The sequence below is a fragment of the Oncorhynchus tshawytscha genome, unplaced genomic scaffold, assembly GCF_018296145.1.
Source record: "Oncorhynchus tshawytscha isolate Ot180627B unplaced genomic scaffold, Otsh_v2.0 Un_contig_10735_pilon_pilon, whole genome shotgun sequence".
NCBI classification, from domain to species: Eukaryota; Metazoa; Chordata; class Actinopteri; order Salmoniformes; family Salmonidae; genus Oncorhynchus; species Oncorhynchus tshawytscha.
Window position 1 is genome coordinate 6,393 of NW_024608977.1, and position 72,089 is coordinate 78,481.

Sequence of the window (72,089 nt, forward strand, 5' to 3'; positions counted from 1 at the left end):
TTCACAGGACTGGGAATACAGATACCTTTAAAAAATATATATTTTTAAAGTAGGGGCTTGGATCAGAAAACCACTCACTATCTGGTGTGACCACCATTTCAAATCAAATTTGTATTTATATAGCCCTTTGTACATCAGCTGATATCTCAAAGTGCTGTACAGCCTAAAACCCCAAACAGCAAGCAATGTAGGTGTAGAAGCACGGTGGCTAGGAAAAACTCCCTAGAAAGGCCAAAACCTAGGAAGAAACCTAGAGAGGAACCAGGCTATGTGGGGTGGCCAGTCCTCTTCTGGCTGTGCCGGGTGGAGATTATAACAGAACATGGCCACCATTTGCCTCTTCAATGGCTGTGCAAAGTTGCAGGAAGTTGGCAGGAACTGCGACACACTGTCGTACACAGGTCTTTCCAGAGCATTCTAAACATGCTCAATGTCTGGTGTACGTAGGTCGTGGAACTGGGACATGTTCAGCTTCTAATAATTGTTTACAGATCTTTGTGCCCCATGGGGCAGTTCATTATCATGCTGAAACATGAGGTGATGGTGGCGGATGAATGGCACGACAACGGGCCTCAGGATCTCATCACGGTATCTCTGTGCGTTCAGATTGCCATCCATAAAATGCAATTGTGCAAACTGGGATGGGCCTACCTGAATTTGTCAAATAAAAAGTGCTCGTGTTCTTTTTCCTGACCTGTCACCTCTGACCCCTGAAGCCCAGTCGTTCCAATATGACGAGGAGCCCAGGAGGAAGCCAATCATGTACGAGGACTTCTAACCTTTACCCTCTAACCTCTGACGAGGAGCCCCCCCTCCAGCCCAGTCGTTCCTGGATGACGAGGAGCCTAGGAGGAAGCCAATCATGTACGAGGACCTAAGGAACAAGAACCGAGAAACCTATGAAGTCACGCTTACCCAGAAGGCTGAGACGCTGCTCAAACCAGAGTCTGACCGGCCAGGGAGGACCGCCCCCAAGAAGGACGGTGAGTCAGTGGATGTGTCCCAAATGGCACCCTATTCCCTATATATAGTGCACTACTTTAGACCAGAGCCCTATTCCCTATATAGTGCACTACTTTAGACCAGAGCCCTATTCCCTATATAGTGCACTACTTTAGACCAGAGCCCTATTCCCTATATAGTGCACTACTTTAGACCAGAGCCCTATTCCCTATATAGTGCACTACTTTAGACCAGAGCCCTATGGCACCCTATTCCCTATATAGTGCACTACTTTAGACCAGAGCCCTATGGCACCCTATTCCCTATATAGTGCACTACTTTAGACCAGAGCCCTAATGGTGTTTATCATCCCTTCATCGTCTCCTCTCTTTTAGCAGGGAAGAAGAACGTCTACGGAGACAGCTTGGAGGAGTGAGTCTCTATCTGTTTTCACTGACAGTGCTGATTGGACTACAATACCCACAAACCCCTTCTGGTTACTTTGCTATTATTTACGTCTCAATTTATGAATGTATGGGATAATCTCAATTGCATTTCCTTGATTCCTTGCGTCCTCTCTCCTCAAAACCCATTGGATGAGGAGGTAGGCAGGTAGCCTAGGGGTAAAGAGCGTTGGGCCAGTAACCAAAAGGTTGCTGGTTCAAATCCCCGAACCAACTAGGTGGGGGGGGAAAAAATCAGTCGACGTGCCCTTGAGCAAGGCAATTAACCACAATAGCTCCTGTAAATTGCTCTCGATAAGTGTCTGCTAAATGACTTTAAATATATTTTTAAAATTAGGCCCTCCTTGCTAGGAATCAAGGAAATGAGATTCTCCCATTTGTCTGATTCTGTCTTTTGAAAACATGTCAATAAACCCAATTGGTTTTGAAATTGCATACCGTTGTCTTTTTGTGTGTCTGTCAATCAGAGAATGATAAGAGGCCTCTATTGGCCAAATGGCCTTTCCAATTCATTGGCTGATACCTCCTGTGTTTTGTTGTTTTATTGCAGAAAAAAACAGTATACATACAAGAAGTATACAAAACACGCAATGATAACATTGATAACATTATACAAACAGACAATGATAACATTGATAACATTATACAAACAGGCAATGATAACATTGATAACATTATACAAAACAGGCAATGATAACATTATACAAAACAGGCAATGATAACATTGATAACATTATACAAAACAGGCAATGATAACATTGATAACATTATACAAAACAGGCAATGATAACATTATACAAAACAGGCAATGATAACATTGATAACATTATACAAACAGGCAATGATAACATTGATAACATTATACAAAACAGGCAATGATAACATTGATAACATTATACAAAACAGGCAATGATAACATTGATAACATTATACAAAACAGGCAATGATAACATTGATAACATTATACAAAACAGGCAATGATAACATTGATAACATTATACAAACAGGCAATGATAACATTGATAACATTATACAAACAGGCAATGATAACATTGATAACATTATACAAAACAGGCAATGATAACATTGATAACATTATACAAACAGGCAATGATAACATTGATAACATTATACAAACAGGCAATGATAACATTGATAACATTATACAAAACAGGCAATGATAACATTGATAACATTATACAAACAGGCAATGATAACATTGATAACATTATACAAACAGGCAATGATAACATTGATAACATTATACAAACAGGCAATGATAACAAACAGGCAATGATAACATTGATAACATTATACAAACAGGCAATGATAACATTGATAACATTATACAAACAGGCAATGATAACATTATACAAACAGGCAATGATAACATTGATAACATTATACAAACAGGCAATGATAACATTGATAACATTATACAAAGAACTTAAAAGAAACACACATTGATTGTTTTAACGGCTTTCTCATCAGAAGAATGTAGGATGGTCTTCATGTACTGCTCGAATTCCTTAAAGAAAACATGGAAGTATGGTTTGTTATTAGTGAATTTATGTATATGATATTTGGACATTAGCATAATTAGATTTGAGGTAAAAATTGGTTTTCCTTATCCTTATTAGAGTTAAGGAAACCGAGCAGCACATTCTCCCATAAAAAAAAAACAAAAGTAAATCAAAAACGATGAATATCTTGTCATTTCTTTACATGTAGACAACGCAATAATAAATGCACAACTGTTTCTGGATGCTCAACACAAAGTACAGTTTGTGTTAATGTATTTTTTTTTAAATAGTTTCTGCAGGTAATCATTCACAGGGTCATACTTATGGATCATTCTGAAAGAGAGACCTCTTTCACCTTGTTAAACAAGCAGGTATTTGTGTGGTAATAACCAGACTTTTTCCCCCCCACCAACAGACATTATTGACAAATGTATTCCAGTTAAGTTGTGACATTTTTATTTACCTTTATTTAACTAGGCAGTTAAGAACAAATTCGTATTTACAATGACGGCCTAGGAACAGTGGGTTAACTGCCTGTTCAGGGGCAGAACGACAGATTTGTACCTTGTCAGCTCGGTGGTTTGAACTTTGCAACCTTCCGGTTACTAGACCAACGCTCTAACCCTGCCGCCCCACATAAGGAATGGATTCAAAATATCCCGTTCTGAGGGAACAAGGAGAAACATATTTTCCCTATTGGAGAGTCAACTGGATTAAGGAGGGCAGGTCAAGAAGGTGAAATTTGGCTACACCTCTAAATAACATGAGAGTTCCAGATGGAATAGCATCAAAGACTACGGAGAACTCTCTAGGTGTGTAAAGGATACTGTAACGAAATAAAAAAAATCCTCATAATTGAGTAACAATCATTCTGCATTAATATTATCAACGGACACCTCCTGGTGACCCTGTAGGAGTCATGTCCAACCGCGTCATCAGGATGGATCAGCCAATCGTGAAGAAAATCTACAAACAAAAATGAGATTGAAGCAATGGTGCTGCCACAGAAGCAATAATGGTACAAGATAAGTCCTCTATCTATATGGTTGCAACCTGCCAACCTAGGATCGATAAACCAATCAGCAGTATGGATTGAAACGTGTCGTTTTTAAATGCACATTTTTATTTCACCTCTATGGGATCAGTGTCCCTAAACTGGCCCTAATGGGACTAGAATGAAGAAAGTAACAGCCAACTTTCCGGGACATTGACATGTCTTATATATGGGCAGAAAGCTTAAATTCTAGTTAATCCACCTGCAATGTCCAATTTACAGTAGCTATTACAGTGAAAAAAAATACCATGCTATTGTTTGAGGAGAGTGCACAACAACAAAACACATCACGGCAACTGGGTTTGATAGATTCACCTCTGAAGGTAAATAATGTACTTTACAATGCAGTAGTCTTGCTCTGATTTAATCTGACAATTAATCTTAATGGTTGTACAGTCGTCTCAAATAAAACTGTGAAGGACCTCGGCGTTACTCTGGACCCTGATCTCTCTTTTGAAGAACATATCAAGACCATTTCAAGGACAGCTTTTTTCCATCTACGTAACATTGCAAAAATCAGAAACTTTCTGTCCAAAAATGATGCAGAAAAATTAATCCATGCTTTTGTCACTTCTAGGTTAGACTACTGCAATGCTCTACTTTCCGGCTACCCGGATAAAGCACTAAATAAACTTCAGTTGGTGCTAAATACGGCTGCTAGAATCCTGACTAGAACCAAAAAATTTGATCATATTACTCCAGTGCTAGCCTCTCTACACTGGCTTCCTGTCAAAGCAAGGGCTGATTTCAAGGTTTTACTGCTAACCTACAAAGCATTACATGGGCTTGCTCCTACCTATCTCTCTGATTTGGTCCTGCCGTACATACCTACACGTACGCTACGGTCACAAGACGCAGGCCTCCTAATTGTCCCTAGAATTTCTAAGCAAACAGCTGGAGGCAGGGCTTTCTCCTATAGAGCTCCATTTTTATGGAACGGTCTGCCTACCCATGTCAGAGACGCAAACTCGGTCTCAACCTTTAAGTCTTTACTGAAGACTCATCTCTTCAGTGGGTCATATGATTGAGTGACTGACTGTCTCAGGATGGTAAGTTGGTGGTTGAAGATATCCCTCTAGTGGTGTGGGGGCTGTGCTTTGGCAAAGTGGGTGGGGTTATATCCTTCCTGTTTGGCCCTGTCAGGGGTGTCCTCGGATGGGTCCACAGTGTCTCCTGACCCCTCCTGTCTCAGCCTCCAGTATTTATGCTGCAGTAGTTTATGTCATCCTGGGGGCTAGGGTCAGTTTGTTATATCTGGAGTACTTTCCTGTCCTATTCGGTGTCCTGTCTGAATCTAAGTTGGTGGTTGAAGATATCCTCTAGTCTTTCTTTGCTTTCGGAGGACCTGAGCCCTAGGACCATGCCCCAGGATTACCTGACATGATGACTCCTTGCTGTCCCCAGTCCACCTGGCCATGCTGCTGCTCCAGTTTCAACTGTTCTGCCTTCTTATTATTCGAACATGCTGGTCATTTATGAACATTTGAACATCTTGGCCATGTTCTGTTATAATCTCCACCCGGCACAGCCAGAAGAGGACTGGCCACCCCACATATGCTCTCTCTAATTCTCTCTTTTTTTCTCTCTCTCAGAGGACCTGAGCCCTAGGACCATGCCCCAGGTCTACCTGACATGATGACTCCTTGCTGTCCCCAGTCCATCTGACCGTGCTGCTGCTCCAGTTTCAACTGTTCTGCCTTATTATTATACGACCATGCTGGTCATTTATGAACATTTGAACATCTTGGCCATCTTCTGTTATAATCTCCACCCGGCACAGCCAGAAGAGGACTGGCCACCCCACATAGCCTGGTTCCTCTCTAGGTTTCTTCCTAGGTTTTGGCCTTTCTAGGGAGTTTTTCCTAGCCACCGTGCTTCTACACCTGCATTGCTTGCTGTTTGGGGTTTTAGGCTGGGTTTCTGTACAGCACTTTGAGATATCAGCTGATGTACGAAGGGCTATATAAATACATTTGATTTGATTTGTCATCCTGAGGATCTCCGAGATAAAATGGAGCATGGTTTTGTTTGATAAAATCAATTTTTTATATTCAAATGTAGGAACTGGGTTCTACAGTTTTAACCCCTGCTGTCTCTGGCCCCACAACCACGCCGCTCGGCCATCTAGATGTGTGAAGGTTAGTGTTTTTTTCTGTAGTGAAGCTAATTATCCTTCATTTATGACATTCCTGGGGGTATGTAAACTTGAATTGTTTTATTACCATAGCATTTTTGTATGTTCTCTATAGTTATGTACTTGAAAATGTATCAATTGGCCAATTTGGCACATTTGGGCAAACTCCTGGCAGACCTGATACAAAATATTGTGTCGTAAATTAAATGCTTCACTGGATCAGTCTGAAACGTTGTACACCCACGGCTGCCATCTGGTGGCCAAAATCTAAATGACAACTAAACTGCCTATGGCCTTTCTTTTGGGTTTCAAAGATGATACAAAATAAAATAGAAAACGCATGTTTTTTGGTTTGTATTATCTTTTACCAGATCTAATGTGTTATATTCTCCTACATTTCATTGTGTTATATTCTCCTTAATTTCATTGTGTTATATTCTCCTTAATTTCATTGTGTTATATTCTCCTTAATTTCATTGTGTTATATTCTCCTTAATTTCATTGTGTTATATTCTCCTTAATTTCATTGTGTTATATTCTCCTTAATTTCATTAATTTCACATTTCCAAACTTTCAAAGTGTTTCCTTTCAAATGGTATCAAAAATATGCATATATTTTTTAAACTAGGTAAGTCAGTTAAGAACAAATTCTTACCTACAATTACGGCCTACCCCCCTGGACAAACCCTCTCCTACCCTGGACGATGCTGGGCCAATTGCGCTTCACCCTACAGCCTGGGAACGAACCAGGGTCTGTAGTGACACCACTGCAATGCCTTAGAGCTGTGCCACTCAGGAGGGCATAATAGCCACATAGCTTAGTAGCTACAACTAATGGAAACAATTGCTTTCCTATATACGGTTGTTTCATATGATACAGCTATGGACAGAAGGAAGAGGTTTAGCTCATGTGTGATCATCATGGTAACAAGTAGGCCTAATAATCTCAACTGAATCACATGTCCGTTCTTTACTGCAACCATAAATACATTACAAATAGCTACATACTTTAACCAAGAACATAGGATAGCTAGCTACTGTCGGATAAATATGTTGAGATATTTATTTTGTAGAATAGAAAGTCATTTTGCACACAGAATACTTTCTGTGGAATTCCTGAATCGATGACGAAAGAACGTCTCTCTCCTTCCGGTTTCAGGGGCACTGCGGCGGATGTTGATATTCTGTTTTGGAGACCACAACCAGAGTTAGCTAGCGAGCTTTCGTCGTTGCCGGAGTTTTTTTTTTTTGTTGTTGTTAGTTGTTGTTAGTTTGTTGTCTGACTTTTTTTTAATCGTTTTTCAACCGGGGGAAGGAACCCACTCCCCAAACGACGGCACCCGTGTCTCTCCCGGCGCCTCACCGGGGAAACGCGAGGCCGAGTCGTGCGATGATGGAGGACTTCGACGAGATCTACGAGGAGGAGGAAGAGGAGGACGAGGAGAGGGCCGCGGAGGAACAGCTGTTAAAGTACGCTCCAGACCCGGTGGTCGTCCGAGGATCAGGCCACGTCACTGTGTAAGAAACCGGCAGGGCTCAGGGGGGCACCCGTTAGTTGTCATAAAATAACGCGAACTAGATAACGAAAGTTACACTACGGCATTAACTAGCTTGTTAGCGGAAAGCTAAGCTAACGTAATCAGGTCGGTGTATTTACGATAACAGGGCCAAGAAGCTCGCCTTTTAGCATGGCAACAATAACTATTAACGAGCTAACATGACCTAGTTTATGTAGTTCGGGCCATAAAATGACTATATATACACATCGTAACTACCTGGTTAACTAAATATACTTTCCATATGTGGTTTTAGTCAAACAGTTAAATTGAACGTCAGTCAAGGGATATGAGGCTATCTAGTTGTTGTGTGCATCAAATAATGCCTTTACTTATCATGTTCCTGTCCCTTAAGGTTTGGACTCAGTAACAAGTTTGAGTCAGAGTTCCCATCGGCACTTACAGGGAAGGTGAGTCATGGAAATTACACACATTTTCTGTAAATCTGCCATTTTCGACGTGTGTCCCTCAAAGAGTTTTAACGAGTGCAGGTGGTCAGGGGCGGTTGCCAGGTGTGCATCAATCATGATTGTATATATATTTGTTTGTGTTGGGATAGCGTTGAGGTGCCACTTGTTGGGAACAACTGCCATACCTGGCAACCCTGCATTTCCAACTAGCGACACACTCTGAGAGAATACCTTGGAAACGGCACTTTTACAGTATTATAACTTTGTAGTATTGTATTTGCCACTTTAAAATATAAAGATCCACCTGAATTATTTGTAATAGTCATGTGTTTAATTAGCAGGTAATATTGACTCCCGCCCAGGACAGCTAACTAGCTTTCCTGGAGACGTTGAAAGTGTGCAGGTCTCCCCAGCAGAATCTTGTGTGTTTTGATTCCATCCTCAGACAAGTTCACTCTCCCTACTTGTTTCATGTATATGACCTGATTTGAGTGTTTCCCCTGTCTGTCCTCTAGGTGGCGCCAGAGGAGTTCAAGGCCAGTATAAACCGTGTTAACGGCTGTCTGAAGAAGACGCTGCCAGTGAATGTGCGTTGGCTGCTGTGTGGCTGTCTCTGTTGCTGCTGTACACTGGGCTTCAGTCTCTGGCCTGTCATCTGTCTGAGCAAAAGGGTGGGAGACACACACACACACACACACACTGAGATACACACACAGACATATACACACAGACCATCCCTCTGCGTACCATACTCAAGGTTACCTGTCTCTCTCCTCCTCAGACACAGAGATCCATGGAGAAGCTGTTGGATTGGGAGAACAGCAGACTGTACCACAAGGTGTGTAGGGGTGGGAGGAGGGCCGGGAGAGGTAGTTAAGTTTGACTGATCTCTCTCTCCCTCCCCCCTCCTCCCTCTCTCCCTCCCCCCTCCTCCCTCTCCCCTCCCCTCCTCTCTCTCCCTCCTCCCTCTCTCTCCCTCCCCCTCCTCCCTCTCTCTCTCTCCCTCCTCCCTCCTCCTCCCCCCCCTCCCTCCCTCTCTCCCCCCCCCCTCCCTCTCTCCCTCCTCCCTCTCACCCCCCCTCTCCCTCCCTTTCCTTCCCTCTCTCAGCTGTGTTTGCATTGGAGGCTGAGCAAGAGGAAGTGTGAAACCAACAACATGATGGAATATGTGAGAACACACACACACACACACATGATGGAGTACTTGAGTAATGCACACACACACTTTGAATAATCTCTCTCTCTCCCCCCTCAGGTAATCCTGATAGAGTTCCTACCCAAGATCCCCATTTTCAGACCGGACTAGCTCTCCGTGGCCCCACCCACATCCTCCCGTGGTGCCTCTCTTCACTCGGCCCAGTCACCTCTCCAAAATGGCCTCCTCTTTCCTCCCCTAACCAGGCCCATACCCCTAAAACAACACCACCATTTAGTGTTGACTGGACATTATCTAACTTCTCTATCTAGCCCCTCTATATACCCAGAAAACACCTGTTTACACCTTAAAGCCCCTCCCCTTCTCTGATGTCAACCTTCGACCCCTGATCTGTTGGAGGAGACGTGGCCTTTTGACCCCCCCCGGGGTGGCCATGTTGACTGTCATCGGTCTGTGGGTCATCATGGGAGACCCAGCTCAGAAAGGGTGTAACGGTACCATAGAACTGTGGAACTGGAGAAAGTGGACTCCTAATTTTGGACCTGCAACGATGGACCTCCTCTTCACAGCCCTTCCCTGTACACGAGGCACAATCTTTACTCAGATTTATACCCCCGGTATATTGTACCCCAACCTGAACTATGAGACACTGTGCTGTTGGAACAGTTGATATTATACTCTGTTCTAGAACCTCTATGGAACCGCTGAGGTGACAATCAATGGATTAGCTACGGAACTTCTACAGAACTTCAATGGAACTAATATAGAACATTGATAGAACTTCAATGGATTAGCAAACGGAACAGCTATGGAACTGACAGAACATCATTAGAACAGCCATTGGAACTGACAGAACATCATTAGAACAGCTATGGAACTCCCAACGGAACGTCATTGGGCTCCCGAGTGGCGCAGCGTTCTAACACACTGCATCTCAGTGCAAGAGGCGTCACTGCAGTACCTGGTTCGAATCCAGGCTGTATCACATCCGGCCGTGATTGGGAGTCCCATAGGGCGGCGCACAATTGGCCCAGCGTCGTCCGGGTTTGGCCCGGGGTAGGCCGTCATTGTAAATAATAATTTGTTCTTTAAATGACTTGCCTAGTTAAATAAAGGTAAAATACAAATGGAACATTGGTAGAACAGTTGTGGAACTTGCAACCTCATTCACCTTTTGACTGGTCATAGTATCGGTAGAGAACAGCCAAACTAACCACAGTAGATCGGTAGAGAACACCCAAACTAACCACAGTGGATCAGTAGAGAGAACACCCAAACTAACCACAGTGGGTCAGTAGAGAGAACAGCCAAACTAACCACAGTGGATCAGTAGAGAGAACAGCCAAACTAACCACAGTGGGTCAGTAGAGAGAACAGCCAAACTAACCACAGTGGGTCAGTAGAGAGAACTGCCAAACTAACCACAGTGGGTCAGTAGAGAGAACAGCCAAACTAACCACAGTGGATCAGTAGAGAGAACAGCCAAACTAACCACAGTGGATCAGTAGAGAGAACAGCTAAATTAAACACCGTGTGTCAGCTACATGAAACCCCCGAATCTCTCTGCGTCCACTCAAACTAGTCTTCGTCCCAAATGGCATCCTGTTCCTCTATTACCTAACAGGGTTCTGGCCAAAAGTAGGGTACAATCTAGACTAGAGAATAGACTGCTATTTCAGATGGTGGTCTTAGGCTCCCTTCTCCCCCCTCATCTCCTCCAATAGGATGTAATTTCAGATGGTAATCCTAGACCCTCCTACCCCCCCTCGTCTCCTCCAATAGGATGTCATTTTAGATGGTAATCCTAAACCCTCCTACCCCACCTCATCTCCTCCAATAGGATGTCATTTCAGATGGTAATCCTAAACCCTCCTACCCCCTCATCTCCTCCAATAGGATGTCATTTCAGATGGTAATCTTAGACTCCCCTCATCTCCTCCAATAGGGTGTCATTTCAGATGGTAATCCTAAACCCTCCTACCCCCCCTCATCTCCTCCAATAGGGTGTCATTAACAGATGTTAATCCTAGACTCTCCTCTTCTCCTCCAACAGGGTGTCATTTCAGATGGTAATCCTAGACTCTCCTCATCTCCTCCAATAGGGTGTCATTTCCTCATCTCCAATAGGGTGTCATTTCCTCATCTCCTCCAATAGGATGTAATTTCAGATGGTAATCCTAGACTTTCCTATCCCTCATCTCTGCACACTAGACTCGCCTCTAAACCAGAGACAATCACACAAACTGTCCAACTATACTGTATGGTCGTACCCTCAAATGGCACCCTTCTCCTTATACAACGCACTACTACTGCTTTCCCCACAGCTCTGGTCTAAAGTAGTGCACTTCATAGGGAACAGGGCTCTGGTCTAAAGTAGTGCACTTCATAGGGAACAGGGTACCATAGGGCTCTGGTCTAAAGTAGTGCACTTCATAGGGAACAGGGTACCAGTTGGGATTAGAGCCTATTTGTATTGACCCGTATGCTACACCAGGACGTGGGACGATTTCCTGTATCCATGACGCTGGTTTGCAGGGTCAGCCTGGCGACCGTTGCCTAGCGACGGGGAGAACTGATTGTTTTTTCTTCACCTTGTTTTTGTTTTACCTGGTGTGTGTGTGTGTATTAGATTAATGCTAACCGGTTTCCCTGACAACCAACGGTGAACAGACAGAAGCGGGGTGGAATACTCACCTGAGTTAAAGGATGAGTCCTAAATGGTACCCTTGTCCCTGTGTAGTGCACTACTTTAGACCAGAGCGCTATGGTACCCTATTCCCTATGTAGTGCACTACTTTAGACCATGGTACCCTTGTCCCTGTGTAGTGCACTACTTTAGACCAGAGCCCTATTCCCTATGTAGTGCACTACTTTAGACCAGAGCCCTATGGTACCCTATTCCCTATGTAGTGCACTACTTTAGACCAGAGCCCTATTCCCTATGTAGTGCACTACTTTAGACCAGAGCCCTATTCCCTATGTAGTGCACTACTTTAGACCAGAGCCCTATTCCCTGTGTAGTGCACTACTTTAGACCAGACTAAACTACTTTAGACCAGGGCCCTATTCCCTACAAAGTGCACTACTTTAGACCAGAGCCCTATTCCCTATGCAGTGCACTACTTTAGACCAGAGCCCTATTCCTATATAGTGCACTACTTTAGACCAGAGCCCTATTCCTATATAGTGCACTACTTTAGACCAGAGCCCTATTCCCTATGGAGTGCACTACTTCAGACCAGAGCCCTATTCCCTATGTAGTGCACTACTTTAGACCAGAGCCCTATTCCCTATGTAGTGCACTACTTTAGACCAGGGCCCTATTCTCTATATAGTGCACGACTTTAGACCAGAGCCCTATTCCCTATGTAGTGCACTACTTTAGACCAGAGCCCTATTCCCTGTGTAGTGCACTACTTTAGACCAGAGCCCTATTCCCTATGTAGTGCACTACTTTAGACCAGGGCCCTATTCTCTATATAGTGCACTACTTTAGACCAGAGCCCTATTCCCTATGTAGTGCACTACTTTAGACCAGGGCCCTATTCTCTATGTAGTGCACTACTTTAGACCAGGGACCTATTCCCTATGTAGTGCACTACTTTAGACCAGGGCCCTATTCCCTATGTAGTGCACTACTTTAGACCAGGGCCCTATTCCCTATGTAGTGCACTACTTTAGACCAGGGACCTATTCCCTATGTAGTGCACTACTTTAGACCAGGGACCTATTCCCTATGTAGTGCACTACTTTAGACCAGAGCCCTATTCCCTATGTAGTGCACTACTTTAGACCAGAGCCCTATTCCCTATATAGTGAACTACTTTAGACCAGAGCCCTATTCCCTATATAGTGCACTACTTTAGACCAGAGCCCTATTCCTTATGTAGTGCACTACTTTAGACCAGAGCCCTATTCCCTATGTAGTGCACTACTTTAGACCAGGGCCCTTTTCCCTGTGTAGTGCACTATCTTTGACCAGTAATACACTAGATGGTGACTAGGGGGCCATTTTAGGAGTCACACCAAGCTACACACTCCTCATGACCCTCGTTTCTGCTCAAACACTAATGGCTGGGTTTTTGGTTGGTCTTTAATCACTGGTAACTCTCTCTCTCCATCAGGGCTCTCCCTACTTTTAACCACCTTCTCTGTTGTCATTTCTCAATCTCCTTTTATTGTTTAACACTCAGTCTTGAGTCTGTCTGTCCCAAATGGTACTCTATTCCCTATGTAGTGCACTACTTTAGACCAGAGCCCTATTCCCTATATAGTGCACTACTTTAGACCAGGGCCCTATTCCCTATGTAGTGCTGTGTAGGGCTAAGGGCTCTGTATAGGGAATAGGATGCCATTTGGGACAGCTTTGGCTGATAAGTAAAGGTCGAGGGTCATGCTCCGGGGTAACCATGGAGATAGAGGAATATGTAGAATTAAAACGGGACAGCCAAACCTACTCCTGGAGAGATACTACTGGCTGTGCAGGCCTTTACTCCGACCCTGCTCTAACACACCTGACTCTACTAATCAGTCTAATCAGAACCTTGACTGGCAGAATGAGGTGTGTTAGAGCAGGGCTGAAGCAAAAGCCTGCAGACCCAGTAGCTCTCTGGGAGGAGGGTTGGTATCACCAAGACCACTTTAGGTTCATACGGCATCAACTAGCTTTCTGATTGGTTACCTCACATATAAAGCAAGTTTCCTGTAATCTCAGTCCATGATTGGATCTTGGTCATCCCTTTTATATTCTTTGTCTGGTATTTCTGAACAGGTGTGTTATGATCCTAGCAGACGTGTGGATGAATGATCACGTAACGGATGTGAAATGGCTAGCTAGTTAGCGGTGTTCGCGCTAAATAGCGTTTCAATCGGTGACGTCATTCGCTCTGAGACCTTGAAGTAGTGACAGCCTCATATATACATGTAACAGTATAACTTTAGACCGTGCCCTCGCCCATACCCGGGCGCGAACCAGGGACCCTCTGCACACATCAACAACAGTCACCCACGAAGCATCGTTACCCATCGGTCCACAAAAGCCGCGGCCCTTGCAGAGCAACATTTGCCCTTGCTCTGCAAGGGCCGCGGCTTTTGTGGACCGATGGGTAACGATGCTTCGTGGGTGACTGTTGTTGATGTGTGCAGAGGGTCCCTGGTTCGCGCCCGGGTATGGGCGAGGGCACGGTCTAAAGTTATACTGTTACATGTATATATGAGGCATATGGACAGTAAACTACCCAGAAACAAACATTTATTGACAAAGAATTACAGCCCAGTCAGATCAGATGTTTCCTAGAGAATACAACCCCATGGTGTTGAGTAGGAGTCCTGATCTAGGATCAGGTCTGTTTCCTAGTGAATACACCCATGGTGTTGAGTAGGAGTCCTGATCTAGGATCAGGTCTGTTTCCTAGTGAATACAACCCCATGGTGTTGAGTAGGAGTCCTGATCTAGGATCAGGTCTGTTTCCTAGTGAATACACCCATGGTGTTGAGTAAGAGTCCTGATCTAGGATCAGGTCTGTTTCCTAGTGAATACACCCCATGGTGTTCAATTGGAGTGTTACTGTCCCCATTCTACCATTAGGTTGGTACCCCAACACTGTTGCTATCCATTCTACCATTAGGTTGGTACCCCAACACTGTTGCTATCCATTCTACCATTAGGTTGGTACCCCAACACTGTTACTGTCCCCATTCTACCATTAATACACCCAACACTGTTGCTACCCCAACACTGTTACTGTCCCCATTCTACCATTAGGTTGGTACCCCAACACTGTTGCTATCCATTCTACCATTAGGTTGGTACCCCAACACTGTTGCTATCCATTCTACCATTAGGTTGGTACCCCAACACTGTTACTGTCCCCATTCTACCATTAGGTTGCTACCCCAACACTGTTTCTATCCATTCTACCATTAGGTTGCTACCCCAACACTGTTACTATCCATTCTACCATTAGGTTGGTACCCCAACACTGTTACTATCCATTAGGTTGCTACCCCAACACTTACGATCCATTCTACCATTAGGTTGGTACCCCAACACTGTTACTATCCATTCTACCATTAGGTTGGTACCCCAACACTGTTACTATCCATTCTACCATTAGGTTGGCACCCCAACACTGATCTGAAGCTGTGACCAAAGATTGGGGTCCATCTCCCCAAGAAGGTTGATCATCCTGGAACACGACTCAGTTCCTTTTCTCAACACCATGTCGATGATGTCACGTGCCTTCTCTGCCCTCTCAGCGATCCCCTTCACTGACTCCATGTCCTCCTGGTTGATGACTGTGTGTTGCAGGAGTCTGTCCAGCAGTTCATTCAGGACAGGTCCTGATACTCGTTTCACAAACTCTGCTGCTGCTCTGCAGAACCAGTCAGACTGCTCTCAGCCGGACCTCCTGCCCCCAACACAGCACCTGAGAGAGTCAGGTTACAATATAACTACATTTGTACATTTACATTTCAGTCATTTAGAAGCAGACACTTTCCTCCTTAAATAAAAGCGACCTGAAATAACAAGTATTGAGAAAAATATATTTTTTTACAATGACGACCTGCATCACTGAACATATTTAAGGCCGGTTTCACAGACATAGAAAAACAGATTGGGTCATTCGGAACCAGGTTAATCTACATCAAGTCCTGGAGATGTCATTGGGACATTCAGAACCAGGTTAATCTACATCAAGTCCTGGAGGAGATGTCATTGTTCTTGAAGACAGTCTTTTATAATCAGGACTAGTCCAGGTCCTACAGTAAACCATGTTGACTGGCCCTCATGCCATTGGTTTGTACAGAGCATTCAGAAAGTATTCAGACCCCTTGACTTTTTCCACATTTTGTTACGTTACGGACTTGTTCTGAAATTGATTAATTGTTTTTCCCTCATCGATCTACATACACAATGCCCCATAATGACATCACAATACCCCATAATGACATCACAATACCCCATAATGAAATTGAAAACAGGTTTTTAGACTTGTTTACAAATAAACAAATACCTTATTTACATAAGTATGTAGACCCTTTGCTATGACACTCGAAATTCAGCTCAGGTGCATCCTGTTTCCATTGATCATCCTTGAGATGTTTCTACAACTTGATTGGAGTCCACTTGTGGTAAATTGAATTGATTGGACATGTTTGGAAGGGCACACACCTGTCTATATAAAGGTCCCACAGTTGACAGTGCATGTCAGAGCAAAAACCAAGCCATGAGGTCGAAGGAATTGTCCGTAGAGCCCCGAGACAGGATTGTGTGGAGGCACAGATCTGGGGAGAGGTACCGAAACATATCTGCTGCATTGAAGGTCCCCACGAACACAGTGGCCTCCATCATTCTGAAATGGAAGAAGTTTGGAACCACCAAGACTCTTCCTGGCTGCACGGCCAAACTGATCAATCGGGGGAGAAGGGCCTCGGTCAGGGAGGTGACCAAGATCCCGATGGTCACTCTGACAGAGCTCTAGTGTTCCTCTGTGGAGATGGGAAAACCAATCAGGCCTTTATGGTAGAGAGGCCAGACGGAAGCCACTCCTCAGTAAAAGGCACATGACAGCCTGCTTAGAGTTTGCAAAAAGGCACCTAAAACACAAAATTCTCTGGTATGATGAAACCAAGATTGAACTCTTTGGCCTGAATGCCAACTTGGCACCATCCCGACAGTGGTGGCAGCATCATGCTGTGGGGATGTTTTTCAGCGGCAGGGACTGGGAGACTAGTCAGGATTAAGGGAAAGATGAACAGAGAACAGTACAGAGATCCTTGATGAAAACGTGCTCAGGAGTCAAGGGGTCTGAATACTTTCTGAATGCTCTGTAACTCTCATGTTTACTTACTAGTTGAACGGGTGTCAGAGATGTATTCATCTGAAAGATAAACAACATGAGGTTATATCACTCTAAACAGCATCTGGTACTAAAGTACAACGTGATGATTGACATGTGCTCCTACCTCGTGATACTTTCTCTTTCCATGCTGTCCTCTCATCATCACCGAATAACTCCATCTCAATGTCATGCCCTGTTATTTTCACAATCGCCTTAAAAAAGCTTGGTGTGGTGTCTCTTTGTATGAGATGAATCTTCTGGAGCGAGAGAGGGAGGGAGAGAGGGATTGCCAAAGCAATGTAAACGTATGTTTCCCATGCCAATAAAGCCATTTGAATTTAATTGAGAGCGAGTGAGAAGGTGACAGCAAGAGAGAGAGAGAGCAATGGACAGACATGTTCTTATTCTACTGAAACAATGGATAGACGACATGTTCTCCTTCTACTGAAACAATGGATAGACGACATGTTCTCATTCTACTGAAACAATGGATAGACGACATGTTCTCATTCTACTGAAACAATGGATAGACGACATGTTCTTATTCTACTGAAACAATGGATAGACATGTTCTTATTCTACTGAAACAATGGATAGACATGTTCTCATTCTACTGAAACAATGGATAGACGACATGTTCTCATTCTACTGAAACAATGGATAGACATGTTCTTATTCTACTGAAACAATGGATAGACATGTTCTTATTCTACTGAAACAATGGATAGACATGTTCTTATTCTACTGAAACTGACATGTTCTTATTCTACTGAAACAATGGATAGACATGTTCTTATTCTACTGAAACAATGGATAGACATGTTCTTATTCTACTGAAACAATGGATAGACATGTTCTTATTCTACTGAAACAATGGATAGACATGTTCTTATTCTACTGAAACAATGGATAGACATGTTCTTATTCTACTGAAACAATGGATAGACATGTTCTTATTCTACTGAAACAATGGATAGACATGTTCTTATTCTACTGAAACAATGGATAGACATGTTCTTATTCTACTGAAACAATGGATAGACATGTTCTTATTCTACTGAAACAATGGATAGACATGTTCTTATTCTACTGAAACAATGGATAGACATGTTCTTATTCTACTGAAACAATGGATAGACATGTTCTTATTCTACTGAAACAATGGATAGACGTTCTTGATTATTCTACTGAAACAATGGATAGACATGTTCTTATTCTACTGAAACAATGGATAGACGACATGTTCTTATTCTACTGAAACAATGGATAGACATGTTCTTATTCTACTGAAACAATGGATAGACGACATGTTCTCATTCTACTGAAAATGGATAGACATGTTCTCATTCTACTGAAACAATGGATAGACATGTTCTTATTCTACTGAAACAATGGATAGACATGTTCTCATTCTACTGAAACAATGGATAGACATGTTCTTATTCTACTGAAACAATGGATAGACATGTTCTCATTCTACTGAAACAATGGATAGACATGTTCTTATTCTACTGAAACAATGGATAGACATGTTCTCATTCTACTGAAACAATGGATAGACATGTTCTTATTCTACTGAAACAAATGGATACTGAAACATGTTCTCATTCTACTGAAACAATGGATAGACATGTTCTCATTCTACTGAAACAATGGATAGACATGTTCTTATTCTACTGAAACAATGGATAGACATGTTCTCATTACTGAAACAATGGATAGACATGTTCTTATTCTACTGAAACAATGGATAGACATGTTCTTATTCTACTGAAACAATGGATAGACGACATGTTCTTATTCTACTGAAACAATGGATAGACGACATGTTCTTATTCTACTGAAACAATGGATAGACATGTTCTCATTCTACTGAAACAATGGATAGACATGTTCTTATTCTACTGAAACAATGGATAGACATGTTCTCATTCTACTGAAACAATGGATAGACATGTTCTTATTCTACTGAAACAATGGATAGACATGTTCTCATTCTACTGAAACAATGGATAGACATGTTCTTATTCTACTGAAACAATGGATAGACGACATGTTCTTATTCTACTGAAACAATGGATAGACGACATGTTCTTATTCTACTGAAACAATGGATAGACATGTTCTCATTCTACTGAAACAATGGATAGACGACATGTTCTCATTCTACTGAAACAATGGATAGACGACATGTTCTCATTCTACTGAAACAATGGATAGACGACATGTTCTCATTCTACTGAAACAATGGATAGACATGTTCTTATTCTACTGAAACAATGGATAGACATGTTCTCATTCTACTGAAACAATGGATAGACATGTTCTTATTCTACTGAAACAATGGATAGACATGTTCTCATTCTACTGAAACAATGGATAGACATGTTCTCATTCTACTGAAACAATGGATAGACATGTTCTTATTCTACTGAAACAATGGATAGACATGTTCTCATTCTACTGAAACAATGGATAGACATGTTCTTATTCTACTGAAACAATGGATAGACATGTTCTTATTCTACTGAAACAATGGATAGACATGTTCTTATTCTACTGAAACAATGGATAGACATGTTCTTATTCTACTGAAACAATGGATAGACATGTTCTTATTCTACTGAAACAATGGATAGACATGTTCTTATTCTACTGAAACAATGGATAGACATGTTCTTATTCTACTGAAACAATGGATAGACATGTTCTTATTCTACTGAAACAATGGATAGACATGTTCTTATTCTACTGAAACAATGGATAGACATGTTCTTATTCTACTGAAACAATGGATAGACATGTTCTTATTCTACTGAAACAATGGATAGACATGTTCTTATTCTACTGAAACAATGGATAGACATGTTCTTATTCTACTGAAACAATGGATAGACATGACAATGGATGACATGTTCTTATTCTACTGAAACAATGGATGAAACAATGGATAGACATGTTCTTATTCTACTGAAACAATGGATAGACGACATGTTCTTATTCTACTGAAACAATGGATAGACATGTTCTCATTCTACTGAAACAATGGATAGACATGTTCTTATTCTACTGAAACAATGGATAGACATGTTCTTATTCTACTGAAACAATGGATAGACATGTTCTTATTCTACTGAAACAATGGATAGACGACATGTTCTTATTCTACTGAAACAATGGATAGACGACATGTTCTTATTCTACTGAAACAATGGATAGACATGTTCTTATTCTACTGAAACAATGGATAGACATGTTCTTATTCTACTGAAACAATGGATAGACATGTTCTTATTCTACTGAAACAATGGATAGACATGTTCTTATTCTACTGAAACAATGGATAGACGTTCTTCATGTTCTTATTCTACTGAAACAATGGATAGACATGTTCTTATTCTACTGAAACAATGGATAGACATGTTCTTATTCTACTGAAACAATGGATAGACGACATGTTCTTATTCTACTGAAACAATGGATAGACATGTTGGATAGACATTCTACTGAAACAATGGATAGACATGTTCTCATTCTACTGAAACAATGGATAGACGACATGTTCTCATTCTACTGAAACAATGGATAGACATGTTCTCATTCTACTGAAACAATGGATAGACATGTTCTCATTCTACTGAAACAATGGATAGACATGTTCTCATTCTACTGAAACAATGGATAGACATGTTCTCATTCTACTGAAACAATGGATAGACATGTTCTCATTCTACTGAAACAATGGATAGACATGTTCTTATTCTACTGAAACAATGGATAGACATGTTCTCATTCTACTGAAACAATGGATAGACGACATGTTCTCATTCTACTGAAACAATGGATAGACATGTTCTCATTCTACTGAAACAATGGATAGACGACATGTTCTCATTCTACTGAAACAATGGATAGACATGTTCTTATTCTACTGAAACAATGGATAGACATGTTCTATTCTACTGAAACAATGGATAGACATGTTCTATTCTACTGAAACAATGGATAGACATGTTCTTATTCTACTGAAACAATGGATAGACATGTTCTCATTCTACTGAAACAATGGATAGACATGTTCTCATTCTACTGAAACATGTTCTCATTCTACTGAAACAATGGATAGACATGTTCTCATTCTACTGAAACAATGGATAGACATGTTCTCATTCTACTGAAACAATGGATAGACATGTTCTCATTCTACTGAAACAATGGATAGACATGTTCTTATTCTACTGAAACAATGGATAGACGACATGTTCTCATTCTACTGAAACAATGGATAGACATGTTCTTATTCTACTGAAACAATGGATAGACATGTTCTTATTCTACTGAAACAATGGATAGACATGTTCTTATTCTACTGAAACAATGGATAGACATGTTCTCATTCTACTGAAACAATGGATAGACATGTTCTCATTCTACTGAAACAATGGATAGACATGTTCTCATTCTACTGAAACTGTACCTGTGGATTGATGGAGGTAGAACAGGGAATGTTCAGTCTGAAGAAACTATATAGTTTGAAAGACTGCTCTGGTCTGGAGATGAGAAACCTTGAAGACCCGTAGGACTTTTCCTGCTGTTCCACAGCCTGCGAAACAACCCAGCCAGTCAATGTATAGTCTTATTCAAACATTATTCAGAAAACTAGCAACACACTTATCTTCATTTAATGAGTGTCAACAAACTGCACCAGTGGTTAGTTAAGGTCATCTCTATAATAATGGTCCCTCACCTGTATTTGGCCGGGGTTCCAGGGGAACAGGTACAGGCGAGAAATTAATGTTTCCCTTTTCACTGTCAGATAGAGCATCAGCTCACAGTGGACATCTACGTTCCAAGACAGTAATCTCAGTATCAGAGCGATAGGTGAGAACTTGGGATGGAGAATCTTAACATGGAATCTGGTGACCTCATGCACTTCCTCTAAAGACACTCCATGTTCCTCTACATGAAGAATCTTCATCTCATTCCTCAGGGAAGGGTTGGTCCCTGAACAACACAATACAAAGGAGACAGAAAGAAAAATATTGTATTATTCATCCAACTAAAACACAAAGAATATGCAGTACCAGATCACAGTAAACTCAAACTCACAGAATAGTTCATTCATTAATTGAGGAAGTGAAAATCAGTTACATGGAAATGTCTTTCTGAATACTATTTCTATATGGTTTTACCTAAACAGACAAAGTGTGGCAGATGAACTTCCCCCAGTTCACCTAACTCCACAGTGATGTCCAGCAATGGACCACCTTGTGTGTACTGCATGTCTTTCAGAAGTTGACTGTAGGGTTCCCAGTTCCTGAAGTGATACTTCAGAATGACATCTCTCTCACACAGCCAGCGGACCCCAGACACTGTGCACTCATAACTCCCTTTGGGTGTCCTGTGTCTGAGGGCAACAACAAGAGGGTAGAGGGTCAATGGTCAAATGGAGAGGTTGGATTAGAAGACTATTCCCAAAGGTAATGGGGAAATACACTAGCAAGTGGAATGAAATGTTAAAAGTAGTTATTTTACCTGAACATTGTCACTCCCTGGACAGTGGAAGTCAAGGGTTCAACCTGAAGCCAGTGTGTGGAGTCCTGAACAAGGATAAGCATGTCAGTAATACATATGGGGCCTGTTTCCTGGACACAGATTGAGTCTAGTGCTGGACTTACAGCATGCTCAATGGAAGTTTCAATAGAAAGTTCTTTAAGGTCCAGGACTAGACTTAATCTGTGTCTGGGAAACTGGCCCATTAACCAAAGTAACTAATCTAATGTATTTATTCAATGTTACATGGAATGCTGGTGATTTATCAATTAAACTGTCTAATGACAAAATATGACACCAGCTAAAATCCTGCATGACTACAAGCAGAACACAGGACTGCCTATATCCCAGTATGAATGGTTGGTCAGTACACACCTGGCTTTGAGACTGTGTTTATATTACTAAAGCAGAACACAGGACTGTCTATATCCCAGTATGAATGGTTGGTCAGTACACACCTGGCTTTGAGACTGTGTTTATATTACTAAAGCAGAACACAGGACTGTCTATATCCCAGTATGAATGGTTGGTCACCACACCTGGCTTTGAGACTGTGTTTATATTACTAAAGCAGAACACAGGACTGTCTATATCCCAGTATGAATGGTTGGTCAGTACACACCTGGCTTTGAGACTGTGTTTATATTACTAAAGCAGGACACAGGACTGTCTATATCCCAGTATGAATGGTTGGTCAGTACACACCTGGCTTTGAGACTGTGCTGGACTCTTGCTGTTTTCAACCCTCTAGAGACAGCAGGAACGGTAGAGATACTCTGAATGATCGGCTATGAAAAGCCAACTGACATTTACTCCTGAGGTGCTGACCTGTTGCACCCTCGACATCCACTGTGATTATTATTATTATTTGACCATGCTGGTCATTTATGAACATTTGAACATCTTGGCCATGTTCTGTTATAATGCACAGCCAGAAGAGGACTGGCCACCCCACATAGCCTGGTTCCTCTCTAGGTTTCTTCCTAGGTTCTGGCCTTTCTAGGGAGTTTTTCCTAGCCACCGTGCTTCTACACCTGCATTGCTTGCTGTTTGGGGGTTTTAGGCTGGGTTTCTGTACAGCACTTTGAGATATCAGCTGATGTAAGAAGGGTTTTAAAAATAAATGTGATGTAAAAGTAAGAACTGAGACTAATGACTTACCTCAACATGGTCACAAGTCTTACAGCTCTGAGGAATCACTGAAGGCAAAAGTAGTTGTTATTTAAAATGGACAATCTTATTGTAATAAACATGAATCTAAGTGAGCAACAGTCTCAGAATGTACACTCATTATATTAACATACCCTAATCTGACATTAGTGTTATATTAATGAATGTTAGTGGAAGCAGGAAACATCGTTCTGGTCCATGTTTTATAGATGTTGAGGGCCTGATTTCTGCTAGATATTAGGATGAGAGTTTATTGGTAGAGTCTGATACATGTATGTTGTACGAGAAGCACCACAGATATTGTGATGAGCAAGATGCCTGACTTCTCTCTCACACAGTCACAGACAGTATCTGTCCATGTGCGTGGGTCTTCTTCACTCTCTTACAACGTGGTAGCCACGGGGCCAAAACAATGGTCTAGCCTTGCGCTCCAAAGCTCTTAGTTGTTGTAGAAATTCACCCACTATTACCAGCCTTTCTTAATTAAAGTATGGGTCGCGACGTGTCCGAGTAAATGTATAATTATTTAATGAATTACTGGAATTGATTCGGCCAAGTGCATCTGCGCTCTCTGCCTTTTAGTAGCGGTCTCTGCTCAGTTTGGCAGATGGGTGAGTAGGAGAGGGAGATGCCCGTGTGCTTGGAGGTTCACCGGATATATTTTTTTCTGCGGTTTTCTTGAACATCACTCCGCGACACATCGTTCAGCAAGCAGATGAGGCCCTGTTAGCCACTGACTTGTTATACCCACTCAACATCACTCACCTCTGTCACCAAATGGACTCATACCAGCCACAAGTTCAGAATGAGCTCCAATTGTCATAAAACGCAAATACAGGGATGAGTTTCTCTCTCTTTCATACAAACTTTGAGAAATAACGAAGAGCACCCACTGTCTGTTTTGTGCGGGGAATTTGCGTTAGTAATGAGTCTCTCAAAACAAACAAATGAATTAAAAAACGACACGTCCTGACCAAACATCCGCAACATGATGGTAAACCCATTGACTTCCTTCAGAACAAGGCAGAATACTTCCGGAAACAGTGCGACGGTGGAAAACTAAGTCACCTAGCAAGGCATTGTTGTCATTTTTAATAATAAGCAGAAATAAGGGAGTACTAACTCTCATAGTAGAAGATGTGCGTTTCTCTTTCAAACAATCCCCTGGCCTTGTACACAGCTAATAGCTCAAATTAGCCAAAGCAAGCTAGCTAGTTACAGATGGTGCAACCCTTAGTAACAGTACAGATTAATATTTAAAAAATGATCAGGACTACTGTACATCTTACTGTAGAAATTATTGTTTTAAACTAGTCTTGGTTGGAACTGTTGCTGTTCAAATACAAGTAATAATTTGTATTCTGAACTGGAACAAACTGATTGAAAGGAAGATGATTTTTTTTGAGGCAAACAGTCATCACAGCAGGAAGCGGTCTCCTGCCTGACTGAGGAAACAGTAGAGGTTCTGGTCCAGTTTGGCTCCACATACCTACGTGGTGAGTCAGGGTTCTGAACTCTTGACATACTTAAAAACACAAGTACAGAAACAGTCTCAAGGTTGAGTATGACCTCAGTGTTGCCCTGTTAAACACGGAGCCCAGAATAGACCTGCTTGTTGAAAACATCAACAAGACACACACACACCTCTCATTAGGACTGTGTGTGTGTTTTCTAGTCTACACCTGTGTGATGTGTGATCAATCAGTTTATTCCAGTTCAGAATTAAATGATTTATTGTATTTTAGCAGCAAACAGTTCCAACCCAGACAGATATGTAAGAGTGTTTTAAATGGGGGGAAATGAACATTAAAATATTTTTATATGGGTATTTAATTGAATTGTTATTTGTTTTAGGCATAAGGGCAATGAAATGTACCGATATTTACGTATTGTTGCATATTTTCCTAAACTTGGGTCACAGGAAAAACACAATCTGTCATTTGGGTCCCAGGCTGAAAAAGTTTAAGAACCCCTGCACTATGTTGTTTACGTTGTGCATCTACGTCATATTGCGGTCTCTACCTTTAAGTTTGTTTTGACCAAATAGATCTTTATTGTTTTCTTTGCCTGGGACTCAAGTATAATGAACACTTTAATCATATTTTGATTTAAAAAACAGTTATCAGTTAACTCACATTTCTCAGGTCCAGGCTTGATACAACTCTCTCCACCATGGTCTCTGGTGTCCTCAGGTCCAGGCTTGATACAACTCTCTCCACCATGGTCTCTGGTGTCCTCAGGTCCAGGCTTGATCCAACTCTCTCCACCATGGTCTCTGGTGTCCTCAGGTCCAGGCTTGATACAACTCTCTCCACCATGGTCTCTGGTGTCCTCAGGTCCAGGCTTGATACAACTCTCTCCACCATGGTCTCTGGTGTCCTCAGGTCCAGGCTTGATACAACACTCTCCACCATGGTCTCTGGTGTCCTCAGGTCCAGGCTTGATACAACTCTCTCCACCATGGTCTCTGGTGTCCTCAGGTCCAGGCTTGATACAACTCTCTCCACCATGGTCTCTGGTGTCCTCAGGTCCAGGCTTGATCCAACTCTCTCCACCAAGGTCTCTGGTGTCCTCAGGTCCAGGCTTGATACAACTCTCTCCACCATGGTCTCTGGTGTCCTCGGGTCCAGGCTTGATACAACTCTCTCCACCATGGTCTCTGGTGTTGGTAAAGCAGAAGGATAGACTGTGAATAAACTAAATACAACTTATAAAGGCTTGATATAGCATACATACAGTCTTCATAAGCAGTACAAAGTATGTATAAAGGGTGACAGAACAGCTCCCTATGTAGGGTGCATTGTCAAATGTGACATGACATACTATGTCAACTTCAAAATGTGGTCCTGTGTAGCTCAGTTCAAAGAGCACGGTGCTTGAATGTCAGGGTTGTGGGTTCAACTCCCACCGAGGAAGAGCATATGCTAAATTATGTAAATGTGACATAACCCCCCTATGTCAACTTTGATAAAAGCAATACTGATGGTGACATTACACGTGACATTGCTTATCTTGATGAAAGCCCCTAGAGATGTGAAGTCACCCCAGGTATCATGAGTTACACCCCCCCCCTCAAAACACTGCACTGCGCTTCTGACACAAAATTGAGACCTACACCTGAGTAAGACTGACATTACAGTGAGTCTGTCCTATTCAACAGGTTCTGATGCCCTCTAGTGGTTAGAGTGAGACTGACATTAGTGAGGCTGCTCACTGTATGGGATTCTCTACTTTACACTTTACATAGTCTCTGTTCTGCTCATTCACTGTATGGGATTCTCTACTTTACATAGTCTCTGTTCTGATCATTCACTGTATGGGATTCTCTACTCATTCACTGTGTGGGATTCTCTAATTTACATAGTCTCTGTTCTGCTCATTCACTGTATGGGATTCTCTACTTTACATAGTCTCTGTTCTACTCATTCACTGTATGGGATTCTCTACTTTACATTGTCTCTGTTCTACTCATTCACTGTATGGGATTCTCTACTTTCATACTCTATTCACTGTATGGGATTCTTCTCTACTTTATTCATAGTCTCTTTACATACTCTACTCATTCACTGTATGGGATTCTCTTCTCTACTCATTCACTGTATGGGATTCTCTACTTTACATAGTCTCTGTTCTACTCATTCACTGTATGGGATTCTCTACTTTACATACTCTACTCATTCACTGTGTGGGATTCTCTAATTTACATAGTCTCTGTTCTGCTCATTCACTGTATGGGATTCTCTACTTTACATAGTCTCTGTTCTACTCATTCACTGTATGGGATTCTCTACTTTACATAGTCTCTGTTCTACTCATTCACTGTATGGGATTCTCTACTTTACATTGTCTCTGTTCTACTCATTCACTGCCCAGAGAACAGACCACTCTGGTGATTTCAGTGATGAATGTTAAAAAATGAAAGTTAGATCTCAATCCATGTCTACAAGATCACATACTGATAGTATTCTACAGAACCCAATATACACTACCGGTCAAAAGATTTAGAACATCTACTCACTATTTTTTACTATTTTCTACATTGTAGAATAATAGTGAAGACATCAAAACTATGAAATAACACATATGGAATCATGTAGTAACCAAAAAAGTGTTGAACAAATCAAAAAACATTTTATATTTGAGATTCTTCAAATAGCCACCCTTTGCCTTGATGACAGCTTTGCACACTCTTGGCATTCTCTCGGCACTGCATCTCAGTGCTAGAGGCATCGCTACAGACCCTGGTTCGATTCCAGGCTGTATCACAACCGGCCGTGATTGGGAGTCCCATAGTACAGTGTACAATTGGCAGTCATTGTAAATAAGAATTTGTTCTTAACTGACTTGCCTAGTTAAATAAACACACACATATACATATATATATATACACACACACACATACATACATACACACATATACATGCATAAATTATCTATGGGATTATAATGGATGACAGAACCCTGTGAGTTTGTATTCTGAATTTCATGGTCGCACATTGAGATTCATGGTTACAAGTACGATTCCTCTTCGCTACTTCCTGAGATTTGATTGATGGAACAATCCAGCCAATGGTTGCAACAATATGTGGCTGTGGTTTTGGCTGATTGGTCAGGAGTAAAAAAAAAAGGTCCTACCCACAAAGCAACAAACCATTTTTACAGAAATCTCTTTCTATTAACTTACTAAACTGTTTACAAGTCTACGAATCTCTTGGTGTTGTGACACTGACAGAACTCTGAGCGTGCACAGACAAAACATCTGCAAGTGTATTTTTTGATTCACAGCAGAATATTCATACTAGTAAATGGGCCTGTAATAATGGGCCTGTAATAATGGGCCTGTAATAATGGGCCTGTAATAATGGGCCTGTAATAATGGGCCTGTAATAATGGGCCTGTAATAATGGGCCTGTAATAATGGGCCTGTAATAATGGGCCTGTAATAATGGGCCTGTAATAATGGGCCTGTAAAATAAATGGGCCTGTAATAATGGGCCTGTAATAATGGGCCTGTAAAATGGGCCTGTAATAAGTCTGAAAATTATTCAATGGTCAAATTATTATTAGCGTATTCAAAATTAGTTTATTACCATTATTCAATGGTCATTATTATTATCATTATTATCATCATCATTATTATTATCATTATTATTATTATCATTATTATTATCATTATCATTATTATTATTATCATTATTATTATTATTATTCCGAGTGGTGCAGTGGTTTAGAGATTCTGGGTTCGAGTCCAGGCCCGGTCTCAGCCGGCCACAACCGGGAGACCCATGGGGCGGCGCACAATTGGCTCAGCGTCGTCCAGGTTAGGGAGGGGTTTGGCCGGCAAGGATGTCCGTTGTCCCATTGCACACTAGCAACTCCTGTGGCAGGACGGGTGCAGTGCACGCTGACACGGTCGCCAGGTGTACGGTGTTTCCTCCGACATGTTGGTGTCAAGAAGCAGTGCGGCTTGGCTGGGTTGTGATTTCGGAGGACGCACGACTCTCGGCCCCTCGCCTCTCCAGAGTCTGTACGGGAGTTGCAGCAATGAGACAAGACTATAACTACCAATTAGATACCACGAAAAAGGGGTGAAAAACAACAACACAACATGATACAAGATTGTAAAATTTAATTACAGATTTGTGAATCGTAATTGCAACCACGAATCTCAATGTGTGACGACAAACTCACAGGGTTTTGTCATCATGGAAATATGTGGGATTGGATAGAAACCTAGCTTGTTACCAGTTGGATAGAAACCTAGCCTGTTACCAGTTGGATAGAAACCTAGCCTGTTACCAGTTGGATAGAACCCTAGCCTGTTACCAGCTGGATAGATTGTTACCAGTTGGGTAGAAACCTAGCCTGTTACCAGTTGGATAGAAATCTAGCTTGTTATACCAGTTGGATAGAAATCTAGCTTGTTATACCAGTTGGATAGAAACCTAGCTTGTTATACCAGTTGGATAGAAACCTAGCTTGTTATACCAGTTGGATAGAAACCTAGCTTGTTATACCAGTTGGATAGAAACCTAGCTTGTTATACCAGTTGGATAGAAACCTAGCTTGTTATACCAGTTGGATAGAAACCTAGCTTGTTATACCAGTTGGATAGAAACCTAGCTTGTTACCAGTTGGATAGAAACCTAGCCTGTTACCAGTTGGATAGAAACCTAGCTTGTTACCAGTTGGATAGATTGTTACCAGTTGGATAGAAACCTAGCTTGTTACCAGTTGGATAGAAACCTAGCCTGTTACCAGTTGGATAGAAACCTAGCTTGTTACCAGTTGGATAGAACCCTAGCTTGTTACCAGTTGGATAGATTGTTACCAGTTGGATAGAAACCTAGCCTGTTACCAGTTGGATAGAACCCTAGCTTGTTACCAGTTGGATAGATTGTTACCAGTTGGATAGAAACCTAGCCTGTTACCAGTTGGATAGAACCATAGCCTGTTACCAGTTGGATAGAAACCTAGCCTGTTACCAGTTGGATAGAAACCTAGCTTGTTACCAGTTGGATAGATTGTTACCAGTTGGATAGAACCCTAGCTTGTTACCAGTTGGATAGACTGTTACCAGTTGGATAGAAACCTAGCCTGTTACCAGTTGGATAGAAACCTAGCCTGTTACCAGTTGGATAGAAACCTAGCCTGTTACCAGCTGGATAGAAACCTAGCCTGTTACCAGTTGGATAGAAACCTAGCCTGTTACCAGTTGGATAGAACCCTAGCCTGTTACCAGTTGGATAGAACCCTAGCCTGTTACCAGTTGGATAGAACCCTAGCCTGTTACCAGTTGGATAGAAACCTAGCCTGTTACCAGTTGGATAGAAACCTAGCCTGTTACCAGTTGGATAGAAACCTAGCCTGTTACCAGTTGGATAGAAACCTAGCCTGTTACCAGTTGGATAGAAACCTAGCCTGTTACCAGTTGGATAGAAACCTAGCCTGTTACCAGTTGGATAGAACCCTAGCTTGTTACCAGTTGGATAGATTGTTACCAGTTGGATAGAAACCTAGCCTGTTACCAGTTGGATAGAACCCTAGCCTGTTACCAGTTGGATAGATTGTTACCAGTTGGATAGAAACCTAGCCTGTTACCAGTTGGATAGAAACCTAGCCTGTTACCAGTTGGATAGAAACCTAGCCTGTTACCAGTTGGATAGAAACCTAGCCTGTTAACAGTTGGATAGAAACCTAGCCTGTTAACAGTTGGATAGAAACCTAGCTAGCAGTTGGTCCTAGGATTTTTTTACGGAATGATATAGGCCTACATTTTATGTAATTTGGAAACACTTCTCTTCAAATTAGTTGTATATCATTAAAATAACTATATTGACAATTATCTCTTACCTCTTAGAACTGGTGTCTTGAGGCAGACTCTTTTTAGAGGGTGTGGCCCCTTCCTCTCGATCAGAATACTCCCTCTTAGAGGCAGTGCCTCTCTTCTCGCTCTCCCCAGAGAGACTCATTTCAGAGGCAGTGGTCCCCTCCTCTCTCTCCCCAGAGAGACTCATTTCAGAGGCAGTGGTCCCCTCCTCTCTCTCCCCAGAGAGACTCATTTCAGAGGCAGTGGTCCCCTCCTCTCTCTCCCCAGAGAGACTCATTTCAGAGGCAGTGGTCCCCTTCCTCTCTCTCAGAGAGACTCATTTCAGAGGCAGTGGTCCCCTCCTCTCTCTCCCCAGAGAGACTCATTTCAGAGGCAGTGGTCCCCTCCTCTCTCTCCCCAGAGAGACTCATTTCAGAGGAGGTGGTCCCCTCCTCTCTCTCCCCACAGAGACTCATCAGCTATCTGGATTTGGGTGAATGAGAAATGAGGAGGCTTGGGCAAGTTGCTATGGGGAGGGGTGCAGGGCTGTGGACCGGGGTTGGGGTAGCCAGGTGGAAAGCATGGCCAGCCATAGAGAAACGCTTTTTGAAATTCTCAATTATCACGGATTTAATCGGTGGTGACAGTGTTTCCTAGCCTCAGTGCTGTGGGCAGCTGGGAGGAGGTGCTCTTATTCTCCATGGACTTTAGTGTCCCATAACGTTTTGGAGTTTGTGGTACAGGATGCAAATTTCTGTTTAAAAAAGCTAGCCTTTGCTTTCCTAACTGCCTGTGTGTATTGGTTCCTAACTTCCCTGAAAAGTTGCATATCGCGGGGGCTATTCGATGCAGAACGCCACAGGATGCTTTTGAGCTGGTCAAGGGCAGTCAGGTCTGAAGTGAACCAAGGGCTATATCTGTTCCTGGTTCAATTTTTTTTGGAATGGGGCATGCTTATTTAAGATGGTGAGGAAAGCACTTTTAAAGAATAACCAGGCATCCTCTACTGACGGAATGAGGTCAATATCCTTCCAGGATACCCGGGCCAGGGCGATTAGAAAGGCCTGCTCGCTGAAGTGTTTTAGGGAGCGTTTGACAGTGATGAGGGGTGGTCGTTGGACCGCAAACCCATTACGGACACAGGCAATGAGGCACCGACAGAGATGGCCGCCTCGCTTTGCTTCGCGTTCCTAGGAAACTATGCAGTATTTGTTTTTGTTTTATTTGTTATTTCTTCCATTGTTACCCCAGGTAATCTTAGGTTTTATCACATACAGTCGGGAGGAACTACTGGATATAAGAGCAACGTCAACTCACCATCATTACGACCAGGAATACGACTTTCCCGAAGCGGATCCTCTGTTTGGCCCACCACCCAGGACAATCGATCGGATCCCAGCCGGCGACCCATAACAACGACGCCGTAGAAGGGGCAGACGGAGCGGTCTTCTGGTCAGGCTCCGTAGACGGGCACATCACGCACCGCTCCCTAGCATACTACTCGCCAATGTCCAGTCTCTTGACAACAAGGTAGATGAAATCCGTGCAAGGGGAGCCTTCCAGAGAGACATCAGAGACTGTAACATTCTTTGTTTCACGGAAACATGGCTCACTCGAGATACACTATCGGAGTCGGTACAGCCAGCTGGTTTCTCCATGCATCGCGCCGACAGAAACAAGCATCTTTCTGGTAAGAAGAAGGGCGGGGGTGTATGCCTTATGATTAACGAGACGTGGTGTGATCATAACAACATACAGGAACTCAAGTCCTTCTGTTCACCTGACTTAGAATTCCTCACAATCAAATGCCAACCGCATTATCTACCTACAGAATTCTTATTGATTATAAACATAGCCGCATTATATCCCCCCCAAGCAGACACATCGATGGCCCTGAACGAACTTCATTTGACTCTATGTAAACTGGAAACCACATATCCTGAGGCTGCATTTATTGTAGCTGTGTATTTTAACAAGGCTAATCTGAAAACAAGGCTCCCTAAATTCTACAGTGCTAGGCTTGATTACCAACAACGACGAGACGGCCTACAGGGAGGAGGTGAGGGCCCTCGGAGTGTGGTGTCAGGAAAATAACCTCACACTCAACGTCAACAAAACAAAGGAGATGATCATGGACTTCAGGAAACAGCAGAGGGAGCACCCCTATCCACATCGACGGGACAGTAGAAAGTTTTAAGTTCCTCAGCGTACACATCACTGACAAACTGAAATAGTCCAACCACACAGACAGCATGGTGAAGAAGGCGCAGCAGCGCCTCTTCAACCTCAGGAGGCTGAAGAAATTTGGCTTGTCACCAAAAACACTCACAAACTTTTACAGATGCACAATCGAGAGCATCCTGGCGGGCTGTATCACCGCCTGGTACGGCAACTGCTCCGCCCATAACCGTAAGGGTCTCCCGAGGGTAGTGAGGTCTGCACAATGCATCACCGGGGCAAACTACCTGCCCTCCAGGACACCTACACCACCCGATGTCACAGGAAGGCCAAAAAGATCATCAAGGACAACAACCACCCGAGCCACTGCCTGTTCACCCCGCTATCATCCAGAAGGCGAGGTCAGTACAGGTGCATCAAAGCTGGGACCGAGAGACTGAAAAACAGCTTCTATTTCAAGGCCATCAGACTGTTAAACAGCCATCCCGAACATTGAGTGGCTGCTGCCAACACACTGACTCAACTCCAGCCACTTTAATAATGGAAAAATTGATGTAATAAATGTATCACTAGCCACTTTAAACAATGCCACTTATATATGTTTACATACCCTACATTACTCATCTCATATGTATATACTGTACTCTATACCATCCACTGCATCTTGCATATGCCATTCTGAACAATCACTCATTCATATTTTTTTTTTATGTACATATTCTTATTCATTCCTTTACACTTGTGTATAAGGTAATTGTTGTGAAATTGTTAGGTTAGATTACTCGTTGGTTATTACTGCATTGTCGGAACTAGAAGCACAAGCATTTCGCTACTCTCGCATTAACATCTGCTAACCATCTGTTCGTGACAAATCAAATTTGATTTGATCGCTGAGATCCTGGTTGAAGACAGCAGAGGTGTATTTGGAGGGCAGGTTGGTTAGGATGACATCTATGAGGGTGCCCGTGTTTACGGATTTGGGGTTGTACCTGGTACATTCATTGATAATTTGTGTGAGATTGAGGGCATCAAGTTTAGATTGTAGGATGGCCGGGGTGTTAAGCATGTCCCCGTTTAGGTTACCTGACAGCACGAGCTCTGAAGATAGATGGGGGTTAATCAATTCACATATGGTGTCCAGGGCACAGCTGGGGGCAGGAGGAGGTCAATAGCAAGCTGCAACCGTGAGAGACTTGTTTCTGGAAAGGTGGATTTTTAAAAGTAGAAGCTCAAATAGTTTGGTCACAAGACCTGGATAGTTTGGCAGAACTCTGCAGGCTAACTCCGCCCCTTTGGCAGTTATATTTTTGTCGGAAAATAGTTAAGGACGGAAATTTCAGGCTTGGCTGGGTTGTGATTACGGAGAACACACGACTCTCGGCATTCGCTTCTTCGGAGTCCGTACGGGAGATGCAGCGATGAGACCAAACTAACTACCAATTGGATGCCACGAAATTGGGGAGAAAAAAAAAATGGGTGCATTTTTACATTTTATTTAAATAAATTATAATCGCTATCTTGTGCAGACAATCGCCCATACCCTACCTCATAGCCACATACCCTACCGCATAGCCCTGTCGCCTATAATATAACATAATCAATATGAATCAGCATCAATGTAAGGAAGCCTAAACATATCATTATTGAAAGTTGAAATCAGTAATGTAATAATATAAGCATTCTGCGGATGTCTGACACCCTAAATCACCTTTCTCTGCGATGGCCTAACTTCTCCAAAAACACGTCTCTACATAACATTGTAAAAGAAAGCTACAAACCTCAGAAACATGTTTTCTTCGGAGGATGGTGTCCATTCATTTATTCATCTACTTCCTTATAAATGTACTTCCTGTTTCAACACAGTGGGCGGGTTTAACACGTATAAGTTTATATTATATATTCATATTTATGTCATGTAAAGTCTCCATACACTTCATGTAAGTATTCAGCCCATATAATATGATTTTCTGGTAAAAATAGATTTATATATTTTTTCAGGATTTGATTGAGTGATGTTTTGCAGTGCTACCAGGAGAGGGCAGTGTGACAACAACCAGGTTTGGAAGAAGGACACTAGACGGTCATTTCTCTGTTGTTGTGGTAACATGATAGGATGGGTTGTTGGTTAGGAATAGATAACAGAGCCACGGTTGGACACTTCAGAATACAGCCATGGTTGGACGAGTCAGCCGGGAGTGGATATCTGTATCGGCCACTGTTGGATGGCTCAGCCGTAGCTGCAGACTAGAGTCATGTTCGGAAAATAGAGGCGTGGTGGAATGTACTAGTCAGCTATGATTGGATAGCTACGGTAGCTCCGCCCCGTTCATAGTCCCAAACCCAAAACACTCTCAGTCTGTCAGCGACGGTGTAAGAGTGAACATCTCCCTTGACTGTTATTTCTAAACTTGTCAAAGCTTGAAATCTTTCACTCATTTCCATCACAGCCCGAAATCTATGTATGCTTATGTGTACAAGGTGGTGCTTTGTTGAATAAAACGGAAACAAACCAACCAGAATTTAATAATAAAATGTCTTTAATTTCACATTTCAATATTGTATCACACTGCATACTAGTCATGTTCAGGGGGAAAAAATAATAAATAAAAAAAAAAGTCGTTTGAGAAACAACCTCGGATGGAAAAAACGGCCTCGGTTGGATATAAAGCCTAAGCCTCTGTTGGATATAACGGTCTCGGTCGGATATATAACGCGCCGGCTGGATAAAACGACCTCGGTTGGATAAAACCGTGGATGTAAGTGAATGGAAATACAAGTCACTATATAACCAGCACTACTCACTGACACTCTACGCTGTAAAACGAAACCAGAAGGGAGCTGCCAACCATCATCATCAGAAGAACAAATCAGCCAGAAACACTCCGATTGACTGCTGCTGAGGCTTGAACACTGCCAGAGAGAACTGCGTTGATTATGAAGGGGAAAGGTGTAATGACTGTTTTCCTACTTGCACTTGTTGCAAAATCCTCCGTGTCTCTTCCGATCACTATAACCGTGATGTTGAATCACCCAGTTACACCGCCCTGCTCTGGATCATGCCATGGTGGCAGAAATAAGACGGGAAAGAAAGATCCATAGAATAAATGGAACATTCTGCCATCACTCCGTGGATCCAAGACCAAGAAAAACACATCACATCAGGAAAAACCACTGGCATGTCACGCTCTGCTCTGCCGTCGCTGCCAGCCACCAGCAAGACTGATACACACTTCATCGGCGTCTCTCTACTGCCACCGTGAGAACTTCACCACTTTACACACCAGCATAGCTGAGGGGGGAGAGAGATTCGGAAGAAATGCTGAGCTCCTCTGCAGCACAGCCCATTGAAATCCTACGAGGCCGCCTACAAATGACACGTCACATTGCATCAACCAATGGTTGTGTGCCATGTCACTGACAATAATAAAATATATCTTTCATGCAGAACTCTCCGTCTTCAGTCATTCAAATAATATGTTTAGATATTAAGGAGGCTGTATGTTTGTATTATCACAGCACTATAATAAAAGGGGGGTCCTCAGAATCCATTGTGAGACTAAAAACGTCATAATGCTCGTCAATAAACAACGACCAGACAGCCTATAGACAGACAAGAAGCGCAGTGTCTAACAGCGATGTGCAGCGGAAACAACCTGGAGCTGAACACGACGTCATAGAGGATTTTATAAAGGTTTTATTTGTTCCATGTGACTGTTATACTGTCTACCTCTGTGTACTATGTAGACCTACTATATGTGAGAGAGCTCCAAATAAAAATTCCAATATATTACTTATAACAGAAAACAGCCATACCCAAAGGCACAATGTCCACAACCCAGGGAATGTAGTATAGGAGATGGGGCGTATTTTAAAATTGATACCCACACGGTGCCCATGGGCAGTAGTGGGTAGACTGCTCGAACGCACACAGTGGCCTGTCTGTGGAACGTCGAAGCTGTGGTTCTGAGGCAGGACGTTCCACTAGTGTCCACCGGGACTAACCTAACAGTTGATTTGTTATATTGTATTAATTTGGAAAAGATGGTGTTGTGGACCTCGTTTGTCATTAAAAAAAAAAAAAGACATTGGTAGCACTTGACATTTGCTTGTGTGACCATAATTTCCTTTTAATGTCATTCAACAGCATTATAAACCATAACCATGTCTATAGTGTTAGTGTAGTGACGCTATTGACAGTGGAGCTGCACATTCCACTTCCTATGTAAAAGTCATTAGCATAGTGGTTAATATGTAGCTAACAGCCTCTCACCCATGCCTTTAAAAGTGTACCCAACCCGTCACATTGATCAAGCATGGAAGCCAGTATAGGCTCCGGTGGCTTCTGTCAAGCTCTGTGTGACTGATGATGCTCTCTTTAGGTCCGCCCCCATCGTGACTCAGTCTCTGCAGAAGTATATGGGTCATTGGCAATAGGGCCCAAAACGATATATTAATGACGACACTAATGTCACTCCAAAGCAGAATAGAGTGTATAAATGGCACATCTTAAATCAGAGTCTTCCGATACACTCAGATATTGTAAAACAGCAAAAGGGGGAATGACAGTAGCGACGACTCAGACGTTGCCCTTTGTTAGCGGCTGTGTACGAGGCTGAAGGGGCCCAGTGTACGTGTACGAGGCTGAAGGGGCCCAGTGTACGAGGCTGAAGATGCCCAGTGTACGAGGCTGAAGGGGCCCAGTGTACGAGGCTGAAGGGGCCCAGTGTACGAGGCTGAAGGGGCCCAGTGTACGAGGCTGAAGGGGCCCAGTGTACGAGGCTGAAGGGGCCCAGTGTACGAGGCTGAAGGGGCCCAGTGTACGAGGCTGAAGGGGCCCAGTGTACGAGGCTGAAGGGGCCCAGTGTACGAGGCTGAAGGGACCCAGTGTACGAGGCTGAAGGGGCCCAGTGTACGAGGCTGAAGGGGCCCAGTGTACGAGGCTGAAGGGGCCCAGTGGCTGTGTACGAGGCTGAAGGGGCCCAGTGGCTGTGTACGAGGCTGAAGGGGCCCAGTGGCTGTGTACGACGCTGAAGGGGCCCAGTGGCTGTCTACGACGCTGAAGGGGCCCAGTGGCTGTGTACGACGCTGAAGGGGCCCAGTGGCTGTGTACGAGGCTGAAGGGGCCCAGTGGCTGTGTACGAGGCTGAAGGTGCCCAGTGGCTGTGTACGAGGCTGAAGGTGCCCAGTGGCTGTGTACGAGGCTGAAGGTGCCCAGTGTCTGTGTACGAGGCTGAAGGTGCCCAGTGGCTGTGTACGAGGCTGAAGGTGCCCAGTGGCTGTGTACGAGGCTGAAGGTGCCCAGTGGCTGTGTACGAGGCTGAAGGTGCCCAGTGGCTGTGTACGAGGCTGAAGGTGCCCAGTGGCTGTGTACGAGGCTGAAGGTGCCCAGTGGCTGTGTACGAGGCTGAAGGTGCCCAGTGGCTGTGTACGAGGCTGAAGGTGCCCAGTGGCTGTGTACGAGGCTGAAGGGGCCCAGTGGCTGTGTACGAGGCTGAAGGGGCCCAGTGGCTGTGTACGACGCTGAAGGGGCCCAGTGGCTGTGTACGACGCTGAAGGGGCCCAGTGGCTGTGTACGACGCTGAAGGGGCCCAGTGGCTGTGTACGAGGCTGAAGGTCCCCAGTGGCTGTGTACGAGGCTGAAGCTGCCCATTGGCTGTGTACGAGGCTGAAGCTGCCCATTGGCTGTGTACGAGGCCGAAGCTGCCCAGGGGCTGTGTACGAGGCCGAAGGTCCCCAGGGGCTGTGTACGAGGCCGAAGGTCCCCAGGGGCTGTGTACGAGGCCGAAGGTCCCCAGTGGCTATGTACGAGGCCGAAGGTCCCCAGTGGCTGTGTACGAGGCCGAAGCTGCCCATGTGGCTATGTACGAGGCCGAAGCTGCCCAGTGGCTGTGTACGAGGCTGAAGCTGCCCAGTGGCTGTGTACGAGGCTGAAGGTGCTGTGTAAGAAGACGTCTCTAAGTCATACTGCGTCTGGTGTGTGAGGGGCTCCTTGTAAGAATGTGAAAATAAAAGGGGAACTGTTTCTTCAGAGCGGTCAGTGAAGCACTACGCAATCCATTATATGGATGAGGACAGTCTGGGAAACCTTTTTGATATGGTATACTGCAAAGGGAACGAGATTCAAGGTGGCGTTTGATAACTTGGTTTTTTTCGATTGGGACAGGTGCACGCTTCTCAGAGATCACACGTGTCCCACAATCGGCAGCCTTGAAAAGGGTCATATTGACAACCCGACCCATGAACCAGATGGTTGGGGATGAAGATCTGGAACATCAACCAGGTGTCAGATATGCCACACACTGTGTAGATTAGTAAAGACGTAGGTGGATAGCGTATACAATCACTGTCATATCGCTTGGTACATGTGCCATTACAAAGTGCTTGTGGTGTTGTATTCAATGTCCACATGTGAATAAAGACAATATTGTTCAGAGATGGAATAACCAGTCACATGCATTGAAATAGTACAATACATCCATAACTACAGCAGGACATAGTGACAGTATCCATTTTCAAAGAACACAACCTCTATTGCGCCCAGAAAAGAATCAAAGGGGTTGGTATAGTTAGGCCTCCATAGATGACCACCTAGTCATCTCCCTCCTCGTCATCATCGGCCATATACTTGAGAGAATGATAAATAATAACATTACACTTCGCTTGTGTATAACCTGTTGGTAATCACCGTATATACACACTACCATGTCATTGTCTGCGTTGTTGAGCTCGGGATGAGGTAATGCTGGGTGAGGTTGAGGCTGTGCATGGTTGAGGACCTCTGGGTGAAACAGTGGATGCTCTTGTTCCAAGACAAGGTTCCTAGGTCCCTCCTCGTCAGAAGATAGTATGTAGTCGCTCTCCTGAATGTGCATTTAAATCGCTCTCCTGAATGTGTATTAAATCAAATCTAATTTTATTTGTCACATACACATAATCTAACTAACAATTCCAAAACTACTGTCTCATACACAGTGTAAGGGGATAAAGAATATGTACATAAGGATATATGAATGAGTGATGGTACAGAGCAGCATAGGCAAGATACAGTAGATGGTATCAGGTACAGTATATACATATGAGATGAGTATGTAAACAAAGTTCCATAGTTAAAGTGGCTAGTGATACATGTATTACATAAGGATGCAGTCGATGATATAGAGTACAGTATATACGTATGCATATGAGATGAATAATGTAGGGTAAGTAACATTATATAAGGTAGCATTGTTTAAAGTGGCTAGTGATATATTTACATCATTTCCCATCAATTCCCATTATTAAAGTGGCTGGAGTTGAGTCAGTGTCATTGACAGTGTGTTGGCAGCAGTGGTGGCTGTTTAACAGTCTGATGGCCTTGAGATAGAAGCTGTTTTTCAGTCTCTTGGTCCCAGCTTTGATGCACCTGTACTGACCTCGCCTTCTGGATGACAGCGGGGTGAACAGGCAGTGGCTCGGGTGGTTGATGTTCTTGATGATCTTTATGGCCTTCCTGTAGCATCGGGTGGTGTAGGTGTCCTGGAGGGCAGGTAGTTTGCCCCCGGTGATGCGTTGTGCAGACCTCACTACCCTCTGGAGAGCCTTACGGTTGAGGGCGGTGCAGTTGCCATACCAGGCGGTGATACAGCCCGCCAGGATGCTCTCGATTGTGCATCTGTAGAAGTTTGTGAGTGCTTTTGGTGACAAGCCAAATTTCTTCAGCCTCCTGAGGTTGAAGAGGTGCTGCTGCGCCTTCTTCACGATGCTGTCTGTGTGAGTGGACCAATTCAGTTTGTCTGTGATGTGTATGCCGAGGAACTTAAAACTTGCTACCCTCTCCACTACTGTTCCATCGATGTGGATGGGGGGGGTGTTCCCTCTGCTGTTTCCTGAAGTCCACAATCATCTCCTTAGTTTTGTTGACGTTGAGTGTGAGGTTATTTTCCTGACACCACACTCCGAGGGCCCTCACCTCCTCCCTGTAGGCCGTCTCGTCGTTGTTGGTAATCAAGCCTACCACTGTTGTGTCGTCCGCAAACTTGATGATTGAGTTGGAGGCGTGCGTGGCCACGCAGTCGTGGGTGAACAGGGAGTACAGGAGAGGGCTCAGAACGCACCCCTGTGGGGCCCCAGTGTTGAGGATCAGCGGGGAGGAGATGTTGTTGCCTACCCTCACCACCTGGGGGCGGCCCGTCAGGAAGTCCAGTACCCAGTTGCACAGGGCGGGGTCGAGACCCAGGGTCTCGAGCTTGATGACGAGCTTGGAGGGTACTATGGTGTTGAATGCCGAGCTGTAGTCGAACAGCATTCTCACATAGGTATTCCTCTTGTCCAGATGGGTTAGGGCAGTGTGCAGTGTGGTTGAGATTGCATCGTCTGTGGACCTATTTGGGCAGTAAGCAAATTGGAGTGGGTCTAGGGTGTCAGGTAGGGTGGAGGTGATATGGTCCTTGACTAGTCTCTCAAAGCACTTCATGATGACGGATGTGAGTGCTACGGGCGGTAGTCGTTTAGCTCAGTTACCTTAGCTTTCTTGGGAACAGGAACAATGGTGGCCCTCTTGAAGCATGTGGGAACAGCAGACTGGTATAGGGATTGATTGAATATGTCCGTAAACACACCGGCCAGCTGGTCTGCGCATGCTCTGAGGGCGCGGCTGGGGATGCCGTCTGGGCCTGCAGCCTTGCGAGGTTAACACGTTTAAATGTCTTACTCACCTCGGCTGCAGTGAAGGAGAGACCGCATGTTTTCGTTGCAGGCCGTGTCAGTGGCACTGTATTGTCCTCAAAGCGGGCAAAAAAGTTATTTAGTCTGCCTGGGAGCAAGACATCCTGGTCCGTGACTGGGCTGGATTTCTTCCTGTAGTCCGTGATTGACTGTAGACCCTGCCACATACCTCTTGTGTCTGAGCCGTTGAATTGAGATTCTACTTTGTCTCTGTACTGGCGCTTAGCTTGTTTGATAGCCTTGCGGAGGGAATAGCTGCACTGTTTGTATTCAGTCATGTTACCAGACACCTTGCCCTGATTAAAAGCAGTGGTTCGCGCTTTCAGTTTCACACGAATGCTGCCATCAATCCACGGTTTCTGGTTAGGGAATGTTTTAATCGTTGCTATGGGAACGACATCTTCAACGCATGTTCTAATGAACTCGCACACCGAATCAGCGTATTCGTCAATGTTGTTGTCTGACGCAATACGAAACATCTCACAGTCCACGTGATGGAAGCAGTCTTGGAGTGTGGAGTCAGCTTGGTCGGACCAGCGTTGGACAGACCTCAGCGTGGGAGCCTCTTGTTTTAGTTTCTGTCTGTAGGCAGGGATCAACAAAATGGAGTCGTGGTCAGCTTTTCCGAAAGGGGGGTGGGGCAGGGCCTTATATGCGTCGCGGAAGTTAGAGTAACAATGATCCAGGGTCTTTCCACCCCTGGTTGCGCAATCGATATGCTGATAAAATTTAGGGAGTCTTGTTTTCAGATTAGCCTTGTTAAAATCCCCAGCTACAATGAATGCAGCCTCCGGATAAATCGTTTCCAGTTTGCAGAGAGTTAAATAAAGTTCGTTCAGAGCCATCGATGTGTCTGCTTGGGGGGGGATATATACGGCTGTGATTACAATCGAAGAGAATTCTCTTGGTAGATAATGCGGTCTACATTTGATTGTGAGGAATTCTAAATCAGGTGAACAGAAGGATTTGAGTTCCTGTATGTTTCTTTCATCACACCATGTCTCGTTAGCCATAAGGCATACGCCCCCGCCCCTCTTCTTACCAGAAAGATGTTTGTTTCTGTCGGCGCGATGCGTGGAGAAACCCGCTGGCTGCACCGCTTCGGATTAGCGTCTCTCCAGTGAGCCATGTTTCCGTGAAGCAGAGAACGTTACAGTCCCTGATGTCCCTCTGGAATGCTACCCTTGCTCGGATTTCATCAACCTTGTTGTCAAGAGAATGGACATTGGCAAGAAGAATGCTAGGGAGTGGTGCACGGTGTGCCCGTCTCCGGAGTCTGACCAGAAGACCGCTTCGTTTCCCTCTTTTTCTGAGTCGTTTTTTTGGGTCGCTGCATGGAATCCACTCCGTTGTCCTGGTTGTAAGGCAGAACACAGGATCCGCGTCGCGAAAAACATATTCTTGGTCGTACTGATGGTAAGTTGACGCTGATCTTATATTCAGTAGTTCTTCTCGACTGTATGTAATGAAACCTAAGATGACCTGGGGTACTAGTGTAAGAAATACCACGTAAAAAAAAAAAAAAACTGCATAGTTTCCTAGGAACGCGAAGCGAGGCGGCCATCTCTGTCGGCGCCGGAAGGCGCTCTCCTGAATGTGTATTAAAGGCACTCTCCTGAATGTGCATTAAAGGCGCTCTCCTGAATGTGCATTAAAGGCGCTCTCCTGAATGTGCATTAAAGGCGCTCTCCTGAATGTGCATTAAAGGCGCTCTCCTGAATGTGCATTAAAGGCGCTCTCCTGAATGTGCATTAAAGGCGCTCTCCTGAATGTGCATTAAAGGCGCTCTCCTGAATGTGCATTAAAGGCGCTCTCCTGAATGTGCATTAAAGGCGCTCTCCTGAATGTGCATTAAAGGTGCTCTCCTGAATGTGCATTAAAGGCGCTCTCCTGAATGTGCATTAAAGGCGCTCTCCTGAATGTGCATTAAAGGTGCTCTCCTGAATGTGCATTAAAGGCGCTCTCCTGAATGTGCATTAAAGGCATGGTATATATATCACATACACATGGTGTACTTTATACCAGTGAATGAAAGGACATGAAACAGTCAGTCTCAGTCAAGCCGAGTACCTACAGAACGGTTCAGGGTGACGGTAGATGTCTGTGGAGGGGAGATGAAGGTCAGAATCAGTACAAGTTAAATGACTATGGTTAGCACGGTCTGTGAACAAGTTTTGTATAGAGTTTGATATAATCATGTGTGTATCTTACCGGGCTCAGCTCCCGGTTGTCACGACGGTCGTCAGGGAAATGACCGGTCTTTTTATTTTGGATGTCGCCAACAAAAACAACCCCCCCAAAAAACCCACTGTGACGCTTACTAGGGCTATACAAGGCAACTAACAAAGTCAACTACCCACACCTACGGTGGAAAAACAAAAAACAGGCTGCCTAAATATGATTCCCAATCAGAGACAACGGACAGTCAGCTGTCCCTGATTGAGAACCATACCCGGCCAAAAAGTAGAAACAGAAAACATAGAAATAAAGAAACTAGAATGCCCACCCTAGTCACACCCTGGGCTATTATACGTTTATATTATATATTCATATTTATGTCATGTAAAGTCTCCATACACTTCATGTAAGTATTCAGCCCATATAATATGATTTTCTGGTAAAAATAGATTTATATATTTTTTCAGGATTTGATTGAGTGATGTTTTGCAGTGCTACCAGGAGAGGGCAGTGTGACAACAACCAGGTTTGGCAGAAGGACACTAGACGGTCATTTCTCTGTTGTTGTGGTAACATGATAGGATGGGTTGTTGGTTAGGAATAGATAACAGAGCCACGGTTGGACACTTCAGAATACAGCCATGGTTGGACGAGTCAGCCGGGAGTGGATAGCTGTATCGGCCACTGTTGGATGGCTCAGCCGTAGCTGCATACTAGAGTCATGTTCGGAAAATAGAGGCGTGGTGGATGTACCAGTCAGCTATGATTGGATAGCTACGGTAGTTCCGCCCCGTTCATAGTCCCAGACCCAAAACACTCTCAGTCTGTCAGCGACCGTGTAAGAGTGAACATCTCCCATGACTGTTATTTCTAAACTTTCACTCATTTCCATCCCAGCCCGAAACCGTATCTGCAGAACAGCACTTTTTTTTAGGAGTTTTGATATTCTTATATTGTTACGGTACTTTTTAATACTGTTTGTAACTATCCATGTTATACACTGAATTTGTCATTGTATTTGAATGTGAAATTAAAATTAAAATTATTTTTCAAAAAAAAAAATATACATATATATGTATGCTTATGTGTACAACGTGGTGCTTTGTTGAATAAAACGGAAACCAACCAACCAGAATATAGTCATGTCTTTAATTTCACATTTCAATATTATATCACCTCGTTCATGGAGGTAATAGACATTTAGGGAGGCAGAGTATGACAGTATGAAAACATAACAATGTAAAAATAAAAAGAACAAGTTTAATGTGTACTCAATTTCCAGGGGCTTCCTCTACATGAAGCAGAGCCGTCCTGAGCCTCCATTACAGGAACTCAGTGCCAGAGTGAACTTCTCCCCTGGCTACTATTTCAAAGTTGTCAAAGTTTGAAGTCGTTTGACTCATTTCGATTCCAGACCGAAGCCGTATCTATGTATGCTTATGTGTACAAGGTGGTGCTTTGTTGAATAAAACGGAAACAAACCAACCAGAATATAATAAATAAATGTATTTCATTTCACATTTCAATATTATATCACACTGCATTTACTAGTCATGTTCGGATATAACGGCCTCAGTTTCATATAACGGCCTTGGTCGGATATAACGCGCCGGCTGGATAAAACGACCTCGGTTGGATAAAACCGTGGATGTAAGTGAATGGAAATACAAGTCACTATATAACCAGCACTACTCACTGACACTCTGCGCTGTAAAACGAGACCAGAAGGGAGCTGCCAACCATCATCATCAGAAGAACAAATCAGCCAGAAACACTCCGATTGACTGCTGCTGAGGCTTGAACACTGCCAGAGAGAACTGCGTTGATTATGAAGGGGAAAGGTGTAATGACTGTTTTCCTACTTGCACTTGTTGCAAAATCCTCCGTGTCTCTTCCGATCACTATAACAGTGATTTTGAATCACCCAGTTACACCGCCCTGCTCTGGATCATGCCATGGTGGCAGAAATAAGACGGGAAAGAAAGATCCATAGAATAAATGGAACATTCTGCCATCACTCCGTGGATCCAAGACCAAGAAAACACATCCCATCAGGAAAAACACTGGCATGTCACGCTCTGCTCTGCCGTCGCTGCCAGCCACCAGCAAGACTGATACACACTTCATCGGCGTCTCTCTACTTCCACCGTGCGATAGTCTCGGCTCTCATTGTGAACTTCACCCCTAACACACCAGCATAGCTGAGGGGGGAGAGAGATTCGGAAGAAATGCTGAGCTCCTCTGCAGCACAGCCCATTGAAAATCCTACGAGGCCGCCTACAATTGACACGCTACATTGCATCAACCAATGGTTGTGTGCCATGTCACTGACAATAATAAAATATATCTTTCATGCAGAACTCTCCGTCTTCAGTCATTCAAATAATATGTTTAGATATTAAGGAGGCTGTATGTTTGTATTATCACAGCACTATAATAAAAGGGGGGTCCTCAGAATCCATTGTGAGACTAAAAACGTCATAAGTGTCGTCAATAACAACGACGAGACAGCCTATAGACAGACAAGAAGCGCAGTGTCTAACAGCGATGTGCAGCGGAAACAACCTGGAGCTGAACACGACGTCATAGAGGATTTTATAAAGGTTTTATTTGTTCCCTGTGACTGTTATACTGTCTACCTCTGTGTACTATGTAGACCTACTATATGTGAGAGAGCTCCAAATAAAAATTCCAATATATTACTTTTAATAGGTACTTGCAAATGGCAAATATACTACTTGAATAAAAATGGATTAAACTACTTGAATAAAATGTAGAAAAGCTTCTGATTGAGTTTGGAACTGTCAGATAATTTCTGTAGCACAGAAATATAACGAGAGTAAAATATGACGTAATGAAACAGGGAGCAGGACTCGAACCCTCGACCTTCTAGCCCGAAGTCCAGCGCGCTATCGACTGTGCCCCAAAAGCATATTCAAGCAGATAGTCGCAATCCACGTTTATAAACCCAGGCTCGTTACACTATATGATGATATTGTGTCGGTACGATGATATTTAACAAAAGTGATTAGTGTAAACCCAGGCCCTCTCCAATGTCTTTGTCAAATTTAGCCAAGTCTCCCCAGGAAATGAGCACTCTGCCCTTTGATGTTACATGTTCATACTCCGCGGCGAACACTGGTGCCATCTCTGGATATGACCACATCCGTGCAGGATGATTCCATCTGGTCATCTGGGGTAGACTTGTAGGGTTGCGTTTTGTGCAGGTTTGCATGGATTACATTGGGTACAACTCTGACACCACCGAACCCCACTCTGACACCACCGAACCCTCCTCTGACCCCCACTGACACCACCGAACCCTGACACCACCGAACCCCCTCTGACACCCTCCTCCACCACCGAACCCTCCTCTGACACCACCGAACCCTCCTCTGACACCACCGAACCCTCCTCGTTGTTCGTTTTGCTGAGCAGCACGGCCATGAACACTGAGCCATCATAGACAGTACGCTTGCCTGGATCACATTCATGACTTGTGGTTGTGTGAGTCATGGCTCTAGTCCACTGTGTGTTGACAATCTGTACTGCTATGGGATCCTAAGAGTTTAACAGAGCTTTAGGTTTCCAGTAAGCTCTCTTGGGCACATTTATTCAAAGGTAATGGCCAACCAAGAGTCTCAAACCTAGGCTACAATATCCAGCCTGGGCCTGTCTATCCCACACAGACAACAGCCCTGAATGACTAACCCAGGCCTGATAATCCAACCAAGCGTCTCTAACATAGGCTACAATATCCAGCCTTGGCCTGTCTATCCCACACAGACAACAGCCCTGAATGACTAACCCAGGCCTGATAATCCAACCAAGCGTCTCAAACCTAGGCTACAATATCCAGCCTGGGCCTGTCTATCCCACACAGACAACAGCCCTGAATGACTAACCCAGGCCTGATAATCCAACCAAGCGTCTCAAACCTAGGCTACAATATCCAGCCCTGTCTATCCCACACAGACAACAGCCCTGAATGACTAACCCAGGCCTAATAATCCAACCAAGCGTCTCTAACATAGGCTACAATATCAATGAGCTTTCTTGAATAAAAGCGAAACATACCAACCAGAATATAGTTATGTCTTTATTTTCACATTTCAATATTATATCACGCTATTTCACAACAGACAGTCAGTCCTAAGTGTAGTCAATTTCCAGGAGAGTCCCCTACGCGAAGCAGGGCCGTCCTGAGCCTGGCCTACACAAACTCTGTCAAAGCTTGAAGTTGTTTCACTCATTTCGATCCCAGCCTGAAACCGAGAAGTGCCAGGGACTTCCTCTACATGAACTTGGCGCCTCTCCAGCTCTCGAGATTCATTGTTGGTTAGTAATAGATAACAGAGGTTGGACATATCAAATAGCGTGCAGTTTGGACGTATCCGTCGTGATTGGATAGCTATATGAGACGCTGTTGGATAGATTAGCCATGATTGGATAGCTATATGAGACGCTGTTGGACAGATTAGCCATGATTGGATAGCTATATGAGACGCTGTTGGATAGATTAGCCATGATTGGATAGCTATATGAGACGCTGTTGGATAGATTAGCCATGATTGGATAGCTGTATGAGACGCTGTTGGATAGATCAGCCATGATTGGATAGCTATATGAGACGCTGTTGGATAGATTAGCCATGATTGGATAGCTATATGATACGCTGTTGGATAGATTAGCCATGATTGGATAGCTATATGAGACGCTGTTGGATAGATCAGCAATGATTGGATAGCTATATGAGACGCTGTTGGATAGATCAGCCATGATTGGATAGCTGTATGAGACGCTGTTGGATAGATCAGCCATGATTGGATAGCTATATGAGACGCTGTTGGATAGATCAGCCATGATTGGATAGCTATATGAGACGCTTGTTGGATAGAGCAGAATTAGGCCGATACCCACTAATTATCAAAATCCAGAAAAGAGCTGTTAAATTCGACAACCACCTAAAAGGAAGCGATTCCCAAACCTTCCATAACAAAGCCATCACCTACAGAGAGATGAACCTGGAGAAGAGTCCCCTAAGCAAGCTGGTCCTGGGGCTCTGCTCACAAACACAAAAAACACCCCACAGAGCCCCAGGACAGCAGCACAATTAGACCCAACCAAATCATGAAAAAACAAAAAATAATTACTTGACACATTGGAAAGAATTAACAAAAAAACAGAGCAAACTAGAATGCTATTTGGCCCTAAACAGAGACTACACAGTGGCAGAATACCTGTCCACTGTGACTGACACGAATTTAAGGAAAGCTTTGACTATGTACAGACTTAGTGAGCATAGCCTTGCTATTGAGAAAGGCCGCCGTAGACAGACCTGGCTCTCTAGAGAAGACAGGTTATGTGCACACTGCCCACAGAATGAGGTGGAAACTGAGCTGCACTTCCTAACCTTCTGCCCAATCTATGACCATATTAGAGATACATATTTCCCTCAGATTACACAGATCCACAAAGAATTCGAAAACAAATCCAATTTTGATAAACTCCCATATCTACTGGGTGAAATCCCAGTGTGACATCACAGCAGCAAGATTTGTGACTTGTTGCCACAAGAAAAGGGCAACCAGTGAAGAACAAACACCATTGTAAATATAACCCATATTTATGCTTATTTATTTTCCCTTGTGTACTTTAACTATTTGTACATTGTTACAACACTGTATATATATAATATGACATAATATATAATATGATAATGTTTACTGTTAATTTACCCAAAGGCACAATGTCCACAACCCAGGGAATGTAGTATAGGAGATGGGGCGTATTTTAAAATCGATACCCACACGGTGCCCATGGGCAGTAGTGGGTAGACTGCTCGAACGCACACAGTGGCCTGTCTGTGGAACGTCGAAGCTGTGGTTCTGAGGCAGGACGTTCCACTAGTGTCCACCGGGACTAACCTAACAGTTGATTTGTTATATTGTATTAATTTGGAAAAGATGGTGTTGTGGACCTCGTTTGTCATTAAAAAAAAAGACATTGGTAGCACTTGACATTTGCTTGTGTGACCATAATTTCCTTTTAATGTCATTCAACAGCATTATAAACCATAACCATGTCTATAGTGTTAGTGTAGTGACGCTATTGACAGTGGAGCTGCACATTCCACTTCCTATGTAAAAGTCATTAGCATAGTGGTTAATATGTAGCTAACAGCCTCTCACCCATGCCTTTAAAAGTGTACCCAACCCGTCACATTGATCAAGCATGGAAGCCAGTATAGGCTCCGGTGGCTTCTGTCAAGCTCTGTGTGATTGATGATGCTCTCTTTAGGTCCGCCCCCATCGTGACTCAGTCTCTGCAGAAGTATATGGGTCATTGGCAATAGGGCCCAAAGCGATATATTAATGACGACACTAATGACACTCCAAAGCAGAATAGAGTGTATAAATGGCACATCTTAAATCAGAGTCTTCCGATACACTCAGATATTGTAAAACAGCAAAAGGGGGAATGACAGTAGCGACGACTCAGACGTTGCCCTTTGTTAGTGGCAGCACATGTAGAGAGCTGCAGTTGAACCCTGTTACAGCTGAAGGGGCCCAGTGGCTGTGTACGAGGATGAAGGTCCCCAGTGGCTGTGCACGAGGCTGAAGGTGCCCAGTGGCTGTGCACGAGGCTGAAGGTGCCCAGTGGCTGTGCACGAGGCTGAAGGTGCCCAGTGGCTGTGCACGAGGCTGAAGCTGCCCAGTGGCTGTGCACGAGGCTGAAGCTGCCCAGTGGCTGTGCACGAGGCTGAAGCTGCCCAGTGGCTGTGCACGAGGCTGAAGCTGCCCAGTGGCTGTGCACGAGGCTGAAGCTGCCCAGTGGCTGTGCACGAGGCTGAAGCTGCCCAGTGGCTGTGCACGAGGCTGAAGCTGCCCAGTGGCTGTGCACGAGGCTGAAGCTGCCCAGTGGCTGTGCACGAGGCTGAAGGTCCCCAGTGGCTGTGCACGAGGCTGAAGGTCCCCAGTGGCTGTGTACGAGGCTGAAGGGGCCCATGTGGCTGTGTACGAGCCTGAAGCTGCCCAGCGGCTGTGCCCACGAGCCTGAAGGGGCCCAGCGGCTGTGTACGAGGCTGAAGCTGCCCAGCGGCTGTGTACGAGGCTGAAGGTGCCCATGTGGCTGTGTACGAGGCTGAAGGTGCCCAGTGGCTGTGTACGAGGCTGAAGGTGCCCATGTGGCTGTGTACGAGGCTGAAGGTGCCCATGTGGCTGTGTACGAGGCTGAAGGGGCCCAGTGGCTGTGACGAGGCTGAAGGGGCCCAGTGGCTGTGTACGAGGCTGAAGGGGCCCAGTGGCTGTGCACGAGGCTGAAGGGGCCCAGTGGCTGTGTACGAGTCTGAAGGGGCCCAGTGGCTGTGTACGAGGCTGAAGGGGCCCAGTGGCTGTGTACGACGCTGAAGGTGCCCAGTGGCTGTGCACGAGGCTGAAGGTGCCCAGTGGCTGTGTACGAGGCTGAAGGTGCCCAGTGGCTGTGTACGAGGCTGAAGCTGCCCAGTGGCTGTGTACGAGGCTGAAGCTGCCCAGTGGCTGTGTACGAGCCTGAAGCTGCCCAGTGGCTGTGTACGAGGCTGAAGCTGCCCAGTGGCTGTGTAGGCTGAAGCTGCCCAGTGGCTGAAGCTGCCCAGTGGCTGTGTACGAGGCTGAAGGTGCCCAGTGGCTGTGTACGAGGCTGAAGGTCCCCAGTGGCTGTGCACGAGGCTGAAGGGGCCCAGTGGCTGTGCCGAGGCTGAAGGGGCCCAGTGGCTGTGTACGAGGCTGAAGGGGCCCAGTGGCTGTGTACGAGGCTGAAGGGGCCCAGTGGCTGTGTACGAGGCTGAAGGGGCCCAGTGGCTGTGTACGAGGCTGAAGGGGCCCAGTGGCTGTGTACGAGGCTGAAGGGGCCCAGTGGCTGTGTACGAGGCTGAAGGGGCCCAGTGGCTGTGTACGAGGCTGAAGGGGCCCAGTGGCTGTGTACGACGCTGAAGGTGCCCAGTGGCTGTGTACGACGCTGAAGGTGCCCAGTGGCTGTGTACGAGGCTGAAGGTGCCCAGTGGCTGTGTACGAGGCTGAAGCTGCCCAGTGGCTGTGTACGAGGCTGAAGCTGCCCAGTGGCTGTGTACGAGCCTGAAGCTGCCCAGTGGCTGTGTACGAGCCTGAAGCTGCCCAGTGGCTGTGTACGAGGCTGAAGCTGCCCAGTGGCTGTGTACGAGGCTGAAGCTGCCCAGTGGCTGTGTACGAGGCTGAAGGTGCCCAGTGGCTGTGTACGAGGCTGAAGGTCCCCAGTGGCTGTGTACGAGGCTGAAGGGGCCCAGTGGCTGTGTACGAGGCTGAAGGGGCCCAGTGGCTGTGTACGAGGCTGAAGGGGCCCAGTGGCTGTGTACGAGGCTGAAGGGGCCCAGTGGCTGTGTACGAGGCTGAAGGGGCCCAGTGGCTGTGTACGAGGCTGAAGGGGCCCAGTGGCTGTGTACGAGGCTGAAGGTGCCCAGTGGCTGTGTACGAGGCTGAAGGTGCCCAGTGGCTGTGTACGAGGCTGAAGGTGCCCAGTGGCTGTGTACGAGGCTGAAGGTGCCCAGTGGCCGAGGCTGAAGGTGCCCAGTGGCTGTGTACGAGGCTGTGCCCAGTGGCTGTGTACGAGGCTGAAGGTGCCCAGTGGCTGTGTACGAGGCTGAAGGTGCCCAGTGGCTGTGTACGAGGCTGAAGGTGCCCAGTGGCTGTGACGAGGCTGAAGGTGCCCAGTGGCTGTGTACGAGGCTGAAGGTGCCCAGTGGCTGTGTACGAGGCTGAAGGTGCCCAGTGGCTGTGAACGAGGCTGAAGGGGCCCAGTGGCTGTGTGAACGACGCTGAAGGGGCCCAGTGGCTGTGACGAGGCTGAAGGGGCCCAGTGGCTGTGTACGAGGCTGAAGGGGCCCAGTGGCTGTGTACGAGGCTGAAGGGGCCCAGTGGCTGTGTACGAGGCTGAAGGGGCCCAGTGGCTGTACGACGAGGCTGAAGGGGCCCAGTGGCTGTGTACGAGGCTGAAGGGGCCCAGTGGCTGTGTACGAGGCTGAAGGGGCCCAGTGGCTGTGTACGAGGCTGAAGGGGCCCAGTGGCTGTACGAGGCTGAAGGGGCCCAGTGGCTGTGTACGAGGCTGAAGGGGCCCAGTGGCTGTGTACGAGGCTGAAGGGGCCCAGTGGCTGTGTACGAGGCTGAAGGGGCCCAGTGGCTGTGTACGAGGCTGAAGGGGCCCAGTGGCTGTGTACGAGGCTGAAGGGGCCCAGTGGCTGTGTACGAGGCTGAAGGGCCCAGTGGCTGTGTACGAGGCTGAAGGGGCCCAGTGGCTGTGTACGAGGCTGAAGGGGCCCAGTGGCTGTGTACGAGGCTGAAGGGGCCCAGTGGCTGTGTACGAGGCTGAAGGGGCCCAGTGGCTGTGTACGAGGCTGAAGGGGCCCAGTGGCTGTGTACGAGGCTGAAGGGGCCCAGTGGCTGTGTACGAGGCTGAAGGGGCCCAGTGGCTGTGTACGAGGCTGAAGGGGCCCAGTGGCTGTGTACGAGGCTGAAGGGGCCCAGTGGCTGTGTACGAGGCTGAAGGGGCCCAGTGGCTGTGTACGAGGCTGAAGGGGCCCAGTGGCTGTGTACGATGCTGAAGGGGCTCAGTGGCTGTGTACGAGGCTGAAGGGGCCCAGTGGCTGTGTACGAGGCTGAAGGGGCCCAGTGGCTGTGTACGAGGCTGAAGGGGCCCCCACGCTGAAGGTGCCCAGTGGCTGTGTACGAGGCTGAAGGCCCAGTGGCTGGCCGCTGAAGGTGCCCAGTGGCTGTGTACGACGCTGAAGGTGCCCAGTGGCTGTGTACGACGCTGAAGGTGCCCAGTGGCTGTGTACGAGGCTGAAGGTCCCCAGTGGCTGTGTACGACGCTGAAGGTGCCCAGTGGCTGTGTACGACGCTGAAGGTGCCCAGTGGCTGTGTACGACGCTGGGGCCCAGTGGCTGTGTACGAGGCTGAAGGGGCCCAGTGGCTGTGTACGAGGCTGAAGGGGCCCAGTGGCTGTGTACGAGGCTGAAGGTGCCCAGTGGCTGTGTACGAGGCTGAAGGTCCCCAGTGGCTGTGTACGTGGCTGAAGGTGCCCAGTGGCTGTGTACGACGCTGAAGGTGCCCAGTGGCTGTGTACGAGGCTGAAGGGGCCCAGTGGCTGTGTACGAGGCTGAAGGGGCCCAGTGGCTGTGTACGAGGCTGAAGGGGCCCAGTGGCTGTGTACGAGGCTGAAGGGGCCCAGTGGCTGTGTACGAGGCTGAAGGGGCCCAGTGGCTGTGTACGAGGCTGAAGGGGCCCAGTGGCTGTGTACGAGGCTGAAGGTGCCCAGTGGCTGTGTACGACGCTGAAGGTGCCCAGTGGCTGTGTACGACGCTGAAGGTGCCCAGTGGCTGTGTACGAGGCTGAAGGGGCCCAGTGGCTGTGTACGAGGCTGAAGGGGCCCAGTGGCTGTGTACGAGGCTGAAGGGGCCCAGTGGCTGTGTACGAGGCTGAAGGGGCCCAGTGGCTGTACGAGGCTGAAGGGGCCCAGTGGCTGTGTACGAGGCTGAAGGGGCCCAGTGGCTGTGTACGACGCTGAAGGTGCCCAGTGGCTGTGTACGAGGCTGAAGGGGCCCAGTGGCTGTGTACGAGGCTGAAGGGGCCCAGTGGCTGTGTACGAGGCTGAAGGGGCCCAGTGGCTGTGTACGAGGCTGAAGGGGCCCAGTGGCTGTGTACGAGGCTGAAGGGCCCCAGTGGCTGTGTACGAGGCTGAAGGGGCCCAGTGGCTGTGTGCTGAAGGGGCCCGAGGCTGAAGGGGCCCAGTGGCTGTGTACGAGGCTGAAGGGGCCCAGTGGCTGTGTACGACGCTGAAGGTGCCCAGTGGCTGTGTACGACGCTGAAGGTGCCCAGTGGCTGTGTACGACGCTGAAGGTGCCCAGTGGCTGTGTACGAGGCTGAAGGTGCCCAGTGGCTGTGTACGAGGCTGAAGGTCCCCAGTGGCTGTGTACGACGCTGAAGGTGCCCAGTGGCTGTGTACGACGCTGAAGGTGCCCAGTGGCTGTGTACGAGGCTGAAGGGGCCCAGTGGCTGTGTACGAGGCTGAAGGGGCCCAGTGGCTGTGTACGAGGCTGAAGGGGCCCAGTGGCTGTGTACGAGGCTGAAGGGGCCCAGTGGCTGTGTACGAGGCTGAAGGGGCCCAGTGGCTGTGTACGAGGCTGAAGGGGCCCAGTGGCTGTGTGCTGAAGGGGCCCAGGCTACGAGGCTGAAGGGGCCCAGTGGCTGTGTACGAGGCTGAAGGGGCCCAGTGGCTGTGTACGAGGCTGAAGGGACCCAGTGGCTGTGTACGAGGCTGAAGGGACCCAGTGGCTGTGTACGAGGCTGAAGGGGCCCAGTGGCTGTGTACGAGGCTGAAGGTGCTGTGTAAGAAGACGTCTCTAAGTCATACTGCGTCTGGTGTGTGAGGGGCTCCTTGTAAGAATGTGAAAATAAAAAGGGGAACTGTTTCTTCAGAGCGGTCAGTGAAGCACTACGCAATCCATTATATGGATGAGGACAGTCTGGGAAACCGTTTTGATATGGTAAACTGCAAAGGGAACGAGATTCAAGGTGGCGTTTGATAACTTGGGTTTTTTTCGATTGGGACAGGTGCACGCTTCTCAGAGATCACACGTGTCCCACAATCGGCAGCCTTGAAAAGGGTCATATTGACAACCCGACCCATGAACCAGATGGTTGGGGATGAAGATCTGGAACATCAACCAGGTGTCAGATATGCCACACACTGTGTAGATTAGTAAAGACGTAGGTGGATAGCGTATACAATCACTGTCATATCGCTTGGTACATGTGCCATTACAAAGTGCTTGTGGTGTTGTATTCAATGTCCACATGTGAATAAAGACAATATTGTTCAGAGATGGAATAACCAGTCACATGCATTGAAATAGTATAATACATCCATAACCACAGCAGGACATAGTGACAGTATCCATTTTCAAAGAACACAACCTCTATTGCGCCCAGAAAATAATCAAAGGGGTTGGTATAGTTAGGCCTCCATAGATGACCACCTAGCCATCTCCCTCCTCGTCATCATCGGCCATATACTTGAGAGAATGATAAATAGTAACATTACACTTCGCTTGTGTATAACCTGTTGGTAATCACCGTATATACACACTACCATGTCATCGTCTGCGTTGTTGAGCTCGGGATGAGGTAATGCTGGGTGAGGTTGAGGCTGTGCATGGTTGAGGACCTCTGGGTGAAACAGTGGATGCTCTTGTTCCAAGACAAGGTTCCTAGGTCCCTCCTCGTCAGAAGATAGTATGTAGTCACTCTCCTGAATGTGCATTAAAGGCGCTCTCCTCTCCTGAATGTGCATTAAAGGCGCTCTCCTGAATGTGCATTAAAGGCGCTCTCCTGAATGTGCATTAAAGGTGCTCTCCTGAATGTGCATTAAAGGCGCTCTCCTGAATGTGCATTAAAGGCGCTCTCCTGAATGTGCATTAAAGGCGCTCTCCTGAATGTGCATTAAAGGCACTCTCCTGAATGTGCATTAAAGGCGCTCTCCTGAATGTGCATTAAAGGCGCTCTCCTGAATGTGCATTAAAGGCGCTCTCCTGAATGTGCATTAAAGGCGCTCTCCTGAATGTGCATTAAAGGCATGGTATATATATATATCACATACACATGGTATACTTTATACCAGTGAATGAAAGGACATGAAACAGTCAGTCTCAGTCAAGCCGAGTACCTACAGAACGGTTCAGGGTGACGGTAGATGTCTTTGGAGGGGAGATGAAGGTCAGAATCAGTACAAGTTAAATGACTATGATTAGCACGGTCTGTGAACAAGTTTTGTATAGAGTTTGATATTATCATGTGTGTATCTTACCGGGCTCAGCTCCCGGTTGTCACGATGGTCATCAGGGAAATGACCGGTCTTTTTATTTTGGATGTCGCCAACAAAAACAACCCCCCAAAAACCCACTGTGACGCTTACTAGGGCTATACAAGGCAACTAACAAAGTCAACTACCCACAACTAGGTGGAAAAACAAAAAACAGGCTGCTAAATATGATTCCCAATCAGAGACCGGACAGACAGCTGTCCCTGATTGAGAACCACAAAAAGTAGAAACAGAAAACATAGAAATAAAGAAACTAGAATGCCCACCTATTTTAAGTTTATATTATATATTCATATTTATGTCATGTAAAGTCTCCATACACTTCATGCAAGTATTCAGCCCATATAATATGATTTTCTGGTAAAAATAGATTTATATATTTTTTCAGGATTTGATTGAGTGATGTTTTGCAGTGCTACCAGGAGAGGGCAGTGTGACAACAACCAGGTTTGGCAGAAGGACACTAGACGGTCATTTCTCTGTTGTTGTGGTAAAATGATAGGATGGGTTGTTAGTTAGGAATAAATAACAGAGCCACGGTTGGACACTTCAGAATACAGCCATAGTTGGACGAGTCAGCCGGGAGTGGATAGCTGTATCGGCCACTGTTGAATGGCTCAGCCGTAGCTGCATACTAGAGTCATGTTCGGAAAATAGAGGCGTGGTGGAATGTACCAGTCAGCTATGATTGGATAGCTACTGTAGCTCCGCCCCGTTCATAGTCCCAAACCCAAAACACTCTCAGTCTGTCAGCGACGGTGTAAGAGTGAACATCTCCCTTGACTGTTATTTCTAAACTTGTCAAAGCCTTTCACTCATTTCCATCCCAGCCCGAAACCGTATCTGCAGAACAGCACTTTTTTTTTAGGAGTTTTGATATTCTTATATTGTTACGGTACTTTTTAATACTGTTTGTAACAATCCATGTTATACACTGAATTTGTCATTGTATTTGAATGTGAAATTAAAATAAAAATTATTTTTCAAAAAAATATATATATGTATGCTTATGTGTACAACGTGGTGCTTTGTTGAATAAAACGGAAACCAACCAACCAGAATATAGTCATGTCTTTAATTTCACATTTCAATATTATATCACCTCGTTCATTGAGGTAATAGACATTTAGGGAGGCAGAGTATGACAGTATGATAACATAATGTAAAAAAAAAAAAAAGTTTAATGCGTAGTCAATTTCCAGGGGCTTCCTCTACATGAAGCAGAGCCGCCCTGAGCCTCCACTACACGAACTCAGTGCCAGAGTGAACTTCTCCCCTGGCTACTATTTCAAAGTTGTCAAAGCTTGAAGTCGTTTGACTCATTTCGATTCCAGACCGAAGCCGTATCTATGTATGCGTATGTGTACAAGGTGGTGCTTTGTTGAATAAAACGGAAACAAACCAACCAGAATATAATAAAAAAATGTATTTCATTTCACATTTCAATATTGTATCACACTGCATACTAGTCATGTTCGGAAAAAATAATAATAATAAAAATAAAAACTGAGAAACAACCTCGGTTGGAAAAAACGGTATAACGGTCTCGGGATATAACGCGCCCTAAAACGTCGGTTATAACGGTCTCGGTCGGATATAACGCGCCGGCTGGATAAAACGACCTCGGTTGGATAAAACCGTGGATGTAAGTGAATGGAAATACAAGTCACTATATAACCAGCACTACTCACTGACACTCTGCGCTGTAAAACGAGACCAGAAGGGAGCTGCCAACCATCATCATCAGAACAAATCAGCCAGAAACACTCCGATTGACTGCTGCTGAGGCTTGAACACTGCCAGAGAGAACTGCGTTGATTATGAAGGGGAAAGGTGTAATGACTGTTTTCCTACTTGCACTTGTTGCAAAATCCTCCGTGTCTCTTCCGATCACTATAACCGTGATGTTGAATCACCCAGTTACACCGCCCTGCTCTGGATCATGCCATGGTGTCAGAAATAAGACGGGAAGGAAAGATCCATAGAATAAATGGAACATTCTGCCCTCACTCCGTGGATCCAAGACCAAGAAAACACATCCCATCAGGAAAAAACACTGGCATGTCACGCTCTGCTCTGCCGTCGCTGCCAGCCACCAGCAAGACTGATACACACTTCATCGGCGTCTCTCTACTTCCACCGTGCGATAGTCTCGGCTCTCATTGTGAACTTCACCCCTAACACACCAGCATAGCTGAGGGGGGAGAGAGATTCGGAAGAAATGCTGAGCTCCTCTGCAGCACAGCCCATTGAAATCCTACGAGGCCGCCTACAAATGACACGTCACATTGCATCAACCAATGGTTGTGTGCCATGTCACTGACAATAATAAAATATATCTTTCATGCAGAACTCTCCGTCTTCAGTCATTCAAATAATATGTTTAGATATTAAGGAGGCTGTATGTTTGTATTATCACAGCACTATAATAAAAGGGGGGTCCTCAGAATCCATTGTGAGACTAAAAACGTCATAAGTGTCGTCAATAACAACGACGAGACAGCCTATAGACAGACAAGAAGCGCAGTGTCTAACAGCGATGTGCAGCGGAAACAACCTGGAGCTGAACACGACGTCATAGAGGATTTTATAAAGGTTTTATTTGTTCCCTGTGACTGTTATACTGTCTACCTCTGTGTACTATGTAGACCTACTATATGTGAGAGAGCTCCAAATAATAATTCCAATATATTACTTTTAATAGGTACTTGCAAATGGCAAATATACTACTTGAATAAAAATGGATTAAACTACTTGAATAAAATGTAGAAAAGCTTCTGATTGAGTTTGGAACTGTCAGATAATTTCTGTAGCACAGAAATATAGCGATAGTAAACTATAGCGTAATGAAACAGGCAGGGAGCGGGACTCGAGCCTCGACTTTCTAGCCCGAAATCCAGCGCTATCGACTGTGCCCCAAAAGTATATTCAAGCAGAGAGTCGCTATCCACGCTTATAAACCCAGGGTCGTTACGCTATATGATGATATTGTGTCGGTACGATGATATTTAACAAAAGTGATAGTGTCTCCCCAGGAAATGAACACTCTGCCCTTTGATGTTACATGTTCATACTCCGCGAAGCGAACACTGGTGCCATCTCTGGATATGACCACATCCGTGCAGGATGATTCCATCTGGTCATCTGGGGTAGACTTGTAGGGTTGCGTTTTGTGCAGGTTTGCATGGATTACATTGGTACAACTCTGACACCACCGAACCCCCCACTGACACCACCGAACCCCCCACTGACACCACCGAACCCTCCTCTGACACCACCGAACCCTCCTCGTTGTTCGTTTAGCTGAGCAGCACACGGCCATGAACACTGAGCCATCATAGACAGTACGCTTGCCTGGATCACATTCATGACTTGTGGTTGTGTGAGTCATGGCTCTAGTCCACTGTGTGTTGACAATCTGTACTGCTATGGGATCCTAAGAGTTTAACAGAGCTTTAGGTTTCCAGTGAGCTCTCTTGGGCACATTTATTCAAAGGTAATGGCCAACCAAGAGTCTCAAACCTAGGCTACAATATCCAGCCTGGGCCTGTCTATCCCACACAGACAACAGCCCTGAATGACTAAAGGCCTGATAATCCAACCAAGCGTCTCTAACATAGGCTACAATATCCAGCCCTGTCTATCCCACACAGACAACAGCCCTGAATGACTAAAGGCCTGATAATCCAACCAAGCGTCTCTAACATAGGCTACAATATCCAGCCTTGGCCTGTCTATCCCACAAAGACAACAGCCCTGAATGACTAACAGGCCTGATAATCCAACCAAGAGTCTCTAACCTAGGCTACAATATCCAGCCCTGTCTATCCCACACAGACAACAGCCCTGAATGACTAACCCAGGCCTAATAATCCAACCAAGCGTCTCTAACATAGGCTACAATATCAATGAGCTTTGTTGAATAAAAAGCGAAACATACCAACCAGAATATAGTTATGTCTTTATTTTCACATTTCAATATTATATCACGCTATTTCACAACAGACAGTCAGTCCTAAGTGTAGTCAATTTCCAGGAGAGTCCCCTACGCGAAGCAGGGCCGTCCCTGAGCCTGGCCTACACAAACTCTGTCAAAGCTTGAAGTTGTTTCACTCATTTCGATCCCAGCCTGAAACCGAGAAGTGCCAGGGACTTCCTCTACATGAACTTGGCACCTCTCCAGCTCTCGAGATTCATTGTTGGTTAGGAATAGATAAGAGAGGTTGGACATATCAAATAGCGTGCAGTTTGGACGTATCCGTCGTGATTGGATAGCTATATGAGACGCTGTTGGATAGATTAGCCATGATTGGATAGCTATATGAGACGCTGTTGGACAGATTAGCCATGATTGGATAGCTATATGAGACGCTGTTGGATAGATTAGCCATGATTGGATAGCTATATGAGACGCTGTTGGATAGATTAGCCATGATTGGATAGCTGTATGAGACGCTGTTGGATAGATCAGCCATGATTGGATAGCTATATGAGACGCTGTTGGATAGATTAGCCATGATTGGATAGCTATATGAGACGCTGTTGGATAGATTAGCCATGATTGGATAGCTATATGAGACGCTGTTGGATAGATCAGCAATGATTGGATAGCTATATGAGACGCTGTTGGATAGATCAGCCATGATTGGATAGCTGTATGAGACGCTGTTGGATAGATCAGCCATGATTGGATAGCTATATGAGACGCTGTTGGATAGATCAGCCATGATTGGATAGCTATATGAGACGCTTGTTGGATAGAGCAGAATTAGGCCGATACCCACTAATTATCAAAATCCAGAAAAGAGCTGTTAAATTCGACAACCACCTAAAAGGAAGCGATTCCCAAACCTTCCATAACAAAGCCATCACCTACAGAGAGATGAACCTGGAGAAGAGTCCCCTAAGCAAGCTGGTCCTGGGGCTCTGCTCACAAACACAAAAACACCCCACAGAGCCCCAGGACAGCAGCACAATTAGACCCAACCAAATCATGAAAAAACAAAAATAATTACTTGACACATTGGAAAGAATTAACAAAAAAACAGAGCAAACTAGAATGCTATTTGGCCCTAAACAGAGACTACACAGTGGCAGAATACCTGTCCACTGTGACTGACACGAATTTAAGGAAAGCTTTGACTATGTACAGACTTAGTGAGCATAGCCTTGCTATTGAGAAAGGCCGCCGTAGACAGACCTGGCTCTCTAGAGAAGACAGGTTATGTGCACACTGCCCACAGAATGAGGTGGAAACTGAGCTGCACTTCCTAACCTTCTGCCCAATCTATGACCATATTAGAGATACATATTTCCCTCAGATTACACAGATCCACAAAGAATTCGAAAACAAATCCAATTTTGATAAACTCCCATATCTACTGGGTGAAATCCCAGTGTGACATCACAGCAGCAAGATTTGTGACTTGTTGCCACAAGAAAAGGGCAACCAGTGAAGAACAAACACCATTGTAAATATAACCCATATTTATGCTTATTTATTTTCCCTTGTGTACTTTAACTATTTGTACATTGTTACAACACTGTATATATATAATATGACATAATATATAATATGATAATGTTTACTGTTAATTTACCCAAAGGCACAATGTCCACAACCCAGGGAATGTAGTATAGGAGATGGGGCGTATTTTAAAATTGATACCCACACGGTGCCCATGGGCAGTAGTGGGTAGACTGCTCGAACGCACACAGTGGCCTGTCTGTGGAACGTCGAAGCTGTGGTTCTGAGGCAGGACGTTCCACTAGTGTCCACCGGGACTAACCTAACAGTTGATTTGTTATATTGTATTAATTTGGAAAAGATGGTGTTGTGGACCTCGTTTGTCATTAAAAAAAAAGACATTGGTAGCACTTGACATTTGCTTGTGTGACCATAATTTCCTTTTAATGTCATTCAACAGCATTATAAACCATGTCTATAGTGTTAGTGTAGTGACGCTATTGACAGTGGAGCTGCACATTCCACTTCCTATGTAAAAGTCATTAGCATAGTGGTTAATATGTAGCTAACAGCCTCTCACCCATGCCTTTAAAAGTGTACCCAACCCGTCACATTGATCAAGCATGGAAGCCAGTATAGGCTCCGGTGGCTTCTGTCAAGCTCTGTGTGATTGATGATGCTCTCTTTAGGTCCGCCCCCATCGTGACTCAGTCTCTGCAGAAGTATATGGGTCATTGGCAATAGGGCCCAAAGCGATATATTAATGACGACACTAATGACACTCCAAAGCAGAAAGAGTGTATAAATGGCACATCTTAAATCAGAGTCTTCCGATACACTCAGATATTGTAAAACAGCAAAAGGGGGAATGACAGTAGCGACGACTCAGACGTTGCCCTTTGTTAGTGGCAGCACATGTAGAGAGCTGCAGTTGAACCCTTTTACAGCTGAAGGGGCCCAGTGGCTGTGTACGAGGATGAAGGTCCCCAGTGGCTGTGCACGAGGCTGAAGGTGCCCAGTGGCTGTGCACGAGGCTGAAGGTGCCCAGTGGCTGTGCACGAGGCTGAAGGTGCCCAGTGGCTGTGCACGAGGCTGAAGCTGCCCAGTGGCTGTGCACGAGGCTGAAGCTGCCCAGTGGCTGTGCACGAGGCTGAAGCTGCCCAGTGGCTGTGCACGAGGCTGAAGCTGCCCAGTGGCTGTGCACGAGGCTGAAGCTGCCCAGTGGCTGTGCACGAGGCTGAAGCTGCCCAGTGGCTGTGCACGAGGCTGAAGCTGCCCAGTGGCTGTGCACGAGGCTGAAGCTGCCCAGTGGCTGTGCACGAGGCTGAAGGTCCCCAGTGGCTGTGCACGAGGCTGAAGGTCCCCAGTGGCTGTGTACGAGGCTGAAGGGGCCCATGTGGCTGTGTACGAGCCTGAAGCTGCCCAGCGGCTGTGTACGAGCCTGAAGCTGCCCAGCGGCTGTGCGAGGCCGAAGGTGCCCAGCGGCTGTGTACGACGAAGGGGCCCAGTGGCTGTGCACGAGGCTGAAGGGGCCCAGCGGCTGTGTACGAGGCTGAAGGGCCCAGTGGCTGTGCACGAGGCTGAAGGGGCCCAGTGGCTGTGCACGAGGCTGAAGGGGCCCAGTGGCTGTGCACGAGGCTGAAGGGGCCCAGTGGCTGTGTACGAGGCGAAGGGGCCCAGTGGCTGTGCACGAGGCTGAAGGGGCCCAGTGGCTGTGCACGAGGCCGAAGGGGCCCAGTGGCTGTGACGAGGCCGAAGGGGCCCAGTGGCTGTGCGACGAAGGGGCCCAGTGGCTGAAGGGGCCCAGTGGCTGTGCACGAGGCCGAAGGGGCCCAGTGGCTGGCGAGGCTGAAGGGGCCCAGTGGCTGTGTGCGAGGCTGAAGGGGCCCAGTGGCTGTGAAGGGGCCCAGTGGCTGTGTACGAGGCTGAAGGGGCCCAGTGGCTGTGTACGAGGCTGAAGGGGCCCAGTGGCTGTGTACGAGGCTGAAGGGGCCCAGTGGCTGTGTACGAGGCTGAAGGGGCCCAGTGGCTGTGTACGAGGCTGAAGGGGCCCAGTGGCTGTGTACGAGGCTGAAGGGGCCCAGTGGCTGTGTACGAGGCTGAAGGGGCCCAGTGGCTGTGTACGAGGCTGAAGGGGCCCAGTGGCTGTGTACGAGGCTGAAGGGGCCCAGTGGCTGTGTACGAGGCTGAAGGGGCCCAGTGGCTGTGTACGAGGCTGAAGGGGCCCAGTGGCTGTGTACGAGGCTGAAGGGGCCCAGTGGCTGTGTACGAGGCTGAAGGGGCCCAGTGGCTGTGTACGAGGCTGAAGGGGCCCAGTGGCTGTGTACGAGGCTGAAGGGGCCCAGTGGCTGTGTACGAGGCTGAAGGGGCCCAGTGGCTGTGTACGAGGCTGAAGGGGCCCAGTGGCTGTGTACGAGGCTGAAGGGGCCCAGTGGCTGTGTACGAGGCTGAAGGGGCCCAGTGGCTGTGTACGAGGCTGAAGGGGCCCAGTGGCTGTGTACGAGGCTGAAGGGGCCCAGTGGCTGTGTACGAGGCTGAAGGGGCCCAGTGGCTGTGTACGAGGCTGAAGGGGCCCAGTGGCTGTGTACGAGGCTGAAGGGGCCCAGTGGCTGTGTACGAGGCTGAAGGGGCCCAGTGGCTGTGTACGAGGCTGAAGGGGCCCAGTGGCTGTGTACGAGGCTGAAGGGGCCCAGTGGCTGTGTACGAGGCTGAAGGGGCCCAGTGGCTGTGTACGAGGCTGAAGGGGCCCAGTGGCTGTGTACGAGGCTGAAGGGGCCCAGTGGCTGTGTACGAGGCTGAAGGGGCCCAGTGGCTGTGTACGAGGCTGAAGGGGCCCAGTGGCTGTGTACGAGGCTGAAGGGGCCCAGTGGCTGTGTACGAGGCTGAAGGGGCCCAGTGGCTGTGTACGAGGCTGAAGGGGCCCAGTGGCTGTGTACGAGGCTGAAGGGGCCCAGTGGCTGTGTACGAGGCTGAAGGTGCCCAGTGGCTGTGTACGAGGCTGAAGGTGCCCAGTGGCTGTGTACGAGGCTGAAGGTCCCCAGTGGCTGTGTACGAGGCTGAAGGTGCCCAGTGGCTGTGTACGAGGCTGAAGGTGCCCAGTGGCTGTGTACGAGGCTGAAGGTCCCCAGTGGCTGTGTACGAGGCTGAAGGTCCCCAGTGGCTGTGTACGAGGCTGAAGGGGCCCAGTGGCTGTGTACGAGGCTGAAGGGGCCCAGTGGCTGTGTACGAGGCTGAAGGGGCCCAGTGGCTGTGTACGAGGCTGAAGGGGCCCAGTGGCTGTGTACAGGCTGAAGGGGCCCAGTGGCTGTGTACGAGGCTGAAGGGGCCCAGTGGCTGTGTACGAGGCTGAAGGGGCCCAGTGGCTGTGTACGAGGCTGAAGGGGCCCAGTGGCTGTGTACGAGGCTGAAGGGGCCCAGTGGCTGTGTACGAGGCTGAAGGGGCCCAGTGGCTGTGTACGAGGCTGAAGGGGCCCAGTGGCTGTGTACGAGGCTGAAGGGGCCCAGTGGCTGTGTACGAGGCTGAAGGGGCCCAGTGGCTGTGTACGAGGCTGAAGGGGCCCAGTGGCTGTGTACGAGGCTGAAGGGGCCCAGTGGCTGTGTACGAGGCTGAAGGGGCCCAGTGGCTGTGTACGAGGCTGAAGGGGCCCAGTGGCTGTACGAGGCTGAAGGGGCCCAGTGGCTGTGTACGAGGCTGAAGGGGCCCAGTGGCTGTGTACGAGGCTGAAGGGGCCCAGTGGGTGACGAGGCTGAAGGGGCCCAGTGGCTGTGTACGAGGCTGAAGGGGCCCAGTGGCTGTGTACGAGGCTGAAGGGGCCCAGTGGCTGTGTACGAGGCTGAAGGGGCCCAGTGGCTGTGTACGAGGCTGAAGGGGCCCAGTGGCTGTGTACGAGGCTGAAGGGGCCCAGTGGCTGTGTACGAGGCTGAAGGGGCCCAGTGGCTGTGTACGAGGCTGAAGGGGCCCAGTGGCTGTGTACGAGGCTGAAGGGGCCCAGTGGCTGTGTACGAGGCTGAAGGGGCCCAGTGGCTGTGTACGAGGCTGAAGGGGCCCAGTGGCTGTGTACGAGGCTGAAGGGGCCCAGTGGCTGTGTACGAGGCTGAAGGGGCCCAGTGGCTGTGTACGAGGCTGAAGGGGCCCAGTGGCTGTGTACGAGGCTGAAGGGGCCCAGTGGCTGTGTACGAGGCTGAAGGGGCCCAGTGGCTGTGTACGAGGCTGAAGGGGCCCAGTGGCTGTGTACGAGGCTGAAGGGGCCCAGTGGCTGTGTACGAGGCTGAAGGGGCCCAGTGGCTGTGTACGAGGCTGAAGGGGCCCAGTGGCTGTGTACGAGGCTGAAGGGGCCCAGTGGCTGTGTACGAGGCTGAAGGGGCCCAGTGGCTGTGTACGAGGCTGAAGGGGCCCAGTGGCTGTGTACGAGGCTGAAGGGGCCCAGTGGCTGTGTACGAGGCTGAAGGGGCCCAGTGGCTGTGACGACGCTGAAGGTGCCCAGTGGCTGTGTACAGGCCGAAGGGGCCCATGTGGCTGTGTACGAGGCCGAAGGGGCCCATGTGGCTGTGTACGAGGCTGAAGGGGCCCAGTGGCTGTGTACGAGGCTGAAGGGGCCCAGTGGCTGTGTACGAGGCTGAAGGTGCTGTGTAAGAAGACGTCTCTAAGTCATACTGCGTCTGGTGTGTGAGGGGCTCCTTGTAAGAATGTGAAAATAAAAGGGGAACTGTTTCTTCAGAGCGGTCAGTGAAGCACTACGCAATCCATTATATGGATGAGGACAGTCTGGGAAACCGTTTTTGATATGGTATACTGCAAAGGGAACGAGATTCAAGGTGGCGTTTGATAACTTGGTTTTTTCGATTGGGACAGGTGCACGCTTCTCAGAGATCACACGTGTCCCACAATCGGCAGCCTTGAAAAGGGTCATATTGACAACCCGACCCATGAACCAGATGGTTGGGGATGAAGATCTGGAACATCAACCAGGTGTCAGATATGCCACACACTGTGTAGATTAGTAAAGACGTAGGTGGATAGCGTATACAATCACTGTCATATCGCTTGGTACATGTGCCATTAAAGTGCTTGTGGTGTTGTATTCAATGTCCACATGTGAATAAAGACAATATTGTTCAGAGATGGAATAACCAGTCACATGCATTGAAATAGTATAATACATCCATAACCACAGCAGGACATAGTGACAGTATCCATTTTCAAAGAACACAACCTCTATTGCGCCCAGAAAATAATCAAAGGGGTTGGTATAGTTAGGCCTCCATAGATGACCACCTAGCATCTCCCTCCTCCTCATCATCGGCCATATACTTGAGAGAATGATAAATAATAACATTACACTTCGCTTGTGTATAACCTGTTGGTAATCACCGTATATACACACTACCATGTCATGTCTGCGTTGTTGAGCTCGGGATGAGGTAATACTGGGTGAGGTTGAGGCTGTGCATGGTTGAGGACCTCTGGGTGAAACAGTGGATGCTCTTGTTCCAAGACAAGGTTCCTAGGTCCCTCCTCGTCAGAAGATAGTATGTGCATTAAAGGCACTCTCCTGAATGTGCATTAAAGGCGCTCTCCTGAATGTGCATTAAAGGTGCTCTCCTGAATGTGCATTAAAGGTGCTCTCCTGAATGTGCATTAAAGGTGCTCTCCTGAATGTGCATTAAAGGTGCTCTCCTGAATGTGCATTAAAGGTGCTCTCCTGAATGTGCATTAAAGGCATGGTATATATATATATCACATACACATGGTATACTTTATACCAGTGAATGAAAGGACATGAAACAGTCAGTCTCAGTCAAGCCGAGTACCTACAGAACGGTTCAGGGTGACGGTAGATGTCTTTGGAGGGGAGATGAAGGTCAGAATCAGTACAAGTTAAATGACTATGGTTAGCACGGTCTGTGAACAAGTTTTGTATAGAGTTTGATATAATCATGTGTGTATCTTACCGGGCTCAGCTCCCGGTTGTCACGACGGTCGTCAGGGAAATGACCGGTCTTTTTATTTTGGATGTCACCAACAAAAACAACCCCCCCCAAAAACCCACTGTGACGCTTACTAGGGCTATACAAGGCAACTAACAAAGTCAACTACCCACAACTAAGGTAGAACAACAAGAAACAGGCTGCCTAAATATGATTCCCAATCAGAGACAACGGACAGACAGCTGTCCCTGATTGAGAACCATACCCGGCCAAAAAGTAGAAACAGAAAACATAGAAATAAAGAAACTAGAATGCCCACCCTAGTCACACCCTGGGCTATTATAAGTTTATATTATATATTCATATTTATGTCATGTAAAGTCTCCATACACTTCATGTAAGTATTCAGCCCATATAATATGATTTTCTGGTAAAAATAGATTTATATATTTTTTTCAGGATTTGATTGAGTGATGTTTTGCAGTGCTACCAGGAGAGGGCAGTGTGACAACAACCATGTTTGGCAGAAGGACACTAGACGGTAATTTCTGTGTTGTTGTGGTAACATGATAGGATGCGTTGTTGGTTAGGAATAAATAACAGAGCCACGGTTGGACATTTCAGAATACAGCCATGGTTGGACGAGTCAGCCGGGAGTGGATAGCTGTATCGGCCACTGTTGGATGGCTCAGCCGTAGCTGCATACTAGAGTCATGTTCGGATAATAGAGGCGTGGTGGAATGTACCAGTCAGCTATGATTGGACAGCTACGGTAGCTCCGCCCCGTTCATAGTCCCAAACCCAAAACACTCTCAGTCTGTCAGCGACCGTGTAAGAGTGAACATCTCCCATGACTGTTATTTCTAAACTTGTCAAAGCCTTTCACTCATTTCCATCCCAGCCCGAAACCGTATCTGCAGAACAGCACTTTTTTTTTTTTTTTTAGGAGTTTTGATATTCTTGTATTGTTACGGTACTTTTTGATACTGTTTGTAACTATCCATGTTATACACTGAATTTGTCATTGTATTTGAATGTGAAATTAAAATAAAAATTATTTTTCAAAAAAATATATATATATGTATGCTTTGTGTACAACGTGGTGCTTTGTTGAATAAAACGGAAACAAACCAACCAGAATATAGTCATGTCTTTAATTTCACATTTCAATATTATATCACCTCGTTCATGGAGGTAATAGACATTTAGGGAGGCAGAGTATGACAGTATGAAAACATAACAATGTAAAACAAAAAATAACAAGTTTAATGTGTACTCAATTTCCAGGGGCTTCCTCTACATGAAGCAGAGCCGTCCTGAGCCTCCATTACAGGAACTCAGTGCCAGAGTGAACTTCTCCCCTGGCTACTATTTCAAAGTTGTCAAAGCTTGAAGTCGTTTGACTCATTTCGATCCCAGCCCGAAACTGAGAAGTGCCAGGGGCTTTCCCTACATGAACTTGCCACCTCTCCAGCTCTCGAGATTCATTGTTGGTTAGGAATAAATAATAGAGCCACGGTTGGACACTTCAGAATACAGCCATGGTTGGACGAGTCAGCCGGGAGTGGATAGCTGTATCGGCCACTGTTGGATGGCTCAGCCGTAGCTGCATACTAGAGTCATGTTCGGAAAATAGAGGCGTGGTGGAATGTACCAGTCAGCTATGATTGGATAGCTACGGTAGCTCCGCCCCGTTCATAGTCCCAAACCCAAAACACTCTCAGTCTGTCAGCGACGGTGTAAGAGTGAACATCTCCCTTGACTGTTATTTCTAAACTTGTCAAAGCTTGAAATCTTTCACTCATTTCCATCACAGCCCGAAATCTATGTATGCTTATGTGTACAAGGTGGTGCTTTGTTGAATAAAACGGAAACAAACCAACCAGAATATAATAAAAAAATGTATTTCATTTCACATTTCAATATTGTATCACACTGCATACTAGTCATGTTCGGAAAAATAATAATAATAAAAATAAAAACTGAGAAACAACCTCGGTTGGAAAAAACGGCCTGGTTGGATATAAAGCCTCGTTTGGATAACGGTCTCGGTCGGATATAACGCGCCGGCTGGATAAAACGACCTCGGTTGGATAAAACCGTGGATGTAAGTGAATGGAAATACAAGTCACTATATAACCAGCACTACTCACTGACACTCTACGCTGTAAAACGAAACCAGAAGGGAGCTGCCAACCATCATCATCAGAAGAACAAATCAGCCAGAAACACTCCGATTGACTGCTGCTGAGGCTTGAACACTGCCAGAGAGAACTGCGTTGATTATGAAGGGGAAAGGTGTAATGACTGTTTTCCTACTTGCACTTGTTGCAAAATCCTCCGTGTCTCTTCCGATCACTATAACCGTGATGTTGAATCACCCAGTTACACCGCCCTGCTCTGGATCATGCCATGGTGGCAGAAATAAGACGGGAAGGAAAGATCCATAGAATAAATGGAACATTCTGCCATCACTCCGTGGATCCAAGACCAAGAAAACACATCCCATCAGGAAAAACACTGGCATGTCACGCTCTGCTCTGCCGTCGCTGCCAGCCACCAGCAAGACTGATACACACTTCATCCGCGTCTCTCTACTGCCACCGTGCGATAGTCTCGGCTCCCATTGTGAACTTCACCCCTAACACACCGGTATAGCTGAGGGGGAGAGAGATTCGGAAGAAATGCTGAGCTCCTCTGCAGCACAGCCCATTGAAAATCCTACGAGGCCGCCTACAATTGACACGCCACATTGCATCAACCAATGGTTGTGTAACATGTCACTGACAATAATAAAATACATCTTTCATGCAGAACTCTCCGTCTTCAGTCATTCAAATAATATGTTTAGATATTAAGGAGGCTGTATGTTTGTATTATCACAGCACTATAATAAAAGGGGGGTCCTCAGAATCCATTGTGAGACTAAAAACGTCATAAGTGTCGTCAATAACAACGACGAGACAGCCTATAGACAGACAAGAAGCGCAGTGTCTAACAGCGATGTGCAGCGGAAACAACCTGGAGCTGAACACGACGTCATAGAGGATTTTATAAAGGTTTTATTTGTTCCGTGTGACTGTTATACTGTCTACCTCTGTGTACTATGTAGACCTACTATATGTGAGAGAGCTCCAAATAATAATTCCAATATATTACTTTTAATAGGTACTTGCAAATGGCAAATATACTACTTGAATAAAAATGGATTAAACTACTTGAATAAAATGTAGAAAAGCTTCTGATTGAGTTTGGAACTGTCAGATAATTTCTGTAGCACAGAAATATAGCGATAGTAAACTATAGCGTAATGAAACAGGCAGGGAGCGGGACTCGAACCCTCGACCTTCTAGCCCGAAGTCCAGCGCGCTAACGACTGTGCCCCAAAAGCATATTCAAGCAGAGAGTCGCTATCCACGCTTATAAACCCAGGGTCGTTACACTATATAATGATATTGTGTAGGTTCGATGATATTTAAGAAAAGGGGACAGAGGACACGGGGACATGGTTATGTCAGTTGGATTAGTCTGCTGGTTTGACGCTCAAAAAGCGGCTTCACTCCGAGGAGCTGCTGTAGTGTTGCCGGCACGGAGAAGTTAGGCTGGGCTCTGTGAGGACGATGGCAGTCAG

The 72,089-nt window shown here is 45.9% G+C and overlaps 2 protein-coding genes, 2 long non-coding RNA genes and 1 pseudogene across 5 annotated transcripts in view; 3 read left to right on the top strand and 2 right to left on the bottom strand.

The window, feature by feature from the left end:
* The window catches only part of LOC112235217 (OCIA domain-containing protein 1), an 8,126-nt gene extending 6,285 nt beyond the window's left edge, over nucleotides 1-1,841 (top strand). Inside the window, exons 9-10 of the mRNA XM_042313943.1 lie at nucleotides 819-983; nucleotides 1,338-1,841. Of these exons, the coding sequence (XP_042169877.1) occupies nucleotides 819-983; nucleotides 1,338-1,378 (206 nt within the window). The 3' untranslated portion in view covers nucleotides 1,379-1,841. The remainder of the gene's footprint in view (nucleotides 1-818; nucleotides 984-1,337) is intronic.
* Nucleotides 1,842-7,267: 5,426 nt separating this feature from the next.
* Nucleotides 7,268-10,639, top strand: chic2 (cysteine-rich hydrophobic domain 2). The gene is made up of 6 exons (XM_042313944.1): nucleotides 7,268-7,635; nucleotides 8,029-8,083; nucleotides 8,599-8,754; nucleotides 8,865-8,921; nucleotides 9,192-9,251; nucleotides 9,339-10,639. The coding sequence occupies exons 1-6, from the start codon at nucleotides 7,508-7,510 to the stop codon at nucleotides 9,387-9,389; spliced, it is 507 nt and encodes a 168-aa protein (XP_042169878.1). The 5' UTR covers nucleotides 7,268-7,507; the 3' UTR covers nucleotides 9,390-10,639.
* A 3,683-nt stretch (nucleotides 10,640-14,322) lies between these two features.
* Nucleotides 14,323-16,141, top strand: LOC121844070. Of its 2 annotated transcripts, XR_006081835.1 has the most exons (3): nucleotides 14,338-14,906; nucleotides 15,084-15,875; nucleotides 15,925-16,141. It is a non-coding gene; the product is annotated as an uncharacterized LOC121844070 (long non-coding RNA). The 2 variants fall into 2 exon arrangements; XR_006081834.1 differs by lacking the exon at nucleotides 15,925-16,141 and having other exon boundaries at nucleotides 14,323-14,906; nucleotides 15,084-15,767.
* LOC121844069 lies at nucleotides 15,239-31,317 on the bottom strand (annotated as a pseudogene).
* Nucleotides 31,318-58,124: 26,807 nt separating this feature from the next.
* Nucleotides 58,125-71,017, bottom strand: LOC121844071. The gene is made up of 2 exons (XR_006081836.1): nucleotides 70,453-71,017; nucleotides 58,125-58,581 (listed from the first exon to the last, which is right to left on the bottom strand). It is a non-coding gene; the product is annotated as an uncharacterized LOC121844071 (long non-coding RNA).
* Between the last annotated feature and the right edge of the window lie 1,072 nt (nucleotides 71,018-72,089).

Excerpts from the sequence above, each read along its gene's own strand:
- chic2 (XM_042313944.1), top strand. The coding sequence starts at position 7,508 with ATGATGGAGGACTTCGACGAGATCTACGAGGAGGAGGAAGAGGAGGAC. Across the intron at positions 7,636-8,028 it reads GGATCAGGCCACGTCACTGT|GTTTGGACTCAGTAACAAGT; the intron begins GTAAGAAACCGG and ends CTGTCCCTTAAG. Across the intron at positions 8,084-8,598 it reads CATCGGCACTTACAGGGAAG|GTGGCGCCAGAGGAGTTCAA; the intron begins GTGAGTCATGGA and ends TCTGTCCTCTAG.